Here is a 72089-nt window from a genome sequence, read left to right on the forward strand (position 1 = left end):
TAAATACATGTCAGGAATAATTTCATGCAATAATTTCCCACATAGTACAACTTACTTCTTAGCATATTATCGCTTAAAAAGTGTGCTCTTATTTGAATACTGCTGATGTCACACTTTGCATACATGAACTTGAGAAAGATTTATGGTAACCTACATTTTTTCTTTTTCTTTTTGCATGGATAATGTATGGCTAATATGATGGTCCAGGAATTCAATCAAATTTTCACATCTTTGCAATCCACATATGACAGCCCTCTATGTTTGCTGATATCTAGCCAGATTTATATTATTTGCTTATTGAGGTATATGTAAAAGGACAAGGCAAAGAAACATTCAAAAAGGCACACAGAAACATTAAAAAATGGCTTTAACTGAGTCATCCTTTTGGCTCTCCTAGCCAAGTCTTATCTTCTGAGATGAACAGAAGATCTCTTTCTAAGCAGAGACTTTCCCAACTGACTGTGCCAGAAACTGGACCTTGTACACATCCATTGTATATTGAAGTTTTAGCTCCTTAAAACCGGTGGTTTTACACATTACAGTACACCATATTATGTTGTTTGGTGAGGTTTCAGCATGTTGGATGGACCTAGCCACAGTGCTTGGAAATCATGCTTTATGGCTTAGCATGATGCATGAGTCACTGGGGGTTATTTAATGAGAAATGGGCAAGCAATCCATGCTTATCAAGAACCTGAATTAACCCCAATTAAATAGGAGTCATTCCATTTTTTCAAATTTAAAAAGGATCCTGGATACCTGCAGTGTAATCCAGCTAGTGACATATAAATAAATAATAATAATTTATAATGACTGTGCATTAGAACGATTTCATAATTTGATTGATGCTAACCAACTTTCCAAGCTATAAGTACTGTACCCAATTAGAAATTCCATTTTCATTGCAAAACATTCCACATTTCTGTTCCCTCATTGTCCCTCTGCTTTTTTAAATGAAAGTTTGCTTGTTGGAAATCCATCACTGTTTCTCCCCCAAATTACATATCTTGGTGACATTTCCTGTAATATAAGAAAGCCACAAGCCATCTTTTTGCAATCTTCCTAACATAATCTTTTCCCCTCCAGCCTTCTGGATTCTTGAAGAAGTGAAGTTTTCAAGGTCTTCCTTGTGGCTATCTTAACACAGTATCTTTCAGTTCCTGAAAAGTATGCAGGCATAAATTGTGCTATTCCTGTGGTCAAGTCTTACTATGTCTCCCTAACAAGGCTGGTAATGTTATCCCTACCTACACTTTTAATGTATGTCAATTGAAGGAAAACAAATGATGAATTCCTTCAGATTCATTTCCCTTCCCACTACCTGCTGATGGAAAAAGCGGCTATAAATTCTTCTGCACCTGGGAAGGGAAGAGCTAAGCAAGTGCCTGTGGGCGCCTGGCACAGAGGTTTTAGCCACCTTTCAAGTTGACTGAGTGATAAGATGCAGAGCGGTCATCTGAACAGTTTGGAAATGTCAATGAGAAATTTTGGAATATGGGACACACTGGAGATACATGAGTATTTCAGGATATCATTTTCTACACAAACCATTGAAGGCATCTAGTTCTTCATAGTTGAAGGTTCCTCAGCTAAGGCAAATGAGACAGCTTCATGGATGGCAAATCTACAGGTCTCAGAGACAAAAGGGAAATTATCTCCTAATATTTTATTATGGGTTGTGTCATTTCCTGTACAAGTTTAGATTTACAAGGAACTGTGAAAATTGAAGAATGAAAACCAATAACAAGAAGTTATTATTGAGACATTCTCATAGTTTCTGGATAAATCTGCAAGAGATGGCCAGGCTCAGCTTGAGGGAGGGTATCAAGTACGTCATCAGTTTGGAGACCTTTGGAGTCCCCTTGAATTCCATTGACTCTTATCTACTGCTAATTCGCCTTGACCTTCAGTAGTTCAGATTCTTGTTTAGGGATAGCATGGAATAAACTTGTACTCATTTGAATAATTCTGGTTCCTGATTTCTTGTGCCTCAGAAAATCATGGTAATTGGAGAGTCCTGTTATTACAGATTTCTAGTTGAAACTGTGATTTTCCCCCCAAAGGAAGAAGTCTATTACTCACTATCCTGCACTAGTAATGGAAAACATTAATCAAGATCCAGTAACGGATAACATTAATCAAGATCCTTGTTTGCTTGCAAGCTCTCAGGATTGAAGTAGCTACTCTGCCTATTCCAGTTAAAAATAACAGTGAGAGAAAAGAAGCAATGCAGGAGAGAGAAAAATACTTGAATGTCAAGATAACTGAAGCTTGATGATCCTGAATCTGATAACCTACAGGAAAAATAATCAAAGTTAAATTTCACAAGACCCACAATCTTATTTCTTACTAGATCCCTATTAATCTCCTGGTGGATTACAAGACAGTTTTCTTATACATAGTTTAGTTTAGTTTAGTTTTATTAAATTTTTATACCGCCCTTCTCCCGAGGGACTCAGGGCGGTGAACAGGGCATATGATAAAAATACAAAACTACAAAAGTAAAAATAGAATTAAATTAATGCCCAAGATAAAACAATAAAATATACAAATATTTTAAACCCAAATTAACTCCCCATCAGGGAAGGCCAGCTTGTTCAAATAGGTGGGTCTTTAACCCGCGCCGGAAGGAGCGGAGATCCGGTGCCATCCGGAGCTCCACCGGCAGTTGATTCCACAAAGCCGGGGCGCCCACAGAGAAGGCCCTCCCCCTGGGGGCCACCAGCTGGCATTCTCTGACCGGAGGCACCCTGAGGAGGCCCTCTCTGTGGGAACGCACAGGGCGGAGGGGAGTTGATGCCGGCAGCAGGTGATCCCCGAGGTATTCCGGACCCATGCCATGTAAGGCAAAATCCATCTAAATCTATATATAATTACTGAAGATTTGTAGCTAGTCATGGTTAGTTTCTCATCTCACAGTTGTTTGAACATATTGAGTCAGCTGAGGCCATACAGGCCTCGTGCCTCTTACTTTTCCAACAAATGCAGGGAAGATAGGATAAAGAAGCCAAGTTGGAGATACACCTCTTTCACCTTACTCCCATTCTTTCTATTGTACACCCTACTCTTGATCTCAACTGAAGCAGCTTCTGAATCATACACACAGAGAGACACACAGACACAGACACACACACACACACACAGACACACACTTCATTTTCTATAAATGTATTATCATAAGATACCCAATTAAAAGCAAAACAGCAGTCTTGTGTTGCCTTAAAGGCCAACAGATTCCTTTAAAGCCAATCAAGTTTTGTTTTATAATGCCTTGGTAGATAGATTAAAATGACTGTCTGTCTCTGTATATGTAGGGAGGGCCCCTTCCCAGGCAGAAGTAACTTTCAAGTCACTGTAAAGTCTTTAGCCTGTGATTAAAAGCCTTTTCCAATTAGCACTCAACAGCTCCCATTCATTTCCCCACCAGCCCCTCCCCATTCAAGATGAGTAGGAGACTAATAAGGCTGCGATAAAAGGGCAAAAGGCACAGAGACAGCCAAAAGGAATTAATGAGCCTCCTCCATGTATTTGTCTCCTTAACAGCTGAACTGTTACATCCATTGATGCTCTTCAAAGGGTCTTCCCTGCACTCTGCAAGCTCCGCTGGGCACCTTCAGCCCATGGAGGATGGGAAGGCAAGAGGATTTCCCTGGGTGACCCGCCCAAACCAATCAATACCTACAAGATGGGGTGATGAAAATGGAGCTTTCTGCTGCCCTTGATGCCACCTCCTCCACCACAACTGGCACTTCTCCACCCCCATCTCCTTCTAAAAAGTCCAGATCTCTTTCGAGGGTCGGTTCCCAGCAGCTAAGAAGGAAAAAATTCAGGGCTGGGAATTGTGCAGTCAAGACCTTGTCAAGGTCTTCACAGGGACCCTTGTCATGAAGCACCTCAGTGACTGGCATCTGGCTCAGAAAAGCTCCCTCCCTGCCCCCTCCCCGGCCCTTAACAGCTTATGACATCACAAAGGGCACTCCAAACAGATGCCTACATGGCATCCTGCAGCACTTTTAAAAGAGAATTAGTGGCTTTAATTATGGCCGTCGTCTGAAAGAGAGCCCAGTTGAGTTCACTAGGAGGCCTTTGATCAAGGACCTCGGCTAACACAATGGTGCGGAACTGTGACTACTCCTCGCCAGGGGAGAAGGGGCCTTTTCTGCCCCTGAATAGCTCACCAGTGATCTTTGAATGCAGGCAAGCTGGAAAACCCTCCCTCATCATTAAGCGGACATTTCTATACAGGGGCCTTACATAGAGCTCGGGAGTCTAGGCGCTATACAATTGGAAGGGAGAAAGAATCCCTACAGATTCTGGCTACTCCTTAGGAAGTGCTGAAGGGCCATGAGTGACTTAATTCATTAAAACAGGTTGCTATTAATTAACTGTCATAATCAAAGAAAGAGCCATTATTTGCATTTCTTAACGTTGTTCCCTTTTAGTTCATGTGCGGAGGTGGGGTGAGGAGGGAAAGATTCTTGTAACAAAAAAAAAAAGAAAGAATTTAAGGCTGGAATAAAAACACACGCACGCGCACACACATACACACACACAAGAAAGAGAAAGAAGGTGGGGAGAAGGGAAAAAAGGGGGGGAAGCTTGCCATGAAAAGCCCCCCTTTCAAAATGTAAGCTGTAGGTTCTGCAGCTAATTACAGGACCAGATCTACAAGTGAACAAACAGGGGAGGTGAAAACACAAATAGGAAAGTAATGAGGAAGAATGCAAAAATGCCTTTACTTGGCAACCGGTTTCTGCAACTGAGCCTAGTGGAATAGTCTCTTTCTTTCTCTTTCTCTTTTTTCCTCTCTCCTCACCTTCCATTTGATCGTCTTTAGCAGAGCCATGCTACACAAGAGCAGTCAAAATTAAATTTCTGTCAAATAGCCCCTATCTCTCCTTGATTATTTAGGGCAGTGCTTCTGAAAGTTTCTGCTCATCTAGACATTCCATATGGAATTAACAGCTCTCAGTCTGTTGCCAGGATGGTTTGGTACCTTTCAAACACGTACCAGACCAGGTTGGCCATTGAGCCTATCAGTTTGTTGCAGACAAAGGGGGCCAGCTGAGAAACTTACATTCTGCAAGTATAATTCCTGTTCAGAGACTCCAGCCTGTTCCTAACATACTAGTTTAATGAAAAGAAGGAACAGAGGTGACATGATAACAGTGTTCCAATATCTAAGGGGTCGTCACAAAGAAGAGGGGGTCAACCTATTTTCCAAAGCACCTGGAAGCAGGACACAAAGCAATGGATGGAATAATGTAGGAGAGAAGAAACCTAGAGCTAAGGAAAAATTTCCTAGGAGAACAAATAATCAGTGCAACAACTTGCCTCCAGAAGCTGTGGGTGTTCCAACACGGGAGGTTTTTAAGAAGAGATTGGACAACCATTTGTCTGAAATGGCATAAGGTTTCCTGCCTGAGTAGGTGGTTGGACTACTAGTCACTAGAAGACTTCCAAGGTCCCTTCCAATTCTGTTATTCTGCTATACTGTATACAGAGCTGAACAATGGTCATTTCTTTTATAGGGAGCAAATTGAGCAGCTATAGAAGATCCAAATGGAATAAATCACATTAGAGTCCTTTTTTATTCAGGTATTATTGAACCATCTTTATTGTATTAGCCCCAAGACATAACTGCAAATATAGAATGATAGGGTTGTAAGGAACCTTGAGGTCTTTTAATCAATCTCTTTTTTTGCAATGCAGGAATTCTGATACTGCCCTGGAAAAATGGCTGTTTAATCTTTTCTTGAGTAATTCTACTGATGGAGCAGTCCCTAAGATCAGAACATCTTCTTTCTTATCTATTAAACCCTCCCTTTATTAATTTTCAAAATATGCATCTTTTCTCTTCATTTCCTCTATGATTTTTACCATCTTTTCATCTTGCATTTTGTCAGTCTTTCATATACTATGATCATCATTAGATGAATCCACAAATATTAACTTTTGCTACTGTCATGGTTTTAAGCAATTGAGTTTTATCTACTGCTTATTAAGAGGTCTCTCTATGTGCACAGTGTGTTGGAGGAAGTGCAACACTGAATTTCTAGATTTGCTTTAGAAAATATCTCCATGTTGAATTAAAAAGAACAGAGCAAAATAAATATCCAAGTAATAAACAAGATTTCTGGGAAGAAATCTTTTCATAGTTTCAGTTTTACTTTTTAGTATGGATGCTGGAATTCTCCTTGGAATCTGAGAAAAAAAAATCTTTATTTCCTTTTAACAGCAGTTGCTATCCACATAGAAAAAAATTGCAGTTTTTTATCATGAGAGAATTAAAAAAGCAAGAATAAAAAGGCATCATTCCTGTTTGAGCCATGGTTATTGGAATAATTTCTAATGAACAAAAGAATGTGGTCTTTATATTCTTCCCAGAGCCTTGGTGGAGCAGTGGGCTAATGCCTCCTTAAGTAACACCAGCTGCCTGCAATTAGTGCAGGTTCGCATCCCACCAGGCTCAAGGTTGACTCAGCCTTCCATCCTTCCGAGGTAGGTAAAATGAGGACCCAGATTGTTGGGGGCAATTAAGCTGACTTTGTAATAATGCCGCTTGGGGTGTGTGTGAAAGCCCTAATAAGCAGGCATATACATAGAATAAAGGCTACTGCTAAGCTTGTAAGCCGCCCTGAGTCTTCGGAGAAGGGCGGGATATAAATGGAATTAAAATAAAAAAAATAAAAAAAATATTCTTGATGAAATTCCTGAAAAGATGTGATGGTCACACCCCAAGAAGCTATGTTTAACATGTGCAAAAAATTCATAATATTCCAGAAAAGTTTGCTCATCCTGTTTACATGGAAATGCCTTCTATAAAAGACTTTCATGTTCTATGATGCAAATCCATCTTTTATGAGCTGGTGCAAGAATATGATGATCGTGAGAAAATATATAGTTGATGAGATTGCAAGTGAAGGCACAAAAAACTATTTTTGATTTTTTATCAGTTCAGTTATGGAATAAATTCAGGTATTCTATAACAAGAGCACTTCAACAAGATAGACCAGAAATACAAGAATTTACTTATTTATTAAATGTATGTTCATGTTGTTATTCAGGTAAAAATCCCTCAGTGCAACTAGTAAATCCAAAAGAACAGTATTATATAAATAAAACAAACATCAAGAGCATCCTTCAAAAGTACAGAAGAGTTTAAATAAAACAAAGCTGGATCAGAACAATATAAGTTAAAATGTGTGGAACAATAAAAAGATGTTTATCAGAGCATTGCCACTAATGACACCTGACAATGGTAAAAAAAAAACATTTGGTGGGTTGCCTTCCCTCCTGTGGCAGAACTACAACATTATGACTGGAAGTACACACTTCCATTTTCACATAGTTGTACATGGTTTCCAAGTTCGGATATACCCCATCTCGAGCGTATTTTACTTCAACTGGCAGATCTTTCAAGGAAGGTCTCAGAAATCAGAGAAGTTTATATAGAAATTATAAGTCCTTAAAGTTATCTGGTCCAAAAAGGATAGAGGTAGAGGATTCTAATGCTCAAAATCAGCACTTTGAGTAGAAAAAACAGGGTGAAAGTACAGCTCTCCTCAGAAGTGTAAGAAGTGATCCAATTTCTCATTATAGTTTGTGAACCACCCCCCTCACAACTTATTTTAAATACCTGAAACTACTATCAAGGGCCCTCTAAAATCTGACAGAAATATAATTCCTATCAGCTGCACCTCTGCTTTTTCTTGCAGAAATGTAGGTGACTGAAGTTGAGACCTTTGGTATTCATAATATATACTCAATTTATAAAATATGGTCCATCCCTTTTGAATTTTTCTACAGTAATCTACTTCTGAGGTGACTAGAGTACATGTAGACGTCTTTAAATAACCAAAATTGGGACCAGCAACTTGGTCATTAAGTGAAGAGGTCAGTAAATGAAACCACATCTCTGCTTATGATCTTACTTCAGCTGTCTTTTGCTTTACAGACCGTGAAAATTGTAAATGTGAGGACTGATTGCAAAGATACTTTTTCATCACCATTATTAACTGTGAACAGTTGCTAAACAAGGCAGTCACTAGATAAGGATTGCCTGTAGTACTAATTCTAGTCAGATCATATCTATTCAGAAGAAGATGCATGTAGTGTAAATTTTATCTTATGAAAAGAAGTTGGGGGTACAGAGACCACTGGCTCTCAAGAGGTAAGCTGGTCCTAAGTAGACATGTCTGATCTTTGAAATGAGCATTTGTTTTTCTAAAATAAACACTGTGATGTTTGAGCGATGCACACAAACAATGGAAAAACTTCCATTAACTTCTATGAATTCTGTTATTATCAAAGGCCAATTTCATCAGGTCAGTTTTTGCTATTAAGGTCTTGACTGTGATGTTATCACTAAATAGTAGCACATAAACATATACAAATGGATAAATCAAACAGAACATATGAATATCCTGCTAGGTCAGATCAGAGACATCTCAAGTCCAACATTGTACTCCCAACAGTACTCAACTGAATGCTTTTGAGATGCTCCAAGCTTGGTATGAGGACAAAAGTAATCAGAACTATTAGCCTTTGGTCAAACTCTCTGTCAATATAAATCTGCCTTGTGTCCTTTTATCCCATCTGGTAGCCATGTTCACAGCAAGTGACAGTGCCTAATCAAACATACCTGATTCTTAAAAAAAAAACCTTGCTTAGTATGTGAATGGGAGACCACCAAGTAAATGCCAAGGCTGTGCACTTGACGAAAGAGATGGTGTTAGACTTCTGGAGAAAAAAGAAGGAACCTGCCCCACTTCACATCGGAGAGAAATGTGTAGAGAGAGTTTCCTCCTTTAAATTTCTGGGAGTCTACCTCTGTGAAGATCTGACCTGGAAAGTTAACACAACTCAGGTGGCTAGAAAGGCCCAACAGAGGCTTCACTTTCTTAGGGTCTTGCGGAAGAACAGGGTAGAACAACAGCTAATGACCCTCTTTTACCGGTCTACTATAGAGAGCGTCCTCTCGTATGGTATTGTGGTTTGGTATGCTGGTCTGACAGCCGCGGATAGGAAAGTATTACAGAGGGTAGTGAGCACAGCACAAGACATTGTGGGCTGTTCCCTGACACCACTGGATGACATCGCCAGGGCTCGTTGCCTTGGAAGAGTGAGGAAGATTCTCAGGCTGACTCACACCCTGGACGGTATCTCTTTACTCGCCTACCATCCGGTAGGAGATATAGGAATATAGCCAGCCGTACCAACAGGCTGAAAAATAGCTTTTATCCGTGGGCTGTTAGGCTTTTAAATGGGACATAATCTTATGCAGAATTGACTTGGGAGGCCAGTGTGTGGTGTAGTTGGTTCACATGGTGTGGTAGGATGGAGGGTTTGTTGTCACTGTGTTGGTGGGAGAGAGCACGGGGGGGGGGAGGCTCAGCTAATCTCAATGTAAACATGTTGTACTTTGACAATAAAGGTTTATTTATTTATTTATTTATTATTGATTGGGAAGTTAAAGGACCATATCTGAAGAAGACAGCTTCCATATTGTTGACAAGAAAACAATACAATGTATCCTATAATCAGAGCCGACCTCAAGGGAGACCTGACTGTAGTTGGCAGCCATAAACCAAGGAAGCAAATTATCAACAGCAATAGCGCTTAAGACTTACAGTATATACAGCTCCACGGTGCTTTTCACAGCACTCTCTGGCAGTTTATAATGTCAGCATATTGCTCCCTACAATCTGGGTCCTTGTTTTACCAACCTCGGAAGAATAAAAATGCCGAATCAACCTTGAGCCAGTCAGGATTGAACTGCAGACTATGGGCAGTTAGCCTGCAATATTTCATTCTGCATGATCAATGTACTGTGTGAAGAAGTTTCAGTTAGAATCTCCAACGTTCCTCTTCATTTAATGACCCCCCCACACTGTAACATCAAAAGAGAGAAAAATCCCAATTCATTTCCCCCAACCTGTGTTTATGCTTCTCTGTACCAACAAACCCTTCTCTTGATTAGTCTTTTCCCCCTATCTAAAACACTGATATTTTAGCTTGCTTTGTTTCCGTCTATGGAATCCTTCTCTTACTCTTCATTTCCTTTCCAACAGATTTTTCCTTGAGCTCAACACGTCCTACGCTGGTTGCCTCGATGCCTTCTGCACTTTTCTCAGTTGCCGAAGTTCTTTCTTCATATGCTTTATGGCTTGCAAAATACTGCTCTGCTGGGGATCATCTGCCGCTTTCTCCAAGTAAAGGCGGAAGTGTTTGATGATTTCTAAGAGTAGCACTTCTGGGTCTTCCCTTGCTGGGTGAAGATGCAGCATCCGCTCACAGGCAATAGCGTAATTTTTGTGCCAGTTCACTGGATGAGTTTCATACGTGTTTACAATTTCCTTGTACAGCTGTAAATCACAGAAGACGGTTCAAGGATTGAAGAGAATTCTCAGATATATCATTTCCCCGTATTACAAATATTTGCTCATTTTTTTTAAAAGCAGTCAAGCATGGCATAAACAGCATCTACATAAAATAAAGTCTCTGCAACTGAAGAAAAATAGGACACCATTTATGAGCATATGTTTTAAACCATGAAATGCAACTCTCTGCATTTCTATTCAGAAATAAGCCCTGCTAAGCACTCCCCAGTCAGTGTGTATAGGATTTGAGCTAAGAGGTTTCATGTGTGCGGCTGATGATTGGGCAAACTGCTCTGATGTCATCCAACTGAAAAGAGGAATAAAGATGTAGGATTCTCAGGGGGAAACTAAAGAATAATAATCCCAAGGATAAATCTGAAAGGTAAACTGGAAGAGAGAAGTAAGAGAGAGAAGCTAGAGAGCAAAAGGGTTAGGATAAGCAAAAATGAACTGAAGATGTGTTTTATTTCTAGTGGAGCCATTCTGCCTATGAAAACAGCAAAAGAACTGAACTTGGGTTATTTCTCTAAATTGTATCAATTTTATTCCTAGGTCATCATTATTCAAACATGGGAGAGTGGAAAGAAAAATGTGCATGCACTTGAGTTGCTACTGATACAGAAGCAACACCAGTCCTTCTTCATATTCACACAGTTACAAGACCTGCAGGTAGCAAAGCACGACCAAAACTCTCAAGAGGGGGGGAAGACATACAAAACTTGCTGTGATATTATTCTTTAGCTAATCACCCATGAAAGAGGCTCTGGCTCTGTCTTTGATCATTGGAAATACCTTCCTGCTTCTGCTTGGTTCTACAAGTTGTAAGATGAGGTCCTACTCTAGTAGAGGAACATCAAGGCACTACCTTAAGTGGACTTTCATAGTTGCCATCCCACTAGTCTGCTAACCTTCCCAAGTAAGCTTAGCTGTGGCACCTGGCTTGCTACCACAAGAAAGTGAAAAGGTCCCATAGTTCTGGGGCAAACTGAAGGAGAACCTCTCCAGCTATCTAGAGGTAGCACTCAAGAGCAGTGAGGTAGAAGCAGCTATCATTGCCCTCACGAATGAAGGCAAATATACGTATCCGAGGGTAATGTTGCAAGATCCAATCTGGGTCAGTCACCGGGACCAGCAATTTAGTCTTCCGAGCTTTTGGACTCAAGCTGGAGCCGATCTTCAGGGAACTTCTCTCTGTAGGAAGACTTTGCTAGAGAGAAGTTCCCTGAGGATGGGCTTCAGCATGAGTCTGAAAGTTTGGAAGACTAAAACTCTGGTCCCTGTGACTGACCCAGATTGGGTCCTGCAGCTATCATACCCTATTCAGAGCCCTAAAGCAGATGACGGCAGGGAGAAAAAGATACCAATCCAGCCTTATGCCTAGTGGCCAGACAGATGGAAATAGATTGACTGGTTGTGGCTGTACGATATTATATAAATTGATCTGATGATTGGAACCAGTGGAAAGGTCAACAGTAATCAACCATATAAGCACTGGGATAGATAGCACCCAGACCGCAGGCGCATCCCTTGGTGCCCAAATGACATTTTAAATAAAGTTTATTTATCAAAAAAAAATTAAATGGGAAGCTGGTCTGCTATAAAGCCTCAGCCCCTAGCAAAATAATGACTTTCAGGGATGTTTGAGGGCATGGTAATTGGCCCACTCAGATGAAAGGGAGCATCACAATAACCTAGTACAGTGTTTCTCAACCTTGACAATTTTAAGACATGTAGATCTCAACTCCCAGAAACTCCCAGCCATCACCTGGCTTGGGAATACTGGAAGTTAAAGTTCACACATCAAAACATTGGTCTAAACAGGTGCGTTAAGGTTGACCTACCCCGACACCCATTTTGTGAATAGCCAGTTTCGTACTGCATCCACTTTTTGACTGCACTGACTACGTACTGCAAAATTACTAATGATTTCTGCCCCAGACTTAGGAGTTATCAGTGCGCAAACATATAGACAGCTTGATCTTTTCTATCCCAAAGTGGAAAGTGCTCACCTTATAAGCAAGTGTGTAAAGCTTTGCTTTCTCTTTCACAGATGGGGAACCAGTTTCTGCAAGGTCAAAAAGAAAGAAGGCTGTTTTCATCCTAGGAGGAAAAAGAAAAACAGAAGGGAGCTGTATATTCTTTAAACAGCAACTGACATCCATGAAGGAGAAGGCAGGATACTACTTCCCCATGGAATGACTGTATCCTAGTTTACTATACTAAACTGGTGTTTACTGGGTATGGCATTAGAAGTTGTACTCCAGAACATCTGAAGGGCACAATTGTCTTAATTTATTAACTCAAGGTAATATTCCATTCTTCTGCTAGACACCAGCTTCTGCTTCCTAGATTCTCAACATGCTTCCTCTGAGCTTTATCTGCTCAGTGCTACAATGTGCAATATAATTAATTTGTATGTAGCTTGATATGATTATCCTCTCTTTCAGACCTTTTCTGAAACATGGGAAGGGAACAGCCTCTCACCTGGCTTGCCACATCTCTTCATTTGCTACCAATTCCCAGGAAGATGAGTCAAACCTTAAAAAGAAACAGGTAAGTTGATATGCAAGAACAGACAGAGGTCCCCCAAAGACAGAGCATGAACAGGATAACTGAAACTTTCCAGATACAGTTGAGGAAATGGGAACAAATATGATGATGTTATCCCTTCAGTCATGTCCAGCTCTTGGCGATTCTATCCAAACCCTCTCTGGATCCATACCAAACATACCTTTGATGCTAGCACTATATCTTCACTAATGACAAAAAGAATGAAGGGTAGGAGGTTTCACATTTGCGCTCTTCCAACTCCCTTCTTGCAACTTTTTAGAAGCTACTGTCAACTATGTGTCACTTACCTTCCATATTCCTCAGTCCAGTTATAGAGATTTTGGGTACGTTCAATCCACATTTCGGGATCAAAGGGAACTTTTGAAGATACAAGTTTATCACAAGAGCCCCAGGGCCAAAGGGAATAGTCTTTTTTCCAGGTAGGGTCACCTTCATGGAGTCCAATACAAACAAAGGTGTCTTTGCTAATGCAAAAAAAAAAAACAACAACAAAGAAATTAATAATTAAACAGATAAGCGGACTTGTACAATGGTGCTTGCCTGTGATAGCACTAATAGCAACTAATATGAAGAAAGCTAGGAGCACTGATTTTTTTATTTTTATTTTAATTCCATTTATATCCCGCCCTTCTCCGAAGACTCAGGGCGGCTTACAAGCATAGCAGTAGCCTTCATTCTATGTATATGCCTGCTTATTAGGGCTTTCACACACACCCCAAGCGGCATTATTACAAAGTCAGCTTAATTGCCCCCAACAATCTGGGTCCTCATTTTACCTACCTCGGAAGGGTGGAAGGCTGAGTCAACCTTGAGCCTGGTGGGATGCGAACCTGCACTAATTGCAGGCAGCTGGTGTTACTTAAGGAGGCATTAGCCCACTGCTCCACCAAGGCTGCTTTATGTTGAATAGTTTCAGTTGTGTAACTGATTAGAAATACTTGCCTGATCTTGTGCATGGTCCAGCTGCTAGGTGCAGGATGAGGAGGGTTTACTTCAAGACTTCACAGAAATTCAGTACAGGAAGAGGCCATTTAGGCTACTGAACCCAACCCTTTGCTTCAAGCAACAACCCAGTAATTCTCTACTTGCACATCACCAGTGATAAGAATATTCCATCTCTCAGAGTAATTGATCAAACTGATCTTACTATTGGCAGGGCTTTTTTCCCTAATATTCAACTAGATTTTTTTCCTTCTATAACTTAAATTAATTATTCTTTGTTTGAAATTATAGAATACAGGTCTTAGCCCTTTTCTGTGTGATATCCGTCCATACTCTCAAAACAACCACCAACTAAGTAATTCAAGACTAATTATTTCCAGCCCCATCACAAAACTTTAATTTTAGTTTTCTGCTCATCCTCACTGCCCTTGTCTGAATCTGTTCCAAGAGAGCAACAGGTTAGGAATAAGAAATGTTACCTGACTGTGGGCCACCTGTTATTCCAACTACCCTGGTTAGCCTTTCCTAAGGCTCTATAAACCTGGCTTTGTTCCTACAGCTGGGGTGTTGAATGTGTTAAGGGCCCTGCTTCCTGGCTATATTGTTAACTGGCCAAGTATTTTGGCTGCCATCTATATTTAATATGGATCTTTCTATTGTTTTAAAATGCTTTTCATGTTTTATTTCCAATGTATTATTTTTTAATTGTAAGTTATCCCGAGTCATTGACTGAGATGGGCGGCTATAGAAATTGAACAATAATTGAATAATTTACTGAGTAGAAGATGAGATTGGATGTGTTCACAATTGCTTTAAGTTACCATAAAAAAACAACAAGATAGCAATACTGCTAATTAATAATGGTCCTTAATTTTTTATATCCCATCTTTATTATTTTTATAAATAACTGAAGGTGGTGAATAAATCCAGCACATCTTGCTCCTCCTATTTTCCTCACAACAACAACTGTGTGAAGTGGGCTGGGCTAAGAGAGTGACTAGGCCAAAGTCACCCAGCTGGCTTTCATGGCTAAGGGAGGACTTGAACTCAAGGTTTCTTGCTTTCTAGCTTGGTGCCTTAACCATTAGATCAAATTAGCTTCTAGCAAAGCTCTAGGTACTCCATGCAATTAGCACCACACTCCAACAAAATACTGATAAATTTCTCACTTGTACATAGAGACACACCTGCCCTACCAGTAGCCACAAAAGCGTACTTGTTGTTTGTCTCTGGCTGTGTGAGCACTGACTGCATACGCCACCCTAGTTGCTGGTGCAAAAATGAATATTAAAATATTGTATATTATTTGGGGGGGGTTTCCTTCGAATCAGTCTGGACACCTAGTATCTGCCTCGACAAGTCCATGCATTTTCTTGGTGACTTTTGGGAAATGGTATGCCACTGCCTTCTTCCTAGGGCTGCAGAAAGTGTGAGTGGCCCAAAGTTAGCTAGCTAGCTGGTTTCATGCCTACTGAAGAATTAGAACTCATGTTCTCCCAGTTTTTAGGCTGTTGCCTTAGACTGCCACATCAAGGACTATCTATATCAAAATTTGTCAAGGAAAATGGAATGAATTACTGCAAATTATGCATACATGGTAATAAACAAGCAAGTAGATGAATTTGTATACCTTGGTAGAATGGAAGAATGTTTAAGCATTTAAATGCAGACGTTGAAACAAAGGATGATAGTGCGTATTCTATTCTATTGTGAAGAAATGAAAATGGCCATATATGGCTACATATAAAAATGGTCCTCACTGTTATACAGAAGTGAGAGTAAACATAATTTAAGGCTAGCTATGTTTCCTTTTATTTTTGTCTCAAGTCTTTCATATGCTTGACTTTACATCACTTACTCCTTTTTACGCACATTGTATAACACTGTTTAACATGGCAGGGAATAAGAAGGCAGGTATGCATTTAGGCATGCGTGCACATGTGTCTGTATGCTAGTAGGTGAAAAGAAATGCTTACTGTCTATTTACTTTGAGGAAATGATGAAGGTTGAATGTGGTTGTTCCATCAGGTAATGGCCCTTCTACAGGATTCCAGTGGTCTCCAGGAAAAGTGACCCCGGGTAAATGTTTAGCCAGCTTTGGCAAATACCAATGGTAAGTCATCATCTAGCACATGGGAGAAATTGTATTTATTTAAAATATTTACATACTACTCTTTCTACCATTCCTCCGCCAGCACACATATGCCTGCGCTCCCTTGCTCTCTCTAGACACACGGATGCACACACGAACACACACATAAACACACACAGAGAACAAATTCTTTCCTGTAGGACATCTATGAACCAAGTAGAATAACATCTCATACGTACCATGACCCAAAGTTTCTCTTTTGATATTCCCAGCCTGCTTTGGAGAAGAGGTGAACCACATTTAAAGGCAAGGTGATCCTGGGTTTTAGAGCGTAAGAACCACTTCATGTGTAGCACAAAAGTATCTTTAATTATTTTTAGAGGACAGGGTTGTGAACTTTAATCACTTTGCACTGTTTAACGTCATCTTCCATTTATTCCACTTTTTTGGTAATTGTTTTTCTGACATTTGATGCATTGGTAAGTTTTATTTGTGACTGCACTGGAAATACTTCAGATCACTCACAAGAAAACACCTCTCTGCTGCTTATCACATCTGCATGCAGCTTTTGGTTTCCCCTTGAGTCTGAAAAATGGTGTGGTTGCTTTAATAGGTCACATTTGTCAAAAAGGGGCTATGGGAACCTTAGTCTGAATAATCTGCAGAGGATTAGTTACTTCACCCTGACTTTCAGAAGACAAGAAGGTATAGGGAACAGAAATTCATGCACATACATTCTCACATCTGTCTCTCCCTAAGTACTCACAGCAGAAGAACAATCTGGTATCTTCCTGACATTTTGGGCTATAATTGCCTACCACCCTACCTCAACCAGAATGGCCACAGTTGTGCCACGTTGCTTAGAGAATATGGGATTTGTAGTCCCAACAGATCTCTGGTCTTTACAAAGAAGGAGAATGCTGGCTTAGACACGGATAAGTTCCTTGAGGGCAGGCACCTGTTGTCGGCAAATTGCTATCTGCATTTATGGTACTATGCAACAACAACTAGCAAAAGTGACCGTAGTGGTGTTGCAAACAGGCAGCTGTAACTATAGCCTTGTCCTCTCATGATCACGCTCCAGCTAGATCATGGTCTTTGCCTGCAAGGCAACATTTTTCATTCGTTCCAGCCTACCAATGGAACAGGCTTACGTCCCTTTAAGATGCATTTGTGTTACAGTCGTGCTATCCCTCTTTTTTCTGACATTGCCTAACAAAAGCCTCAAGGTGATTTTAAAACTGAATGAAAACTGAATTTTAAATTTATGGTCTATTTATTCTTTTAATTTTTTATATCATATTTTTATTGTATGACTGCAAGTCATCTAGAACAGGGGTCCCCAACCCCGTGTCTGTGGACAGTCACCGGGCAAGCCAGAACAAGCAAAGCCCCATCCTCAGAATGCAGGCAGCATGCGAAACCATGCACCCCCACTGGTCCACGGAAAAACCTCTCTCCACGGAACCAGTCCCTGCTACACAAAAGGTTGGGGAGCCCTGACCCAGAGCCACCTCTGCAATGTGGGTAGCATTTACTAGTAATAAATAGAAATATTTAATATTTTAACAAATTAAAAAAATCATAAAATAGTAACGACAATAGCATTTAGACTTATATGCATCACTCTATGTGTGGTTTATAATGTAAACAATGCATATTGCCCCCAACACTCTGGGTCCTCATTTTCCCAACCTCAGAAGAATGGAGGGCTGAGACAACCTTGAGCCCTGTTAGGATCAAACTCCAGATTGTTGGCAGAGTTAGCCTGCAGTACTGCAAAACTGTCACCAGACCTTATTACCCATTTTCTTGAAGGCAAAAACCTATCGGTATGATTGGAGGTGAGTTTGGGAACTGTTGAGAGGTGTGGGCACACTCCTTTCCCTTTGTCGCTAGCCAGCCTCCACTATAACCATTTCTTCCCCAGCCTTTGCCCCATCTATCAACATTTTGATAATCTCTTTTAACAGTATTCTACATTTTTTCCTGTAGGGTGCAACATACCGGCTTTCCTTCACTGCAGCATTCAGAGAAGACTGACAGCTGTTGAACCTGCCTTTCTGTTTTTGCCAGCTCCCCTCCTCCCTTGGAAGCAAGAAACTAGCCCAGAGGCTAGTTTCAATTATTCAGTTCTATAGGGCCCAGTTAGTTGCACAATAATGTTCTTGGAACAAGAAGCACAGTCATAAATCAGAAAAACACAATTCACCAATGACCCAGAACAGATGCAATATGTTAAAACAGAAATTGGCAAAAGACAGCATTATCCTATGGTGATTTCTATTCAATTGTGAATAAAGATGCTAAGACACACTGAGTTATCTTCTATCTAGTATCTCCATGGGGACTTCAAAAGCAAAATTCAAAATGGGGACTTCTGATTTGCAGTCATTCCATGATACTAGGTTATTTTCTACTGACCTCTTGGTCAACTAAGGTGATATCAGGTCTTATGCCCTCACAATGATGCAAGTAGCGAAGAGAATTCCCAGGCAGGTCCCCTCTTAGCAAGATTATGGCATCTGGAGGCATGGAGGACAAAAGATTCATGGCAAACCGGTCAACAACATTGTTGCTACTTTGGTCACAGACACTGGTTCAAAAGGGAAAATAAAAACAAAGAAAGAGATCTGTCAACCTATCGAGCAAATATTTTGTTTTCAGTCCATCCCCAGGTAGCTACATCAACTGCAGTCTTTGAAAGGAAGGATGATATGCACAAAGGAAGAACTTGAAAATACTTTGATGGTAACAATGGGCCGCCAGATACCTCAGGTATGCTGCAATGGATAGTGTTAAACCTGAAGCATTGTGTAACCAGATTTCAATCCCCCTCTCAAGCAGAAAACAAAGCACCAACATTCTTGTATCATCACTTTATTTTCAAATGAAATTCAAAAACCAAAAATTCATTCTTTAAAGATTTAAAAAGCTATGGTGATAGCCCAAAAACTTGTTTGGAAATGGAGCCAACTACTTAGGAACAAAAATAACTAAGATACAGAAATTTTGCCTACTTGCTTGCTGATAAATTGCACATTTTTTCTGCCTATAGTAGCCATTTTATGACTAGGAATCCTCCCTAGGGTAGGTAGCCCTTTTTACTCAACAGCTTACTCTTCCAAACTTCTACCGCACCAAGCCCCTAGCATTAGAACACTACCAAGAAAGTAAGACTGACATGAAGTTTCATTAATCAGAGCTAATATTAGGATACAAGGGCTTAGGATGCAGACTCTCAGAAACTGAAGAAGCAGACCTCCTGCCTTCACTGATGAGTCAATTAAAGGAAAACTCTCTGTGTGAGATCTGAACCTCTCTTTCTGTAAGTGCCAAACAGAAAGACTAGATGCTTTTTCCCAAGATACAACATCCATTTGTTCTTGGTTCCAAAACATTCTGTTTCTTTCCTAACCTCAGTGGGTTATACTGGTTGTCCTTACCATCGTCAAAATAGGAATATGATAGAGAAGTTCAAGAATCAAATCCCCAGCTGGAAACTTTTGGGTAAAACTTTGCCTACCACAACCTATAGAGATAACGGAGGATAGCAGAAGTTCTATGTTCTACGTAAATATTGGGGATTGGAGAAGAAAAAAAATACGGACATTACTGATCAGTCCACCAAACATTATTAACTGCTGTCTCCCTGTTAATTACCTGTAATTGGAATAGATTTGAGCAGTAACAAAAACAGCTGCCAGAAGCCATTCCAAACGGTAAATCATTCTGCTGTTTCCAACAAATATCTCACCAAGACAAAAGAGTAAAGAGAAGCCAAAGCCAGCTAGAACGACAGTCACTGCATTGCTTTGCATCCAGAATCGCTCAACCTGTTGAAGAAAATATTGTGGTTTTGTCGTGTTCTGGAAGAGTGATAGTTTATTGCCCTTTTCCCAACATTTCCCACGCCTATGAATGCAGCTTTTGAGGATATGGTGCTTCCAGGGCAGTGTTTCCCAACCTTGGCCATTACCAGGGATATGGACTTCAACTGCCAGGATTCTTATAAATGGCCATCCTGGCAGTGGAAGTCTTGCAGTGGAAGTCTACAAACCCTGAAATTGACAAAGTGGGAAACACTATTCTAGGGGATTATGGATTTTGAAGAGGATGTAGCCCAGTCATGCAGTACAGGTGCTTTTATTTTATTAAATTTTTACACTGCCCATCTAACCTAAGTGATTCTGGGTGGTTTACAACACCACCTTCCATCCGGTTTCCAGCTTCCTCCCACTAAGAGGACCAAAACGCAGGAGCATTCTCTGCCAGAGACCTAAGTGAAATGTTGTGAGCGAGGAGAGGCCATTTGAGGCCAAACAGGCAAATATCTTAGCTTGGAATAAAAGTACTTTTTATTTATGTGTTTCCTGGTTTTAAACAACATTTGAATGATGTTTACAATAACATTGAATATGAATCTGTAAAATGAAAGTACATTTCTAAAATGCACGGTACTTCCTTCCATAATCGCACTTTTGTTTTTAAATTAAAATGATCCCTTTTAATGAAGCAAACTCACCACCCCCTTAAACAGGGGCTTTGAAATATCCAGATTTGCCCTCCAAGCAAAGAAGAAAGAGTATGTCAATAACATTGATGCAAACAGCCAAATCAACTGTGACTTCTCTGTCTTTGGCCTAAAGTGGAGAAAAGAATATAATTTGAAAACTTTATAAAGACAGTTTACACATGCAACAAGAAATTGCAAACTGAATAAAGCCCGTTACTTACATTATTCTACATATAATACAAATTAAAAGGAGAGGTGAACACCAGTGACAGTAACTGGAACATATCATGAAAAATAAAATCACACACAGCTGTTCTCCAACTTAGTGTCCTCTAGGTATGTTTGTACTATATTTCTGTTACTCCCAACTATGGCAGTGACACGAGCTGGGAATGATTGATTTAAAGTAAATAAATGAACAAGTTTTTTCAAAAGCTAGTTTTGTTTTAAAAAATAATTGAATATAACAAATATACTGAATTTACCAAAAAGAACATTGAGTCTGAATTGAAGATGATCCCATACTCCAATCTAAGAACAGATAAATCTACATCTATCTGCATGCATGGGCAAACTCTTCCCCACTTTATTAATCTAGGGTTACCAACTGTATATGAAAACAATCCTGAAGACTTTGTCTTCTACAATAAATTTGTCTGACACACTTGTACACACATAAAAGCGTATATGTGTGCATAAACTATATGTAAACACTTTCACCAAACTCTATCATCTCCCAGACATATATATGTCAGGGAGAAACTTGATTCAATCCAACTTTCTGGGTCTCCAGATAAATATCCAATTTGGACATACTTAAGCTTGAAATAAACCCCAGTACCTCACTGCACAGCATACACATGCCGCAATTGCAAAGCCCTGGACAACGAGGGAAAGTTCCATCTTCATGTGGGTCACCTGAAAACTGCAAGGAAGCCAGACAACAAGAGTATTTGGCAACAAAAGATAGCAAAAGTTTATGGGAAGATGAAGGGAGCCACACACTATAAAATCACCTGTTGCGGAAGAGCTAAAAGCAGATGTCAGAGCATCTGGCAAATGGATGCTTTCACAATGCAGAGTAAAATAACTGGATCAGACAGGGATTGGGTGCCTGGATAGGAAGTGCTGACTCCCAATTCTAAGATCCAGTCCAACAGCACACCCAAGCAGGGCCTGTTCTCTCTTTCTTTCCACATTTGCTTTTATCTGGCACTCAGGAATGGCTGTGTTCCACCAGCTATCACATTCAAATAACTCACAATGTCACAGGATAATAGTCATTTCCATCCACATCACTTTCACAAGTTCACCCTTAAGTTCATTCCAACTTGTTATTGCATCTGTCCTTTTTTAATCCATAAATACATTTGCATTTATTTATTATACTCCACTTAGGGATTTTTTTAATGGAAAGTGAGTTACAATGGTTATTTGTAAATGCATACATTTAAAATGTGTTTTATTCTTTCTGCTAAGATCTTGAAACATTTGGGATGTCAAAAAGGAAGATAGGATGAAGATCACAAGACTTTACTCCCCCCAAAGTCTTTTAAATCTTCCTCTGCCTAAAGGGCAAATTAAAGCTGCAATCTTGCACCCACTTACTGCAAATAAGCTCCACTGAACGCAACAGGAAATGTTTGTGTCGGATACGCTTATAATTACACTATAATCCATGCATTTTGCATTCACTTACAGCAATACATCAGTCATACTGGATCCATTTTCCAATTTTGCCTGCACAGAAAAGAAGAAAATCAGGAATATTTATACAGTGTGTACAGTCCGTTTTGGTTAACCCAGCCAGCGCCCAAGATCTTTATTTTGGAATATCCATGCATTTCATCAGGAACAAGCAATTCCAAGCTAAGCCAGAAGGGCTTTGGTCACTATCTGGCCTGCAACCACACTGTGGAATGTTAACTTAATGCATTATTCAAATGCATCAAGGACTCCGCAGCAAAATATTGCAGTTAAGGACTCCTGCTAAGAGCTCCATCACTCCATCTTCCATTCAGCCTTTCCCCTTTGTATATACCTACTATATCTTCAGACAGTCAATACTGAACATGCTCAGTTCTGAATGGACAGTTTCACAACATATACCTATTTATAGTCCTGAAGACCTGACATCACATGTGCCAATCATTATGGAACAGCTACATGGCTGAAAATGAGTTCTAGATTTTCATTACTTGGGTTTCATTAATGTCAATAAAAGTATATATTCACATAAGGTTGATGAAAACTGATGAACTCCCATGCAACCACAGCAACGCTGTACAAGATTGCAACCTCTACCAGCAAGACAAGCAAGGGGACGGGAAAACTGATGGAATCATTTCCTGCTTATAAGCACCATCCCAGTTCAAACAGAAATTATCTGAAATACTTTCTGGCTGTCATGCAAATAAACCCTGCCAACTGCACATGGCCAAAGGCTGTCATTTTTACTCACTGAAAAGTCCTAAGTCAGAAAAACTGAGGACCCACTGAATATTCATGCCCAGATACACCCGAAGCTGGCTTGACTGCTGCAATCAGACTGGCCTTAACACACAAACACCCCTTTTGGGAACTGCTAATACCAAACATAATCCTGTCCAACGCCTGAGTTCCTCTGATCACTTCAAGGACAAGCTACACATCAATTATGTACTGTAGTAAGTTTAAAATATCACTACCAAGCTCAAAACATAAAAGCAGTTAAGATGTACCTACCTAATATGAATTATACAATAAGCATACAGGGAGCCAGTACAGTTTAATAAACCACTGGAGTTGATTGGAAGTTCAGGTCCAGCTTTCAAGTGACCTGGTGACCATTTGCCCTGCCTTGACTCAGCCCACCTAAGAGGGTTGGCAATGAGATACAAAGTGGATTCCTAGGGTAGGAGGAAAGACATGATACAGATCTATACAGCCTTCACGTACCTATGCCAGAAGAGAGCTCCACTCTGCCACTGGGTTATATTAACCTTCATGTAAACTGAAAAATGCCATGACTTGAACAGCTGGAGGGGATTTAAATGATTTCTCCAGTCACCAAGTGATTATAGCTATCCTAAGGAACAGGTGCAAGGGCTATTAAACTGCAAGTGACAAATAACAAAATGGCAATAATTTGAAATCCCTTCTGCCTTTCAGAGCCTGACCTATGAGCTGAACAGATGCAGCATCACACAGGTTTAGTATTTAAGAGAAACTTTGTTCTTAAAAGGAGAACTCAATTTACCAGATTGAATGTGCCATACTCTTCCCGGAGAAGATGGGTGGTAAATCCTTTAAAGGTTGTCTGGTCTCCCCAGGTCCAGCGGGCTTTATTGAGGTAGGCAGAGATAGGCAAGTAGAGATAAGGCAGACAACCAGCCAAGAAGCAGAAACTTAACTTCAGCACATGGCTCAGGGTCAGCTCCTACACCAAAAAACATTTTACAACATTACATGAGTCCTCTGTTTGCATTACACTGCTGCAACTTCGAGAGGGCAAGCAAGAGAGAATTCAGTAATAGCTAAGATTCACTTAGTCCCAATCCTGCTAATCTGGAAAGTTTTAAAAAGATTTATTTATTTATTTATTTGTTTTTATAAACCGCCCTTCTCCCGAGGGACTCGGGGCGGTGTACAGAGTAAGATAGGCAACATAAAGAAACAGTATTGACTTTTCCCCCAGGTCTTGGGGCAAGATAGTAGATCAGGGCCGGATGCGTCATGCTGAAACCGCGCCCACCCCAGCTACGGCAATGGGGAAAAAGTCGCGATACGTTGTGACATGTCATGTGACGTGGTGAGTTTGACACCCCTGTATAGTAGATGGTCCCATCTTCTGGGACTTAAGAGTGACTTATACCTTTTCATAGTATTATTTCTAAATTTGCCGTATTGTTTTGAAATATATCAGCTGGAGTTGCAAATATGTTGAGTTGGATGACTTCAGTGCATAAATCTTCTAAATTAGGAAGCAAACAAGTAATGTACTGACATACAGAGCTGACATCTTAATTTGCATGTGGAGTCTCAAAACATGATGTTAAAAATGGCATTCTCCGTGGATTACTTTTGGAAGGTGACATCACCCTGATCCTTTCTGCGTGGCAGGATGCAATTTCAAACTGAAACAAATAGTATCTGAGGCTCCCAAGGATCCCATCACTGGCACCTTTGGCCATTGAAGTTAAGCCATGACAGGACCAGATATCAGAAGGGCTGCAAAGGGGAGATAAACCACTTTGCAATGATTAAAAATTGGATGGTTTTTCATCAATGCTCTCCCCCCCAAAAAAATTACATTAAAATCTAATGTCTTAAAAGTCTAATGCTGATCTTCAGCACCTGTAGTTGGGGAACGAAACCAACAAGTGGCAGGAATGGCATTGTGACGGATGTTCATGGAGATTCTCAGTCATCCAGATCATGGCTGTCAGCAATTTCAGCAGTTCCAAGAAGGTTCTACACCCATTTGCACTATTCAGGTGACCCTGAGACCACAGATAAACCTCCAAGTGGCCTCAATGACTTTCTGAAAAAGTGCTGACGGCCAGATGACTGCAAGGAATATAAATCCATCCACCTTTCGCCCTTCAGTTAGAACTGAAGAAGCTTCTTGGATGAGAAGCAAAACATCTCAAGGAGAAACAAAGTACAGTTGCCTTTTGAAAAAGCATCTTTGGGGCATTGTAATGGAAGTTTCAACCCTTTTGTATGTGCAGTGATATCCAGTGCTTTTTTTGTAAAAGAAAAAGGTGCCGGAACTCACACTTCTCATATAACCCGCCTTGCCTACCCTACAAGGTTCCATTCAAAAAAGGTGCCGGAACTCCGTTCTGAGCGTGCTATGAGAAAAAAAGCCCTGGTGATATCACATGCACATACGAAAGGGTCAGGACTACAATCACAATACTCTCCATCCTGCTGATTTTGACACCCTCACTTTCATGGAAGCCCATGGGCCTACTCTTAGGGGTATCAAAAAGGGACAACTAATATTCTGAGATCTATGGATTACACAGGGACATAATCTGAGTTAGCCAATTTAAATTATTAAATATTATGGGTTCAGGGTAGAATTTATAGTGATATTACCATAATGGTCTCACATCCTCTTTCTTGAGAGATTCATACTTAAAAGAATTCTTGAGGTGGTAGAAAGGAGAAAGCCACCTTTTTTCTGTTAAAATCAATGGCAAGTCATCATAAGCACATGACTAGTCTTGTGGAACAACAGAGAGACCAACCAAAGGATGGAAGTGGACTAATCATTAAATGGAATTTACAAGAAGCATTACTTGCAGAGTAATGCTAAAGGGAATCCAGTGGTCCTGGTTTCAAGAGAGGATCTGATCCTCAAACAAAAAGACCAGCTTTGGAATCTCTAAATATACAACAAGAGGATGAAGAAGTTAAGTATCTCAATAAACCTTTTAGGAAAGAGAAAGGGTGATCTTGGCTTTCAATTCTGCTTTTGCAGACTTGTTGAGAGCCTTCTTCAATTTCATTTTCTGATTTGTAAAACAGAATCTGTCCCAAAAGGCAATTGGATTTTCTTGGTTTTTTCCTTGAAATGTTTCACTTCTCATCCAAGAAGCTTCTTCAGTTTTTGAGACAACCATGACCTGGATGACTGAGAATCTCCACAGACAAAACAGAAGCTGATGCACTCAAACTAAGGCTGAGCATAAAGATGCTTCCAAATTGCTATGGTGGCAGCTAAGAATTATAACACCAAGTGATGTAGTTAAATATATTTTACATTGTTCAAAATATAAGAATTCTAGCATTAATAATATAATACCCAAAAGTATTCAGAAGTGTCAATGTGCTCCAAACGTCTTCTTTAGTGACTGACAGATTTTCTTGTTTCATCTCATTTTTTTTACATCAACATATGAACCTTAAAAGAACCAGAAACTGGGGGACTTCCGGCTTTGCGCGGTAGCGACTGGTTGTGGGCTTGAGGAATCTCTGCACCCCTGCAGCTAATTTCACCCTGCCTGGGGACCCTAAATGGGTCTAAGTCGCCCCAGAGAGGCGATGAAGAAAGAAGGGTGCTTCAGCGATTCCAGAATGGCAGCAGCCATTCCGTTCGACTTGGGGAAAGCCTTCTAACCCGACAGGAGAAAGGCTGGCCGTATTACATCAACCAGCACAAGCTACTAGCAACCGAAGTCCAAAAGCACTAACCAGCACAACTGTGAACAGCATGCTTGAAATTGGGTAAGGAATTTGATCTTGTCTTTTCTATTCTACATTTAATTTCTCGGAAAAGATTCCCAGGAAGCAAAATACCTCCGAAAGGGAAGGAGGGGGATTTCCTCCCCACCTTTATACTAACGGAAGCGGTGAATTAATCTTTTTATGGAGTATCAAAAATATATGATGTGAAATAAATATAAAACCTGAAATTTAAAACTTAAATATGGATAAATCTAAAATTGTTTGAATGGTTAAGACATTCATTTCAAAGATAATTGTTTATTTTGGAAATTGAAAAACAAATAGTTGCTGACACCTAGTGGTGGATGAAGACTATGACAGCTATGACTTTAATATAAGGCTTGGCAAAACCTGGGAAAAGCTAATCTATGTTTGTGACCTTCAAAGTTTTAACAACAAAGAACAGCTGTGACAAAAAGAAGACAATAACCTGGGCTGTAGACAAAGAGAGAATTATAAATTTCAGGGGGAAAAATCTTTTTTGAATTATTTGGATTACAAACATCTATTTAATTGGGACTCTAAAGTTATTTGCAGAGAAAAGAAAGGAAGAGAAAAACTGAAATTCTTGGCCATCATGGATCAGAGACATGTAGAAAGAACATATCAAGAAAACATAAATACTTCACAGGAGGAGATATACAGTATATTGCAACTAATTCAAATAATAATATTCAAAGAAATCCAAAATAACTTTGAAAATATAAATCAATCTATTTCTAAATTAACTCTACAACAAAAAAATTGTTGAAAACAACAGAAAAGGACCAGATAAAACAGATAAATGGATGCAGAATTGAGAATAGAGACTTACAGATGGAACTTAACAAAACAAGGAAACATGATTTAATCCTAGTGTGTGTGTGGGGGGAATTCACAAGAATTGGAAAAAGCAACTTATCCCTTAAGACTTCAAAATAAATCTGAGGACAAGAAAACAGATTGTATAAAATGGACTGTAGAGATGTCAGGAACATCAGAGAGAAAGGAAATGATAAGAGAAGTGGAGAGAAAGAAAAAGATTTTCAACAAACATGGAAAGGCAGAAGCCCTGTACAAAGACACTTTACCTGATTTACTTTTTATATCTACAGCAACATTTACGAACATATGGAAAAACTTTTTGATTCAGCAAAATACATTGATTAAGAAAGATACTGGGCAAAGTAAAAAGACTAAAGTGGAAATCAAGAAAATAGATGATGGGACTTACCAGAGAGAATACTTAAAAAAGAAACATTTGTTTGAATATGGTTAAAGAAATAGAAAAGTTTTGGAATATATATGTCATTCTAAGAGGGATGAATTCCCTAAACAATATAGTATGCTTTTTTCCCTTTCTTGATATGAGTAATATAAAAAAGTTGAAATGACTTAGATAAAGGAAATGTTTTAGATACTTAAATGTGATTGAATTTAAGAAAATTATAATAGATAAAAATGTTTTGAATAAGAGTTAAAGGACTAGATGACTAGATGTATTAAATGGAATGTTTAAAGATTAAACATATTTTTAATTATGGTTAAAAAGAATAAAAAATTTAGGAAATAAATATATATCAGCTTAGGAGGGATATATATTTTAAGTAGTATGTTATTTTTTATGTTTCTTTACTCTTGCTCTCCTTTCTTTTTTTCATTGTTTTATCTATTTCTTAAGAAATGTAACAGTGTGAGATGGTTCATACGGAAAAATAGAGTTAAATTTTTGAGAAAATCTTAACCAGTAAGAATACCTAGAATTTGATGGGAGAAACAAATTAAAATAAGGACTGTAACAGGATCTATGATAAGGCAACCAGAATGATTGGATTATATTGATGTGATTATTATATTGATGTGATTATTATTTTTAGGACTATTGGGAAAAATTATATATTTAATTTAATTAATTGTTATCTATCAAAACAATAAGAATTGTATTAGCTCAATGTTTGCAAAAGAGGATATTCTGGGAAAAGAGGAAATCAACTAAAACCATTATGTGGATTATGGATTATAGAAATCAATTGTTAATGATTGTTTTACAAATGTAACCCAGACAACACATTGTTCACCAATTATTGTGATTTATGTTTAAAAAACAAATCAATAAAATATATTAGAAAAAAAAAACCAGAAACTGACATGCTACAAAGGCATCTTTATTTCAATAGTGTCTTTGAGCTTCAAAGGGCCATGTAAATATCCTTAAGAAATAAAAATAATGGGCAGCTGTAGACTAGAACTTTGTTTGGAAATCTGCTATCAAGTAAGAAAAAAGGGAAGCAAGGTGGGAAACAAGGTATGTCCAGGCAGGTAGAGGAAACAAAGAGGGTAGTAAGTAATTGACAGCTATTCTGTGAATGAACAATCTCCAACCCAGCACCTTTCTCACATATACAGGGAGTGCAGAATTATTAGGCAAGTTGTATTTTTGAGGATTAATTTTATTATTGAACAACAACCATGTTCTCAATGAACCCAAAAAACTCATTAATATCAAAGCTGAATATTTTTGGAAGTAGTTTTTAGTTTGTTTTTAGTTATAGCTATTTTAGGGGGATATCTGTGTGTGCAGGTGACTATTACTGTGCATAATTATTAGGCAACTTAACAAAAAACAAATATATACCCATTTCAATTATTTATTTTTACCAGTGAAACCAATATAACATCTCAACATTCACAAATATACATTTCTGACATTCAAAAACATAACAAAAACAAATCAGTGACCAATATAGCCACCTTTCTTTGCAAGGACACTCAAAAGCCTGCCATCCATGGATTCTGTCAGTGTTTTGATCTGTTCACCATCAACATTGCGTGCAGCAGCAACCACAGCCTCCCAGACACTGTTCAGAGAGGTGTACTGTTTTCCCTCCTTGTAAATCTCACATTTGATGATGGACCACAGGTTCTCAATGGGGTTCAGATCAGGTGAACAAGGAGGCCATGTCATTAGATTTCCTTCTTTTATACCCTTTCTTGCCAGCCACGCTGTGGAGTACTTGGACGCGTGTGATGGAGCATTGTCCTGCATGAAAATCATGTTTTTCTTGAAGGATGCAGACTTCTTCCTGTACCACTGCTTGAAGAAGGTGTCTTCCAGAAACTGGCAGTAGGACTGGGAGTTGAGCTTGACTCCATCCTCAACCCGAAAAGGCCCCACAAGCTCATCTTTGATGATACCAGCCCAAACCAGTACTCCACCTCCACCTTGCTGGCGTCTGAGTCGGACTGGAGCTCTCTGCCCTTTACCAATCCAGCCACGGGCCCATCCATCTGGCCCATCAAGACTCACTCTCATTTCATCAGTCCATAAAACCTTAGAAAAATCAGTCTTGAGATATTTCTTGGCCCAGTCTTGACGTTTCAGCTTGTGTGTCTTGTTCAGTGGTGGTCGTCTTTCAGCCTTTCTTACCTTGGCCATGTCTCTGAGTATTGCACACCTTGTGCTTTTGGGCACTCCAGTGATGTTGCAGCTCTGAAATATGGCCAAACTGGTGGCAAGTGGCATCTTGGCAGCTGCACGCTTGACTTTTCTCAGTTCATGGGCAGTTATTTTGCGCCTTGGTTTCTCCACACGCTTCTTGCGACCCTGTTGACTATTTTGAATGAAACGCTTGATTGTTCGATGATCACGCTTCAGAAGCTTTGCAATTTTAAGAGTGCTGCATCCCTCTGCAAGATATCTCACTATTTTTGACTTTTCTGAGCCTGTCAAGTCCTTCTTTTGACCCATTTTGCCAAAGGAAAGGAAGTTGCCTAATAATTATGCACACCTGATACAGGGTGTTGATGTCATTAGACCACACCCCTTCTCATTACAGAGATGCACATCACCTAATATGCTTAATTGGTAGTAGGCTTTCGAGCCTATACAGCTTGGAGTAAGACAACATGCATAAAGAGGATGATGTGGTCAAAATACTCATTTGCCTAATAATTCTGCACTCCCTGTAGTTCTCACTTAATGACTGCCCTGTTTAGCAACCATTTGCAGTTACAATAGTGCTGAGATTGTATCCTTATGACTGGTCTGCATTTATGATTATTGCAGCATCCTACAGTGTCATAATTGAGCTTTGGGCACTTCATGGGTGCTTATGATCATCACATGATCACCGTAAGTGAGCTTCACAGCCAGCTTCCAACAAGCAGAACCAATGGAGCTTTATGCAAATTTATGCAGCTTTATGCAAATGTATGCAGTAAATTTGCATAAAGGATGTCTTGTCTAACAACCCTATCACTTAGCGATGGGGTTGCCAGTCTCAATTTTGGTTGTTAAGCGAGGAGTACTTGTATTCTTAAAATTCCAACTCTGCCCTTTAACTCAAAAAGACAGGACACCCTTGCAGTTATTTTTCTCATCCTCTACATGTGAAACAGACAGATGCAGACTTTTTATTAATTCTGTATCCTCCTCTGTTTATTATTATTGCTGCTTGTTGTTATTTGGAAGTGCCCATTGTTCATCGAGTGGGCCAGATTGTGGGAAGGAACTGTCCGAGCATGTTTCTAGACTTGCAAATACTCACACATTCCCTGAACAAGCGAGAGGAAACCCACAAAACAATGCAAAGCACGTAGATCACAATGGTGTGTTGGTTGCACATGCTTAGTCCACAAGAGAAGGCACCCACTTTACAGATCTGCAAAAAAAGGAGGGAAAACATAAATTCTACTCATGGATTTAAATTGGTTTTTCAAATTGTTTTTGTTCTTACAGTAACTCTGGGGCATGGAGCGGTTTGTTCTCACTGCAGCATTTGCAGGGGTGTTCAAGGTTGAGATGCATATCCCAAAGGGTGGAGCTTGCAGCATAATGGCCCAATACTGTGTTTGTCCCTTGGACAAAAAGGCAGCCAGAGCGGTGGAGGATGCCCACATCTGATCATATGGCTCCCTATTTAACAATCCTGGAAGCCAAAAGTTGACCATGGCTGGTCTTATAAAAGACACAACAGTAAGAACTCGATTGGGATTATGAGAAAATCCCAACTCTTACGCAAACACGATGCATCAGCAGTGGGTACGATCTTGTTGCTTTCTTAGCTTGGAAGAGAAGAGTGCAAAACTATGCCACAAATTTGAGACAATCATGACTGAAGAGCTGCAAGGTTGCAAAAATAGCTTGTTCTGGAGCCATGTACTGTCATGTGTTGCCTATTTTGTCCTAGGTGAACATTCTTTCCCCACCCCCAAGCTGGGCTCCCTTCTGCATATCAGAAAAGAAAGAAAGAAAGAAAGAAAGAAAGAAAGAAAGAAAGAAAGAAAGAAAGAAAGAAAGAAAGAAAGAAAGAAAGAAAGAAAGAAAGAAAGAAAGAAAGAAAGAATACATTAAGAAAGACTTCAGGAAGTACAGCTGTAGCAAAGAGAGAGTTCCTAATTACACCCAGGCTCAACTTGAAAAATTACTTTGGCTCACACCAGTGGCAGGACCATACACTCGCTTTTCATACAAAGAGGCCCACATACCTCCGTTTAACAAGATCAGTGAAGGGAAAGGACTTTAGACCAAGATCTTGAACTGTTGCTGCTGCCATTAAAAGCTACAACTTGTCCAATTCCCAGTCAGTATCTGGCAAGTTACAACCCCAATATATTCAGAGAATCCAAGCATGAGGAACAATTGGCTTAAGCCACCCTATGTAGTTTGGTCCTAGTTCCCAGAGGCTTAAGGGGAAGGGAAACCATTCCTGAAGCCTTTTGATCCTAAGTAGGCTACCTTTGATCTCTCTTTTGCAGTTGTTGCTTCCTCGAATTGCACAGAAAGCGCCATCAGCAGCCCCACAAACAGATTGTTTAAGCTGAAAACCTCTGCTGTGATAGACCATTGCCACGTTAGACGGGAAAACGAAAACATCCCCACAGCAAAGACTCCTGCCGCCTGCGAGCCAGAAAGCCTGCAAACATAGATAACAAGAAAATGCATCTTTTCCTCCATTATTACTAGTCCCCACTCATCAGAATTAAATACAAACAAACAGATGCCACCTTCATGGTGCTTCTCCTGCTATCACCCCAAAACCCATACTATAGCGTCATGAAAAAATATCTTTCTTTTGGCAGGATCCCACCAAAGCCTAGCCTGTTGGCATATTTTTAACACTTGAATTTTAAATTATTAACTAATTAGGTTGTTATTACAGAAGAACAGCATCCCAAGATGCTGATAAATCAGAACTACAGAAGCTTCACACAAGCTAGAACTACAAAATACTATGAGACAAGGTGCACCGTAAGGCAATTTGGTGCACATGCCTTTGTTAGCTTCTATCTAGATCAGTGTTTCTCAACCTCAGGACCTGTTATGTGGACTTCAAGCATGCTGGATAACTATTCTGGGAGTTGAAGCCCACACATCTTAAAGCTGCTAAAGTTCAGAAACACTAATCTGGAGAGTCTCCACAAGCGCAGACCGAGTCAGCTCTGCACTTTCTGGAAACTGAACAAGGCTTGTCCTTGAACAGGGGAATTGCCTGGGACCCCCAGAGCTGCTGATTGCCCTGGAAAATTGAAAAGAATCCCCTGGATATAAGCAAGGGCAAAACACATCCATGTTGTCAAGAAGTGATCGAAGTGATAATGTGGGAGTAAAAACCAATCCCTAGGAGGAGAGAAAGGGACGCGGTGGCTCAGTGGGTTAGGACGCTGAGCCTGTCGATCAGAAGGTCGGCAGTTTGGCGGGTCGAATCCCGAGTGCCGCGTAACAGAGTGAGCGCCTGTTACTCATCCCAGCTTCTGCCAACCTAGCAGTTCGAAAGCACGTAAAAATGCAAGTAGAAAAATAGGGACCACTACGGTGGGAAGGTAACAGCGCTCCGTGCGCCTTTGGCGTCTAGTCATGCCGGCCACATGACCACGGAGACGTCCTCGGACAAGCGCTGGCTCTTCGGCTTTGAAACGGAGATGAGCACTGGCCCCTAGAGTTGGAAACGACTAGCATGCATGTGCGGGGGAACCTTTACCTTTACCTTTAGGAGGAGAGACTGAAATGGCAAGGGAGGGTTTAGCTGAGAGAAATGACGTTTAGAAAGAAATGTAATATGTTCCTCAAGGAGGACATCACAAGGAGAAGGTCAGGACCTCTTCTTTCATATTTCAGAGTGCTGGATATGGAATAACAGATTTAAGTCATAGGGAGTGGGATCAATTACCTCGATACGTGTTTCTCAACCTCAGCAACTTTAAGGTGTGTGGACTTCAACTGGCTGAGGAATTGTGGGAGCTGAAGTATACACAGTTGCTGAGGTAGAGAAACATTGACCTAGAGTGATTGATGGTGGCTCTCACTCATTGGATATGTCCAAGCATATTGCCATTGTCTTGAATTGCTCTAACTTGGATTTTTGCTTTGAGCAGAGGTTGGATTCAATGGTCACTACCAATCTGATGAGCCCATGAAATGCCTTTATGTAAGAACCAAACAACATAATGTGCCTAGATACTGTGAACTACAACTTGTACAAGTATTATAAACAGTATTTTTATTTAGTATGTACTTACCTCTAAGCCAGGGTTCCCCAACCCCTGAGCTGCGACCCTTTCGGAACTAGGTCACAGAAGTGATGGGTGAGCAGCGTGAGAGGTGGGCACGTGTGCCTACTGCTCGAGCAAATGGAGTTGCGTGCAGACAATCACTCAGCCACTGGTTGCGCATAATCAGTGGCTACTTGATGGCATTTACAGCTTTGGAAACACAGGCAGCATATTGTGAATACCACTCACTAAAGACTGTTTGTATTTATGAGCTTCCTAAATGCATCTGGTTGGCTGCTCTTAATGACAGGATCTGGACTAGATGTTCTGTTGGCCAACCCTCATAACTAAGACTGCAAAGCTCAAATGGTCACACTGTTTCATTTTCCAAAAAAGCTGAAGAGGAGAGAAGAGGATCACCTCTCCTAGATCTGATCCAAAAAAAGCCTTTTCGGGTTGAAAGTTTGGTATAAGCCAAATTTACTCAGGAAGCAACAAACATGAAATGTATTATTGCCATATATTTCTTCTTGTAAGGGTTTCTGGATGGCCCATATAGGAAATCTTGAAAGGAAGCTTAATAGAGCAGAAGCCTCACCAGTCTCAAGCTATTAAAAGTATTTAAAATGTATTTATTCTGAATCCAAATAGCTCAGGGCAAACTTTCCTTAGGGAAACAATAATCTTCTATTTCACAAGTAGAGAACAAATGGGGAGAACTAGAAGTCTTAATGCAGGAAGATGAATATGATTTAGTGGGCAATGGTGAAACATAAGAGAGAGGAAACTCATAAATGGTATGCAAGGATTGAAGAGTACAATTTATTTGAAAGGAACAGGCCACACACAAAGAGAGAATATCACATTTGAAGGAGGTGTACCCATGCCCTGAGATCCAGAAATCTGAGCATGAATGACCAATCAGGAATATTTGGGAAGAACGTAATGGAAGGGAACAACAAATGTGTTACTATGAGGTTGTATTATAGACAACTGAAACAGGTAGAGTATCTGGATAATATTCTTCGGAATATTAGTAATGGAAATTTTAACTACACAGACATGGGATGGATGACTGTCATGGCCAAGACCACAAAGCTCCAAAAATGGTCTTATTGTTTTATTTTCCAAAAAGCTGAAAAAGAGATAAGAGGATCATCATTCCTAGATCTGATCTCAACCAATGGAGAAGAGCTAGCTGAAAACCAGAGAAGTACTAATTGGGATCTTCTGAACAGATATTCTCAATTTTTAAATGAAGTATAACTGAGCCTCATTCCAGTGGGGGAAAAAAGGTGGGAGAGGGGCAGCTTAGAAAATCATTGTGAATCCATAGGGAACTTTCACCTCCGCTAAGAGTTAAAAAGGACAGAAATAGAACATGATAAAATCTGTACAATCACTAAGAAGGAATACTAGCAAAGAGCACATGGTTACAGAAAGAAAGCTAATAAGATTAAAAGGGGTCTTATGTTTCCAAGAGAAGGTAAAAACAATACAAGGGGGTCTTTGGTTTCATCAGCAGAAAAACGTCAAAGGAAGGGTTTTAAGTCTCCCGCTGGGAGAAAATGGGAGAATAAGTAAAGGCAAAAAGACAAACCCTCTCAATTCCTATATTACTTCAATCTAACTCACAAAGTGGTAATGTGTTCAAATGAACCAAGCAGAAAAACTGACAACAGGAGAAAGACATGTAGAGAGATAGCTGAGGAATTCTTAACTAAGTTCAGTCTTCCAGAGCAGACCAGTTACATTTAAGGGCCTTGAAAGAACTTGCAGAAGGGCTCGCAACTTGGGAGTCCTCCTAGATTCACAGCTTTCTTTAGAAGACCATATAGCAAATGTGACTAGGGGGGCCTTCGCCCAGGTTCGCCTGGTGCGCCAGTTGCGGCCCTATCTAGACCGGGAGGCCTTGCGCACAGTCACTCATGCGCTCGTGACCTCTCGTTTGGACTACTGCAACGCTCTCTACATGGGGCTGCCCTTGAGGACCACTCGGAGGCTCCAACTGGTACAGAATGCAGCCGCGAGAGTTGTGTTGGGAGTTTCCCGATACTCCCATGTTACACCCTTGCTCCGCGAGCTGCATTGGCTCCCAGTTGTCTTCTGTGTGAGATTCAAGGTGCTGGTAATGACCTACAAAGCCCTTCATGGCATGGGTCCGGAATACCTCAGGGAGCACCTGCGGCCGGCATCAACTTCCCTCCGCCCAGTGCGCTCCCACAGAGAGGGCCTCCTCAGGGTGCCACCGGTCAAAGAATGTCGACTGGTGGCCCCCAGGGGGAGGGCGTTCTCTGTGGGCGCACCGGATTTATGGAACCATCTTCCAGTTGAGCTCCGGATGGCACCCGACCTTCGCTCCTTGCGGCGCGATCTAAAGACCTAACTGTTTGAACAAGCCGGCCTGGCCTGATGGGTGATGGGCTTGGGTTTTACTGTTTTTTATGTATTTTAACTTATTGTTATAGCTTTTGGGCATCTTGTTTAATCTCTTTTAATTTTTGTATTCTTGTCTTTTGACATGTATTGCCCTGTTCACCGACCTGAGTCCTTCGGGAGAAGGGCGGTATAGAAATAAAATAATAATAATAATAATAATAATTATTATTATTATTATTATTATTATTATTATTATTATTATTATTATTATTATTATTATTATTTATCTGCTCAGAAATCTTCCTGGGTTGGATTTACTTAGACCTGTTCCTTAGGTTAGTCCTGAGTTATCAGCACAGCCCTACCGACCTAAGTCAAAGGGGAGTAATAGTCAGAAACAGATCTAACCATATGTAAATGACAAGATTACGGTATTTTGCCAATAGTTGTAGTCTGCTGAGGATTTAGCTTATTTTTGCTTCATGAAAAGAAAAACTACCTGCACTAATTCATGGGTGATTGTCAGATTTCAAATCTCCGAAATGGTAGTGCTCAACTTACAACCAATCTTTTAGTGACTGATTGAAGTTACAACAGCACTGAAAAGAGTGACTTATTACCAGTGCTTTTTTTGTAAAAAAAAAAAAAAAAAAGGTGTCAGAACAGCTCCGGCTCCAGTTGAAAGCCCTTTATGGAACAGGGGGCGGAAGGGGGGGGGGTTGTGTAAGGAGAAGAAACTGCTTTAGGGAGCTTCTGAGTCGCAGATCATGTGAGCAGCGTCAGCTGACGGACGCCATTACTGCAGCTTTTGAGAGGGCGCTTGATGACACAGAGGCTTCCTCCGGAGCCAGAGTGACCAAGGCAGCAGCGGCACTGCTGCTTTGGCAGCATGCCTGGTCCCTCTAAGAGATTCGCTCCAGGAGTCAGTCCTGGACCCTGGTGGCCAACACAGGGGTGAGGACAGGCAGTGAGGGGAGCCTCATGAAACAAGGCAGAGAAGAAGGTTTGCTTTCAGGGCTGTGGAAGTGTTTCCGGGTCGACTTTTGATACCCCCGATTTCCCCAGGCAGCTTCCTTTCACCAAGCCAGAGCTTTACTGTACTCGCACTGGCAGCTTAGAAGGAACCGGTTCTTCCATTCCAAAAAAGGGTGCTGGAACGCCGTTCTGTGCATTCTATGACAAAAAAAAGCACTGCTTATTACTATTTTTTACAGTTATGACTGTGGCAGCGTCTCTATGGTCAGGTGATCAAAATTTGGATGCTTGGCAACTGACTCGAATTTATGACATTTACAGGGTCCTGGGGTCATGTGATCACCTTCTGCAACCTTCAGACATAATGTAACAACTGTGGCAAGAAAGGTCATAAAATGAGGCAAAACTCACAACTGTCTTGCTTAGCAACATAAGTCGAGGACTAGCTGTATATTTATATCTCTCTGACATTATACAGCCTTTTGTTGCAGTTCCTACTCCTGACCTTCCCAAAGCTCTGTGTAACATTCTAGCCCCTTTCTTTCAAGTCTGGGAAAATGTCCTGGTAAAGCTAAACGGAAACTCCAACCTGGTTTACAAAGTTTGGTTTTAGCCTTCTGCATTTTTTTGTCTTGCTACAGCTCTCTTGGTATCATCCAACCAGGTGCTGCAAATTCAAAGTCCAGCAATGCTTTGGGGAAAATTCAGTACACTTGGAATGTTCCATTATGGGACATTCCTGAGAAGTATATGTAAAGTAAGGGCACCATCAGAAGAGACACTGCAGTGAAATCCACTATTTCCTGGGCAGAAGGGATGAAAACGGTGACATCGGATGGGGGAGTTCCTAGACCTCTACAGGTGGCAGTCATCTCCCAAGACAGCCCAGGAGGTGTTATGACCCAGTCCATCATTCTGAGAGGCACGTTCTCATATGCATTTGAAATGCAGGCTTTTTTTCTGGCACACTTTAAGCAGAGCTTGGGTGCCAGTCACAGAAGAGGAAGGTGAAGGCGGGGAGGGAGGAAGAGAGGAGAAGGGGATGAACTTGGCAGGAAACAGATTTAGCAATTTAAATGTTTTATAAGTGGGGGTGGGGTTTTTTCCCCGATAATTGAGGAAACTTTTCATAATCTGACATTTGTTAAAAAAAAAACCAGCAACTTATTAGAAATTATGCAGCAGAGTAGCTGTGGAAATATGAGCTCGCTTCACAATTATGAAGTGGAGCTCGGAAGCCCTGGCCTATTGTGAGAAGTGGCATAAACCCCACAGAGGGCCTATCAGCTCCCTGGCAGGCAGGGGACTGCTCCATTGAAAGCTAGAGATACAAGCTTCAGGGCAAAAACCTGGCAGCTCCCTCCTGACCCCACAATCCCCTACTGCTGACAGATCCAAGCTCCATAGCAAATTAGACCTTCTCACATTACAATTGCAGAAGACAGATTCCATTAGCGGTATCTGAAATTGAGTGGAGAGCAGCTCCGTTATCAGACCTGACTCATAAGCGGTGCTATTAATCAGAGCTATGATAGCATTTATATATTTCAAGCTATCTGCCGCGGCTGTGATATTCTGCTACAAAGGGTTGATGGGACTTAGGGAAGGGAACAATGGAGCTTTCTGGGAAAAGCAGAGTAAATCAAGAAAGTCTATGACTTCCACACATTCTGAAGGGATTGTGGTTTACATAAATTTTCTCCCAATTGGAGACTGAGCTCTTCCTCATCTTACACATGGGATTTAGTTGTCACTCAATGGGAACAGCTGTGAAAAGGTGAAGCAGCCCACCGTTCAGAATACTGCCTCCGCTTTTAAAGCAATTAACCCATGAACAGGAGGATACCTGGTGATATCAAGAGGATTAGACTAGGCAGTGCTTTATTAACATTTCCTTGAACTAATTCTAACTCTGACTAGCTGTCATGAAAAGGCCCTTCAGTCTTTCTTCTTTAATTTTATTTTAAGGAGAGAAAGGGAATAAGTTCCCCCCCCCTTTCCTTCCCCTCCACTTGCCCACTTTCAAAATGAGGCTCATATCCTCAAACCTAAATTGTGTCTGTTTTTTAAGTAAATGCAAATTAAGATGGGTGGGGGTAAGATTTACTTAATGTACCTATTAAGTCTAATTCAATGCAAATTTGTTGCAAAATCTCTCTCTCTCTCTCTCTCTCTCTGTGTGTGTGTGTGTGTGAGTGAGAGAGAGAGAGAGAGAGAGAGAGAGAGAGAGAGATCAATTAGCCAGAAGGTCATGGTAGATAGTCACCTAAAAGAGAAATTAATACAAGAGCTTTTTATAGTCTTTTATTCCACATCCTTGCTTTGTTAAACTTAAGAATGTACTTTCCATTTAAATATTAGCTTCTTTGGGAATTTTTAACAGCACTTGAAATACTCCAGAAAGAGACCTTTATCTAGAATAATCTCTGAAAAAATATTTCCAAATAAACCTTTGGAAGATGCTACAATTTTTTTCAGATACATCATTTTTAACTTTCTGCTTCTGATGGTATGGGATAATGGCCACAAATGCAATGTTTGAAAGGAATAAATTCTTTGCTTATGAGTAAAGATTTCATCTTCTCCTTACAGATGGTCCTTGTTTAGCAACTACCTCATTTAATGACCATTTGCAGTTACAACAATGACAAAAAAAGTAACTTTGTGTTCAGGCCTCACATTTACAACCTTCACAGGTCTGTAAAGCAAAGGAAAGTTGAAGTAAGAACAGAAGCAAACTTGTGGCTTCTCTTAGCAATTGGTCACTTACCAACCAAGTTGCAGCCCCTAACATGTTTGCTAAAGGAAGACAATTGTATTGGTAAATAGAAGTACAAACTCACACACCTGGGACAGTTGAACACCTGACCAATCACTTTGCCTCACAGTAAGCAGATAAAGAACAGAAGGAAATTGGGAGACACATGGCACAGAGGCCTCATCCAGCCCACTGACTAACAAACCCTCTGCCAAGCAGTAAGAAAAGAAGACCACAGACCTGTAGACAGAAATGCTAATGGTAGAAGAAAGCCAAGTGTACTGTAAAGCCTCACCTGAAATTTCCTAAGGTTAAAAAATAATCTGCGCCCAGTGCTCTTCAATATCTTCATTAACGATTTGGATGAGGGGATAGATGGGGAACTCATCAAATTTGCAGACGACACCAAGCTGGCAGGAATAGCCAATACTCCAGAAGATAGGCTTAAAATACAGGAGGATCTGGACAGACTCGAACACTGGGCACTATCTAACAAAATGAAATTCAATGGTGAAAAAAGTAAGGTTCTACATTTAGGCAGGAAAAATCAAATGCATAGGTATAGTATAGGTGGTACCTTGCTCGATAGTAGTAACTGTGAGAGGGATCTCGGAGTCCTAGTAGACAATCACTTCAATATGAGCCAGCAGTGTGCTGCAGCTGCCAAAAAAGCCAACACAGTGCTAGGCTGCATTAACAGGGATAGAATCAAGATCACGTGAAGTGTTAATACCACTTTACAATGCCTTGGTAAGGCCACACTTGGAATACTGCATCCAGTTTTGGTCACCACGATGTAAAAAAGATGTCGAGACTCTAGAAAGGGTACAGAGAAGAGCAACAAAGATGATTAGGGGGCTGGAGGCTAAAACATATAGGGAACGGTTGCTGGAATTGGGTATGTGTAGTTTAACGAAGAGAAGAGTGAGGGGGGACATGATAGCAGTGTTCCAATATCTAAGGGGCTGCCACAAAGAAGAGGGAGTCAAGCTATTCTCCAAAGCACCTGAAAGCAGGACAAGAAGCAACGGATGGAAACTAGTCAAGGAGAGAAGCAACCTAGAACTAAGGAGAAACTTCCTGACAGTTAGAACAATTAACCAGTGGAACAACCTGCCTCCAGAGGTGGTGAATGCTCCAACACTGGAGGTTTTTAAGAAGAGACTGGACAGCCATTTGCCTGAAATGGTATAAGGTTTCCTGCCTGAGCAGGGGGTTGGACTAGATGACCTCCAAGGTCCCTTCCAACTTATTATTATTATTGTTATTGTTAACCTAGATCTGACTCAGGAGAAAATTCCTAACACTGAGAACAATTAACCAGTGGAACAAATTGCCTTTGGAGGTTGTGGGTGTCCTATCACTGGAGAGTTTTAAGAAGAGACTGGACAGCCATTTATCAGAAATAGCATAGGTCTCCTACAAGAGAAGGGAGTTGGACCAGATGATCTCCAAGGTCCCTTCCAATTCTGTTATTGTTACAGAAAAGAATAAATTGTAACTTCATCCTAGTAGATTTGAAATCTTCGTGCCAAATAATTAACCAAGGATGTAACAACAGGGTTCAAACAATATGCTCAGATATGATTTCTTAACAATATCTCATTGATTGTACATGCCAATGGCTGGGTTTATACAACTCAGTGAATTACAAATGTCCAAAACCTATTTTGGCTTAGAGTGATGTGAATGCACCCAACGAGAAGCAAACTTTCATTTAATAAGTGAACACAATGCAAAGCCAATGCTTAAAAGTCACACTGAATTATAATGTGCTTTTGTTCTGCCTTAACTTTAAACTTTAACGATTAGAGTTTCTCCATTCTTCTTCATTCACATACATGCACACAATAGAATGCTTATGATTCCTTTTGCTTCAAACTTCGGCTATGTGTGTGAACAGGCAAAAGAATCAATTCTGCCCCTGTAAATCCTTGCTATTATACAAAGCAAATTTCATTTTCAGTCTTCAGCCTTCCACTCCTTTTGCAAGAAATAGAAAACAAAAAATTAAAACAAAAGCCAGACAAGCTTTCTTAAAATTGTTTTTCCATCTGTTTATATTAGCACACAACTGCATTTTTCCCCCAATATAATTTCATAACAGAGTTTGAGTTACAGCAAAAAGTTACATATACTTCCAATTTATGCTTATATCCTTCCTTTCATGCTGTTAAGCAAACATGAAAATGTTCTGATGGTCTAATATCTGTTATGCAATTCCAAATGTACATGGAATGAATGAAAATGCTATTTCTCAGCATCCCTGGAAAATGCTAAATATACCGCTATAAGTGCAAATCCTTAACAAGAGATTTATTAAACAATGACAACTTAATTCTGAAAAATGCTGGCAAGACTTTTTTTTTTGCTATTTGAGTTATAATGTCTATTTCTCATCTGCTAAAAGTGATAACACAAATTAGCAGCCACATCCTCCCCATCTAAGAGGAAGCAATCAAAACGTCTCTTACATAAAAACATAACATTTTTTTGTCAGCAAAATAAGACTTGCAGATTTCATTAACACTCCATCGCTTTGTCAAAACTTCTAAAACCACAACACACAAAACAATGTTTAAATTTTATTTCCTGCTTTGTCACAAAGAAAAAAATAATCAGCGCATCTACTTAACTCAGTGCCCTATAAACCGTGATTTTACAAGCAACCAATTTTTAGGGAAGCAAAGGACAGAAGAGAAGAAGTATTTGGTTTTAAAACATAGCAATAGAGAACATTCTACCATAGCCGAAATTAAAATATTAAACTTTAAAGGGGAGGATTGCAAGTATCTTTTGAAAATCATCAATTTCAGATAAATATAGAAGGAAATTGGGAGGCTTCAAAAACCACAAATATCAAATAGGAGGGGAGGAGAAAAAAAAGCTTTGCTACCTGGCAGAATTGAAATTCTGATTAGAAGAACAAAGTGTCAGAATTCACTTAACACTAATCCACGTGTAGAACAATGTCGTCCTAAGCAGGAATGAATTAAACGACAAGAGTGTTGCCCAATTAAACGTTAAAATGAAACTATCGTGCTCTGCAAACAACATGAAACTTAAGAGATGTCTCCAGATGCCAATAAAAGGAACAAATTCTATTACAAGAACTGATTTACATAGCGTATAAATGAAGAAAACGTGTACGTCGGGAGGGGTGGTTTGTTTAAGAAACAAAACTCACAACAATCACAACTGTAATTGTTCACTGTACTCCACTGTTGGCGCAGAAAACCCATGAGGCCGGTGTTATGTACAAAGAAGAAAAGGTTTTTACAAGGTTAAGTTCAGGTCACCCGACAAATGAAATTGTAACAACCCAAAGTGACACTGTATAATGTCTTCTTGCACTGAATCAATAGGCCACCCTCTCCACAAATTGCCATAGAGATGGCAACGGGTTGTATTGTTTGATGAGACAACAGATTTCCCACTTGAACTGCATTGTTACTGAAAAATACATCCTTTATTATTTGGCATCTTAAAAAAATGAGAGACCATCCATATTCACAGCATCTATCGGGATACAGAATGGAGAGGGTTTTTTTCTCATCCAACCTACCTCCCCAAGGGGGGGAAAAACCCTTTCAAGTCTTTTTTGGGGATTTACCTCATGTAAAGGTTAGGAATGTCTGAAGTCTATAAGTTTGCCCCAGGATATTTAGACCCCAGTGAATTTTTCCAGTTAAAATGATCTGTCTAAACCATTAAAGTAGAGAGGAAAGGAAGCAACTCTACACACATTGAAAACAAACTGGTTGAGCCATTCCAAAGGAACCTGAAGGTCCTTTGAATTTTTATTTATTTAAGAAGAGATTATCACAATGTGCGTGCAAACAGCAGCTGCCATCTCAAGGCAGATTTGACAACCAAATCTGAAAAATATATTAGCAATATTTAAGCATCTATAGTGTTAATGCAAATTCCTTTGCAGCAGCACACAGAGTTGGCATGATCTATAAACCACTGAAATTCAGAGTACAGCCAGCAAACATTGCTGGAAGGGTATATTTCCAGCCCTCAAAATCAGAAATGCATGCACAAATATTTAGTTCTGAAGGTTTTGAAGTCTCTCTCCCACCCCCTCCCTCCCTCTCCAACCCCCTCTCTCACACACATATACACCCACACAGATGCAGCATAACACAAAGCCAGGCCAGCCAAATGGTGCCACCCCAAAATGAGGGACTCTAAACCTAAGCATAATAACCTATCTTTGTTATTGGCAGAAGGAAGGAAGGAAGGAAGGAAGGAAGGAAGGAAGGAAGGAAGGAAGGAAGGAAGGAAGGAAGGAAAAGTAGCATGTTCTTCTACAACTTTAAAGTATGCATCTAATTTTGTACAGCTTTGCATTCAGAACGCAAGTACAACTAAAAATGCCATTATTATTTTTTTAAAAAAAAACCCAATTAATTTGCCTGTTTCTTCACCTCCCATGAATCAGCTGAAATGCAACAAAAATTACCCCCTCCCAATGCCATTCCTTTCCAAGGCTTCAGCCTGTGAACTTAAAAAAAGGTGAAGGACGAAGGTGGATCGCTTCAAGGAGCAGTATTAGTTGGAAAGCATTAAAGATTAATTTAAATGAGTTCAATGCGATTTCTCCATCATCACGCCCACTAATGGAATGTGAGCCATTATTTATTCTTCCCTAACATATACGCTCAGTGCTGTTACTAACTGACAAAAAGCATCATTGCCTTGAGAGTTTCTGCTTTAAATATTTTTCTTCAAAAGCTTTGGGCCTTTTATTATTTTTAACCCTCTTTCTTTGCACTACAGTACACTGAAAATTAGTTAAGGATGAATTATCTGATAGGGGAAGTCCTATTCATAAAATCTTAAGGAAGTGTACTTAAGCAAATAAGGGACTGAAGAGAGTTCTCCCTGCAGGCAGTATGGAAAGCATTTAACCCAGCCAAGGAAAGAAAATCAGAAAATAATTCACCAAGCCTTCTTCCCCGCTCACCCTGCATTAATTTTAACAAAGATCGCAAGAGTGCTTGGCAAAGTACAGGACAGGTTTGGATTTCAAATTAACATTACAGGGGATGCTAATCCTTATTCAACCGAAAAGGACGTGTGTAATAAGGAACATTCAAAGACTCCTAACTCTTCCCATCCCTCTATTTAGAGGTGGCATTCACCTTCCTGAGAAATTCCTGCCTATCTCTTTTGCACCACGGGACTTATTATTATTATTATACATATTTTTCCTCCTAATAATTGAGAAATTTGACTCCTCTCAAAATATTCCAAAGCATTATTGCAGCATTATTTTCATCTTTTCATAAAAATATAGAAACCTATTATAACGGCCAGGGTGACCCAGTGTGTTGGCATATCGACAGTGGTAACTCAATGCTTGGACGTTAATTGGCCAAGAATATTTTTTTTTACAGACTGGCCTTGGGCAACACTGTATCTGTCAGCCTCAGTTCCCAACCCATAAAATGGGATTATTGCAACGATTAACTGTATTTTCTAAATAAGATTAGAAAGTCTACCCAAGAGGTTTCTACAATCCCTTAATTAAGACCAATATATTTATATAAAAGTAAATATTTTCCAACATTACAGAGTAGGGGGAGGACGGGGAAGCAATGGAGCTTCCTGTATTTGGAATGCTTTCAGAATAACTTTTATGTGGTAATAATCTTTAATGTCTGCAAAACAATCCAGTTCTCCATTATGGGACAAGTAAAGTGATTGGAGTAGAATTTTGGGAGTATCCTAAACATTGAAGGGCACTGCCCTCAAGTCATTAGTAGACCCCTAACTAAATGTTTTAAAATGTTCACTATATCAAATAAAACGTACTTATCACAAAGGATTAGGAGCTGCTTCTTCTACGTGACAATCTCTCTCACTTGGGGTTTGCATGTGAATACCCAACCTTTGCACATGGGTTCAATTTTATCTGAATAGACAGGATTACTATGATTGGGTTTATCCATATGGTCCCAGAATGCACACAGATAATTACACTGAAAAGACATATAGTCCTCCATTTGAATATCGTCTCCGAAAGAATTCAGTAGGGTAACTTAGGCAAGGTAGTCTCTCCCAGCCTCAGTTTCCCCATTTGAAATAAGGGGCTTAATAGCACAACTGTAGTTTGTAGGGTGCTATACAATTCATAGTCAGGCAATGCAGTTGAAGCCTGTGAACAAGTCTGTCTGGAAGACATGTCACTATAGCCAAAAAGTCACCAGGCATTTGAGCTCAACTTGAACAACTTTAGTTTTGTCTGTCTATATGCCACAGGTCATCCCCATCTACTGAATTAAAGCATAGAGAATCATCTCTCACATGTGCAAATACAAATGAAAGGACCAGAAGCCAGGCCTTCAAACTCTGGAGAAAGCTATCCTTATCAAGGATTATAATAGTATGCAGAGAAATCTTCTCATGTGAGGATAGGAAGACAGAAGGATGGGCAAAAGTAACAAAGTACCAGTTATTCTTTATATTCTCATTTTGTATGCTTAGAACACAGCATCCAATGCAGAAAAAAGGCAGATTTTGTTAACAATGTCCAACAATCCTGCTCACACATCTACATAGTCGCAATATGTGGGGGGTTTTTCACATCACAATTCTTTAATTCTGTGCAGTTCAGTCGGCACTATTTCTTGCTTATGGTACCCAACATAGGTAAAATAGACAGAATAAAGATCATCAAGAGGCATCTGCCTCCATTTTGTAATACTAACAATTAAACAGTTTGTCAGTACAGTTGACACTTGTATTGTTTAATATTTTAAAGCCATCTGCATCTTTCTTTAATGACAAACTTTGTTACTTCTGGTTAGATAAACCTGGTCACTGATGTATGATAATAAGAGGGAACAATGTTATCACTCTCCTGAAATAAATTAGTTTGGCAGTTTTGTTCTCTGGGTGTTTTGTATTTTTTTTTCCTTTTTATTTTTTTCCAATAATTTCGATGTCAAATGGCCAACTGAAATTCTGTAAACAGTAGGCAGCTGAATTAATTAACAGACTGGAGCCAATGCTGTAGGAACAACTAGTTTAATGGCCCACTAGATGCGAAAGCCATCCAATTATTATGAACTTTTACATCTAATTGCAATATTATATCACAGAAAAATATCCTTTCTAGTGTACCTTGAAGATATTTCACTTGATAGATTTTATTTATCATAAGGATGATGATCTGCAGAATATGAATATATGTATGTATGTATGTATGTATGTATGTATGTATATAAAAAGTTGGAAAGCACCCATGGGATCTACTGTACCTGACAACTGTATAAAACAGAAGCGATGCTGCAGCTGCCCCCAACAATGCGCAGAAGAGATTAACACGATATGCAGCAGAACCACAGGGAAAAAGCTCAATGGCCAGTTTAGCCAGAAGAGTGAAGAGGGGGTAGCCCGGAGGATGAGCAACCTGTGAACAAACAAAAGGCTTCTGTTTTGAGATGTCACAATGGCCATTTAATGGAGAAATGGTTTTCTTATTAGCTTAATCATAAACAGTTAAAAGTACTATGCCTTAAAAAGCTGCTCTTCTCCCTTCCTCCCTCCCTCCCTCCCTCTCTCTCCCCTCCCTCTCTCTCTCTCTCTCTCTCTCTCACACACACAGTCTTCTGTAAGTGCTAATTTTAAATACAGCAAAATGTTTCCCTTAACGTATGTGGATGCACAAAATATAGACAGAGCAGATCATTTTAAAAAGTGAAGACACGTATTACTATTATCCCCTAAATGGCTTGAAGTCTGGATTCAGCGTGTATTCTGGCCATTCAAAATGCTGGGTTTCTTTTTATTACACAATTATAAAAGAGAGAAAAGAGGGGGAAAACAGATGCTGAACTATTTTATTGGTTAGCAAGTTGAAAGACCACACTGCTATCGGATTACCACCGTGATGACAGTCCTTAAGGTTTTGCCTAAAGGGGATCATGCGCCTTAATAAAGTTTATTGAATAATAAAACTTATTAAAATTGTTAACCCGATTTATTTTTATTCTCTCCAGCTTATACAAAATTTGGATTGATAATAAGCCAGCTACTGTATATACAGTAAAGCCTTTACTTTATAATTTAGTTTAATTGGATTTAAAACTTGGGAGTAAATTGTCGTGTGCCATACTTATAAGTTAGAAAAACTGTGGTTTGAAAATATATTAATCTACTTTAACTCCATGCTTAATTAAACTTCCTTAATTCCTAAAACTGTTAATGAGAGCATTGATTAAACAATACAACTAATACTCACTCCAAGCTCATAGGCAGCTGTGATCAGTTCCCCTGTGAAAAAATAATATAAAACCAATAATTACTATTATGGAATGACACTCCTCCCAAATTTTCAAAATGCAAACCCTTACGTTGGGGGTTTTGCATTAATTTGACTGCATAAAAGTGTAAATCTGTGGAGATTTAGCAGCATGAAATTTTCCAAGAGTATTTTCTTTCCCCTCTGATGTCAATGCACAAAGTATTCTTTTGTCGTATTTTCTTGACTCTGCTACCAGCAGAAAAGCGAAGGTGAGTTGTAGCTGCTAGTGATGAATAACAACAAAACATCAACATCATTCTTTAAAGTTTGGAGTAATTAAGAGCAGAGGCCACAGAAAAAAGACAAAATATCCGAGAAAATTTGATTTCACAGCTCAGCTTTCCATTTTGTATATGGATTCTTTATACTGTTTTTTTTAAAAAAAAAAATCAGTGTGGACTTGTATTTTAGAGTAGGACAATTATCCTACTAAGGATATATATTTATTCCCAAGTGCCTTGCAAATTTTATACTGAGTTACAATTTCCCCAGCCTTCAGGCCTTTACCCATCAGCAACCCCTATTGAATTTTCCATTGATCATTTTATTTTGGGAAAAAAACATAATACAAATGTGTTACAGTTTAGCTTCATTAATATCCTCTTCAGCATATTGCACCTTCAAAACATGTAAGTCAGAAGGTCCAAGGTAAATTTGGTTATGTTTTTGCAAAGAACTTCCAGGGAGAGATGGTTTCCCCTCCTTTGAGGGCCATTTACTCTCCTCTCTGTGGGTTTTGTTGTTTTTTAAAGAAAAGTCTAACCAAAATAGCAGATTTTTTTCAAAATTTGATGTTTCCACATGAAACAACAAAATTGTTATCCTTAAGGACTGAATGCAAAGTTTCAGGGATAATTTTTTGCAATCTTTACGATTGTACAGGAGGGTCTCAATTAATACAGTTCATGAATTATACAAAATGGTCACGTTATTTGAATTTGTGCTATTCAAAGTGATATTTCTATGGAAAATATGATAACTGTTTTCAGCTCAATGGAAATGGGCACTGACATTTTTTTAAAAAAACTGTTATATGTACACTAATGAAATGTTACAATAAACAATTCTTTTTCCACAGTTCTGTCATGTCTAAGTATACTACCCATGTAGTAAGGCTATATCACTTTTATCCTTCTCATTTGTTTCACTACCTTCTCTATTCATATCTTTATGATTATCCTTCGTTATGATTATTCCTTTTTTGTTTTGCATGTACACCAAGAGCTTATGCACTAGAGACAAATTTCTTGTGTGTTTAATCACACTTGCCCAATAAAGTATTCTATTCTATTCTATTCTATTCTATTCTATTCTATTCTATTCTATTCTATTCTATTCTATTCTATTCTATTCTATTATTCTATTCATGATACAAAGAACATAAATAAAATTTAAATGTATGGTTAATAAAGTCATAGAGTAGAAAGCAAAAAAAATTATTCTATATATTTAGGCATTCCAACATCTTGTCCTATTTTAGCATTGCTATGACCATGATCATATAGTTCAACATCAACTTTTTGGTTAAATGTAATACTAAGTTTTTAAACTTGTAATGTTTTATTTTGATAGAATCTTCTTTTTCTCCATTTTGCAGACAGAAACTGAAACTCTGTATGCACTGGCTTCAACTGTGCACGTGCTAGCATTAAATTAAGTGAATTTTGACTTAGATTAAATGCAACCTGGTATCAATTTACAATCACACTAAACTGAATATTGCATTACAAGAAGACCTTACTTAACTACTGTATTTCCTTGTTTAGTAACTATCTGAAATTATGACAGCACTGAAAAAGTAACCATGTGTCCAGTCCTTACACTTATGACTGTTGCAACATCCCCATGGTCATGTGATCAAGACTTATTTATTAAACATTTATGCTGCCCATCTCTCTGCCAAGCAACTCAGGGTAGTTTACAATAACCATAAATAGCAGAATAAAACAATTATAGGAGTAAAATATTAGACGTTAAAAGCTAAAACATTAAAAATTAGTATTAAAATGGATAAAAAGCTAATATATAGACCGAGTGAAGGTGAAATCTTGTACTAGTCTATGAGCCACCTCCAAAATGAGATGCCTCCATTGAGGCCACAACCCAATTGACAAAGCCGAGATTTCAAGGCCATGAGGGTGGGGGCAGATCTCACCTTGGGGTGAAGACTATTCCAAAGGGTGGGAGCCACAGCTTTGTAACCAGAAGGCATTTGTGATCTTTGCAGCATCCCAAGATCATGTGGTTGCCATTAATAGACTTCCAACCAGCTTCAAACAACCAGAACGAAGAAGCCAGCAATGCAACTGTGAGTTATAGTCACCTAATATTTTGATTAACAATGACTTGTTAAACGACCGAATGCAAAGTGATGTTGTAAGTATGTCAGACACATGCTATTTCCTTTGGTGACTACATCACTTAGCAATGGAACTGACGGTCCCAATTGAGGTTGCTGAGCAAGGACTACCTACATTTGAACAGATGCTAATTGCGACTTACTTATACAAAGACATACCAGTCATACTGCTGGGAGATATTTTTTATAGTAATTTTATCAAGAATTGTCATTACAACAATAAAAACCAATACTAGAAAAAAAGAAAAAGGAAAAAGTGGAAAAAAAGGAAAAAGGAAAAAGAAATAGAAATAGAAAAGAAAATAATAAAGAAAAAGATATATAAAGAAATGACTTCCTATCTTCAAGTACAAACAATTTTAATAATTTATCACTGTCTTTTAAAATGCAACATATGATCTATTTTTTCTATACCCCATCCTTCATCCATAAACACATCCATAAAACCTCATCATTTCAGTCCTGATGTCAGCAAAAGTCCATTAAGGATTACCAGAGATAACAAAATATGTATTTTAGGCAAGAAATCTATGACATTACTTGATGACCCTAAAAATGCTGTTACAAGTAAAAGGAAGAAATATAAAACTGGTTTGTTTATTTGATCAAATAAACCAGTTTTATATTCCTTCCTTTTACTTCTAACAGTCTTCATTTTTAGGGTCATCAAATAATGTCATAGATTTCTTTTCATTTCTTCTTTGTTCCTTCTCACAAAATTCTTTGAAACTTTAACAAGTCTCTTTTGTGAATCCAATAGAAAAAAAATGATCCAAGTCACACTCTTAGTGTGTTATTTATATAATAACTGACATCAGCCAGTTTCTTTTGCATGTCCAAATTACATCTTTTTCCGTGTCATTCTTGTAGCCTGCTATTTTTAAATCACCTTTCAACTCAGTCTCAATCATGTCAGATAGAACCTGTTCCTCTTCCATAACATTTTTAGGCACAGTCTAGCTATAAAGGCATAAAATAAATTCTGGAACCATTGTTCAAAAAGACATACTCTCCAATATGTCCAATGTTAAAATGTTGTGCTTCATTTTGTAATTATAAATTAAGTTTGAATGTTCTTCTCCCTTAATTGTAATTTTTAGTTCCTTCTAGTTACCTCTAGTGTCCCATTTTTAAAGTCTTATCTATTTATGTTTTTAAAAAGAAAAATCCAAAGAAAAACATTTTCCCATGGGAATGACTTTTATAATGAATTCCAAAATCTCATTTCAAATTTATCTAGACCCTTAGTCCGTTTCTAAGTTCCTAAAATCAAAGTTTTATTCACCCCTTTTTGTTTACCCCCCCCATCAAAAACCCTCTTAAATTCTTAAACTGATGCTGTAAAACTTGTCAATCCATTTCCAAGACCAATTTAAAAATAAAGCTCTTTCAAAGGCACTGACTACTCACAAGAAGGTTATTCCCTCATCTTCCAGAGATTTAAACCTGTTGGAGACTGCTGCCTTGAGATCGCCTTACAAGAAGCAACTGTATGGAGGAATTGTGGGCTATTTCAAGTCCTCTCTTTGTCTGGAGAGGAATTATTAAAGAGCCATTTTTCATTCCATTGCAGTCATCAGATCTACTTTTTGTGGAGCCATCTTCAGTTCACCATTTTTTTTCTCAGAAGTCCTATACTGTTGGGAGATTCAAAGGGGCAAATGAGGACCCAGATTGTTGGGGGCAATTAAGCTGACTTTGTAATAATGCCGCTTGGGGTGTGTGTGAAAGCCCTAATAAGCAGGCATATACATAGAATGAAGGCTACTGCTAAGCTTGTAAGCCGCCCTGAGTCTTCGGAGAAGGGCGGGATATAAATGGAATTTTAAAAAAAACTTCAATGAGGCTTTGAATAAAGCAAAATTGCAAAACAGGGAAGGTGCAACACCCACCCTTCCAATCCAAGTGGTTTCCAGGTACCTCTTGGTACCTCTAGAAGCCAGCTTACAGACCAAGCTACAGGTGAAGACACCCCCACCCTTCAACTCTTTGCAGAGCAGATCATGTTGCATCAACTCTACCAAATGAATCCTGTTGGGATGGAGCATGGCTCCTTCCAAACTTACTTTCCTAGCCCCATTTTACAGCTCAGAAGCTGAAGGGAGGAGGAGGCTGTGTTATGCTTAATGCTACTTAACAAGTTCATGCAGATGCCCAACTTTCAAAGTTGTCTTATTATTGTTCGCTCTATTTCTTTACTTCCATTTCTTATTTAAAAGAACGTGAAGCAACGTATAAGAAACATAATGAAAATACAGGGGAAATAAGTAAATTGCAATGTGAAGTAAAGCATTAGCTGTAACAGATTCAGCCATAGTTTCATTCCATACAGCATTAACCTTGTGAACTCTCAAGCTTCCTCCTTCCGTTATATATTCAAGATGGACAGTATTTAATATTTATTTGTTATGTATATATAGGGTGTGGGTCTGTACATATGTTGTATATAGTATGTTTAGGTGTGTGTCATGTACGTGTTTTACTTTGAGAGCGGGCAACTAAATTTCATTTTTGATGTGTGCTGTTGTGCCCACAGTAAAAAAAATGACAATAAAGGTTATCTTATCTTATCTTATCTTATCTTATCTTATCTTATCTTATCTTATCTTATCTTATCTTATCTTAAATACTGGAAAAAAATCACAAGTAAATGCAGAGTTCACACACAGATCACAGGTGACTGCTATGCATCACCAGGGTCACTTTCCGCAAAATGGGTTTCTATATCAATTTAGTGACAGATTTTATTTTCCTCGGCTCCAAGATCACTGCAGATGGGGACTGTAGCCAAGAAATTAAAAGACGCTTGCTCCTCGGGAGGAAAGCAATGGCAAATCTAGACAGCACACTAAAAAGCAGAGATATCACCCTGTCAACAAAAGTGCATATAGTCAAGGCTATGGTCTTCCCAGTTGCAATGTATGGCAGTGAAAGTTGGACCATAAGAAAGGCTGAGCGCCAAAGAATTGAGGCCTTTGAACTCTGGTGCTGGAGAAGACTCCTGCGAATCCCTTGGACTGCAAGGCAATCAAACCGGTCAGTCCTAGAGGAGATCAACCCTGACTGCTCTTTAGAAGGCCAGATCCTGAAGCTAAAACTCAAATACTTTGGCCACCTAATGAGAAGGAAGGACTCACTGGAGAAGAGCCTAATGCTGGGAAAGATTGAGGGCAATAGAAGAAGGGGACGACAGAGAATGAGGTGGCTGGATGGAGTCACTGAAGCAGTAGGCGTGAGCTTAAATGGACTCCAGAAGATGGTAGAGGATAGGAAGGCCTGGAGGAACGTCGTCTACAGCGTCGCGATGGGTCAGACACAACTTCGCAGCTAACAACAATCAATTTGATTCATAAATAATGAAATAAAATAGATCACTTTGCTCTCTGAACTGGGATAAGTCACAAACAGATACAAAAAGACAATGAAGCCAGATTAAATTCAGTACCAAATTGGTTCAAGAGCATAAAAACGTTTAAAGGGAATATGAAATTATATTATATCAATATCATGCTGTTGTCATTCTTTTAAAATGACCATCACTGAGAATCAGGCACATTGCAAAATACCCAGAAGGCAAACTAACGAAGTTTTTTCCTCTCCCATTCTCCCCCACCCACCCACCCCAGTCAATGATTTCTGGGGGGCTGAGTATTTTTCCAAAGAAAAGAGAAAAACTACTGGGTGCAACTCTCTACAGCAGGGGTCCCCAATCTATGGTCCACGGCCCTGTCCTGGGCCATGGGCTGTTTGCCAGTGGGCCGCGGAAATGGCTGGCTGGTGCGCACTCGCGTGGGCGCACATTTCCCCCCTCATGCTAGCACCCATGGCCCCATTTGTGCATGCGCCACTAGCCCAGGTGGTTTACGCAGTCCATTCACGCATGCGTGAGTGGGCCACTAGCTGACATGGGGATGGTTCACGGCCGCCCATGCATGTGCACGGCACCAGCGCATGCTGCATGCATGAATGGGGCTGCTAGTGTCACACCAGTGTGCATGGCCCCATGCGCACGCATGCACACCAATTTTGAAGCTGTTCTCCTTCCCTCCGGTCCTCGAGTCTGGAAAGATTGGAGACCTCTGCTTCACAGTATATACTTATTCCATTTTAATTGTGTAAAATCATGTGTAGCCTACAGAGAGCCCAGAGGTTTTCCTGTATAGAAAAATATTTTAGGGATTAGTGATCGGGTTTCACCCTAGGCAACCATTTAGGGCAGCTAGCATTAGAAACAATAGAACATAGAATAGGGTTGGAAGGAATTTTGGAGGTCTTCTAGTCCAGCCCCCTAGAATAATTTTGTAAGAATTTAGAAGGCTGAATAGTTGGGCCATCTTGCATAAAATTGCTTGCTCTGCTATGCAGCCTTCTCACTTCCTATATAAGCAAGGTTAAACTGCCATCTTTATACTAGCAAAAACCCCATTCTTTGCTATGTATTATCCTCTGTGTGTCTAAAGGAGGCTTTGAGATGTGTGTCAAATGTTTTCCACTTGTGCCGATTTACTCAAGGATAAAGGTGATAATCTCGTTCAGGGTTTCCCATGTTTATAGAATACGGAGACTCACAGCATAAAAGGCTAATTTAACTTGATCAGTGCCTTTGATAAGTTATTGCCTATATGTTGTGATTCCTCTTCTCTAAGCAAGAAGCCTCGTGTTCCAAAGATGACACCATCTACTTCCTTACCTTGATAATTGCAAAATAAGTATTCAATTACTTTACAATACCTTTAGAATATAATCTAAGGTGACGCAGCCTATATAGGATCAATGCTCTCTAACATCAGGACTCCTGCCTTGGCTGATCACGGTATTCTTCTGCTAGCTTAATAAACCGATTTTATTGGATCTCTCCGGTCATTGGCTGGAGTCAGTCAGTTTTTCCACCACAGTCTGACCCCTTTACATTATTTCTTGAAATCAGGTTGACAGGCTTAAATGCCAAAGTCTTTGCTCAGCCTGCCTGATAATTCATCTAGTGTCTAATGTCCCATAACACATCAAAAATTCCCATGCTGTTAATATTTTAGACAACAACTGCACTCTCTCCAAGCCTTTCTTCCCCTTCTCTAGACCAAATCTGTACTATTGTTGAAGGAACCTGCCAACGCGGTTCTTCAGGAATTTTCTCTATTAGGATTATTCTGGTCTTTACGGTTATGCAGGACTGGTACAATCAATCATTAGCTCATCAGACACAGCCAAAACATCATAATCTAACTTCATTGGCTCAGGGGAAGAATCAAAAGACAGTGCTATTTCTACACTGTTAAGTAACAGGGAAGAGGGACAGAAAAGAGGGTTTCAATTTGCATAAAATTTGCACATTGATTCATATGTAGAGATGCACATCTTAAATTTCTTGAGGGATCTGGCCCCATAAAACTGGGATCAACTCCCTTTTTCTTTGGGGAAATTGACAGCATTTAATAGAGAGTTAAAGACCTTTTTCATTTGATTAGCAGGTTCATGTAGGTCTTCGTTGTTCTAGCCTACTCTTATTTCACTGCCAGGTCCAGATTACCACCCATTTTAAATAATTATGGATGTAGAAACACTCAGTCTTATCCCAGGCAACTGTTCCAAGTATACTGCTGGAACAATAATATTTGCTTACAGAGTTCTAAGCAAATTTTATTGGAGCAATTTGTCATTACTTGGGGAGGGATTGCTTATTTTGTACTGTGCCTTGGTAAAGGTGCATTATTATCATTATATTATCAGTTCTATAACAAGAAAGATAGCCTACTTATAAGTAACCTGTATGTTTTGCTGCACCTCCTGCTTGCAAATTAAGAGACAACTCGCAAGATTCCAGCGCTTTTTCATGGGTCTTGATTGGAAAGCTTTTCAAAGAGAGAATACCTTCAAACACATAGGGGTATATAGGGCATATAAACAAAAAGATCTGGAGGACACATATCCATTCCCCCCTCCGAACCATTGGTCATGCTGGTTAGAGATTATGGGATTTGTGTCCAAAATATCTGGAGCGTAGCAGCTTGCCTGTCCCTAGCTTAAAACTGTCAAAGCTCTACAGAGCATTTCCTGAGTCATATTCCTTTTCATGTTCAATACAGATTTACTCATAAGATTATATTTAACAGTCCGCATGTCCCTAGCCACGAACAAAACAGATGCTGCTAATGGAAAAAGGCTTTCTCTCCCTCTACAACAGCTTGTACACCCTCCAAAAGCATACCAGAAAATTGGGAAAAGGTTCTGCAACGTATCTGGAGGATGCTGTATGAAAGAATTAATTCCAATTGCTGCACCACTTAATACCTATTCCTATGTTCCTGGAAAACGTCATTAATCTTTGTTATGCTATTTTTTTGAAAATAAATAAATAAATAAATCTCCTTTTAAATGAATGCTGCTACTTAGAATTAAGGGTGGGAGAAAACTTTGCTGGAGTTTCCAATTTTGCATTGCTTTTCTTTTAAAGTATTTTAGCCACTGCTATGCAAATCTATTTTTTTTAAAATTCTGAACAAAGGGCAAATTGATTTTTTAATTTTGCTGATGTTATTCTGCTGCTTTTTAATCATTTTGTCTGAGTTAGCTTCCTTGTTTGGGAGTCTAGCCTGCTATAACAAAGCCCTCTGGATGTTCTCATCCTTCATGGTGGCTTAAACTGGATTCCAGCTCATTTAAAAGACAACAAGCAAAGGACAATGGTGAATGGTGTAGACAGAAAAAATCTATGAGAAGAGACTCCTTTCCTCTCCCTCCCTCCCTTGAATTATATCCTACTTTTTCTCAGTATAGCTCTCAACATGCCATATGTAACATTCCTTCCTCCGCTTCCTTTCCCCCCCCCTCCAGATTCTAGGGTTAGCGTCAGGTAGGATGAGACACAGCAATTAGCCTAAAGTCAACCAGAGAACTTCCACAACTAAGAACAGACTTGAACCCATGTCTCTTCAATCCTAGAGAAACACCAGCGGCTTAATCTCTCAACTATTGTGGGGAAATCACTATCATATTATAAGCAAATTGCACTCTCTCACCCAGAGCATTTTCAGAAGTATGCCAGTCAAGCATCATTCTAATAATCACACACAACTATTTAATAATACCACCACTGCTTCATCTTATTTGCATTAGATTGGCTCACACTGGAAGTTTTTTCCATTATAATCTTGCCATGCGAGTATTATTATTATTCATTAAGATAGTCCACAGATGTCACAAGAATGGTTGGACTGCAAATATCAATCAACATTTTTGCATACTCCCCAATAAAAAAAACTTGTTTGGGGTGCATTCCAGATGCTATGTGCACAACAATAACATTTGTGTGTAGGGGATAAATAGCAGAATCATGTTTTTACTCTATGAGTTTAAACATCTGTATCTCCATCAGAGGAAAAGCAGCATCCTGTGCATAGCTGTTTAAGAAGAATGAATTTCTTTCTGCATCACATCCATGAAGTCTGCATCCAATAAATAAACAGATTGTTTTCTGGTATTTTATTATAATGTCCCAGAAACATTAAGTGGCACAAATGTAAATCTAATGTGTGATGCCATCTAGGACTACAGGAACAGATCACCACAAATCTGGCATGCTGAAATTTAAACTTTTCAATATACTTTCCCCCACTTCCATTTTATTCATATAACTCCCAAGTTATCTACCCAAAGCAATTAAGTTTGGATAGTTATCAAATGCATGCAGGACCATATTTCATTTCACCCCCGTAAAAAAAAAACTTGACGTGCTGATTATCCAAAAAAGGGACAACTGAATTTTCAGATTCTCCCCAATCCACAACATGGGTCCACTGTATCCCAAAAGATTAAAATTCTGCCACAAAAGTAATCCATGTTTATTTTTTTAACAAGTCAAGTGCTATTTTTTTTAAAAAAAATAATAATCCCAAACTATCTCATTGCTAGAAAAGATGCATCACAAAAGCCGATTTGGGTTTCCGACCAGTGGGTTGAATTATTATCATAAATTAGAATATGCAAAAAAATGCAGTGCAATTTAGGGGCGGGGGATATCCGCGAAAAAACAGGCAGGACATGAGGCCGGATCTTGATACTTTACCAGAATCTCCCCCGAGCGCGGAGTGGGGCGCAGCTGTCACGTAAAAGGCCGCCACAGCCGCTCCCATCGCGCCAGCCCCACTCAACGCCCCCATGGAGCAGCAAGAACACGCTCACGCACGCCGCTCCCCCCGGCGGGCGCCACTTCCGGGTTCGGCGGGGAGTGGGCGGGGCCATGCTGGATTGTTCCATTTCTCAGATAGGGGACTGAGAGAGGCACCTTCTCTTTCCCACGGTGGTTGCGTCGAAACGTTCTGGCTTATGCACGAGGCGCTCCCCCCCAAGCCAGATCTTATATAAAAGGTAATACTTTTGATAAGACTAAAAGTATCTTGTTTTCCGTGCAGTTTAGTCGAAACCCTGCTGGAAGTCGACATGTTGGAACGCAACACTGTAAACTTCAAAGCTGGAGCACTTGACACGTTACGTAGGCGCAAATCCGGACTTATTTAGAAGATCTTGTTTCAAACCCGAATTGGATTGTTAGGAAGTTCCGTGACCCATTCAGTCCCGGTTCTTAAGGCGCACAGCTTTTGCAACGGAAAAGGTTTGCTGTGTCAGCTGCAAAGTATATTGCTTAGTGCTTTTCTGTTTCTTGCAAAAGTCTTAATTGCATTATATGAGCTGAAAGGGGATGCTGCAAAAGAGTCCCTCATCTGCTATATAGACAGAAATAATAAATCCAGTAAAAAAATTAAATCCATATAGACAGAAATAATAAATCCAGTAAAAAAAATTAAATCCAAAAGTATTCTTCCACAGAAGTGCATATTGGGTCAAATTTAGGAATGATGGCTTTTAATTTAAAGAGAAAATGAGATGTCAGATGCTAGTAATTTTGGTGGCTAAATCGACTCCAGAATTGAATGCATCTTGTCTCTGAAGCCCAGTAGGTATTCTGGAAGAACTGAATTCCCAGTTTGAGTTCCTGGGTGATATATAAATAAATAAATATTAGATTTAACACCAACTTGTTACTTCCAACCAATCCATAGCTCTCAGCCAACCTTACCTACAAAAGAGGCAAAATATTGTAGATAGATCAACAATTATGCTAAGTCAATTTTCACCTCCTAGAATCTGGAAGAAAAGGCTGTTTAGAGGATGATCTCTGCTTTGCCGTGAAGAATTGGCTTGGACCATTCCAGAACAAGCATGAAGTGGGAAAACCGGAAAAAGAACAGCTGCAGGACTTGGGTTTGGCTAGTCAAAAGAAGAAATAGGGGAGACATGATAGCAGTATTCCAGTATTTGAGAGGCTGCCACCAAGAAGAGAAGGTCAAGCTGTTCTCCAAAGCACCAGAGAGCAGGACAAGAAACAATAGTTGGAAACTGATCAAAGAGAAAAGCAACCTGGAATTAAGGAGAAACTTCCTGACAGTGAGGACAATTGGCCAGTGGAACAGCTTGTCTCCAGAAATTGTGGGCGCTCCATCACTGGAGAGTTTTAAGAAGAGGCTAGACGAGACATGTCAAACACAAGGCCCGGGGGCCGGATCCGGCCCGCAAAGTGGTTTCATGCGGCCCGCGAAGCCATCCTGGAAACAGTAAAGAAACGGCCCCCACTGCCTTGGCCCTGGCCCAGAGACCCTCCTTCTGCCAGAGACCCTCAGATCTGTCCCACTCCTGGCCAGGCCCCCATGGCACCCTTGATGCGAACGATGTAGAGCTGGCCACGCCCACCCAGTAGGCCATACACACTCTAGCTACACCCACCCAGTAGGCCACACCCACCCAGTAGGCCACGCCCACCTGGCCCCTTGAGGGCAACCGCAATGCTGATGCGGCCCTCAATGAAATTGAGTTTGACACCCCTGGGCTAGACAGTCACTTGTCTGAGATAATATAGGTCCTCGTGCTTGAGCAGGGGGCTGGACTAGAAGGCCTCCAAGGTCCCTTTTTATTCCATTCCATTCCATTCTATTGGTTAGCCAGCCACAAGAGAAAATCAGGAGATTCCTTTATGACACCAAAAGAGACAGGAGCCTTGAAGAAGTTCTTCATAAATGTAACTCCCTCTCTCCGTCCCATCAGGGATGTCTGCAGAGCAGCGTACATAAAAATAGGCTGAGCTTTGTTTCATTGAGTTCCCCTCTGAGTGAGATGAGTAATTCAAAAATGTGAAAAATAAATAAATGGAAAATGGATTGTACCAATGGCCATCTTAACAGTTTTCACCACATTCTGCAGACACCTCAAAACCTACTGTTTTAATGGATTGGATGGATATCATTTAGCAAACCCTAGTCAACTCCACTCACATTTTAAGATCAAGAGTAGTCAGAAGACAAAAATAGGAGCTATTCCCAAATTCACTGTCAACAGATCGCAATCATGCAAATTCTATACTGCATAAACTTGAAAATACTTCTTGTATCTTTGGATGGTGGATTGCTTCTGGACACATTAGGCTTCTAAGATCTATTGTACATTGCTTGCTTCCAATTTAGGCTGTACAGGTAGTCCTTGACTTACAACATTTAGTTCAAAGTTACAATGGCACTGAAAAATCCTGACTTAAGACCATTTTTCATCATGGTCTTAAGTCAGCATCCCCATGGTCACGTAATCAAAATTCGGATGCTAGGGAATTGGTTTGTATTTATGACGGTTGCAGTGTCCCAGGGTCATGTAATCACCTTTTGCGACCTTCTAACAAGCAACGTCAATGAGGAAGCCAGATTCACTTAACAACTATATTACTAACTTAACAATGGCAATGATTCACTTAGCAACTGTCAAGAAAATTTGTAAAACGGGGTAAAACTCACTTAACAAATGTCTCACTTAGCAACATAAATTTTGGGCTCAATTGTGGTCATAAGTCCAGGACTGCCTGCATATTCACCCAAAAGACTAAACTGCAAACAAGTAAATTTAAGTAGTAAGGTAGTTAACCGGTTAATGGTCAATGATTTTAGACATGGAAAATCTACAAGCAATATTCAGATAGTCTTAACTAAGTTAATCTTTCTCAGCTTGACCTGCTTTACAGGGTTACCTAACAGCTTTATTATGGGGGAGGCTGGCTCATAAATAGGGTAAGGACAAAAGATGAGGTGCATGTGTGTGCATATAAATGGAATCCAACCACATGCATGAAGTCCATAGTTGAGCACAAATCCATGCTTTTTAAAAATAAAAAATAAAGACTTATGGAATAGAAAACCAAGCAAATACATATTAATGGTACCTGAGGACCGCTAGGGGGAGCAACTAAGGAAGTTTTCCAAATATATTTGCTGCCCTCTAGTGATCATCTGAAGTTGCCACTTCAGTTCTAACTGTCATAGCATAAACTTACAGAGAATTTTCAGTTGCATTGTAAGAAGTCTTGACAGGTGACAATAGTAGACAGCAAAATCATGGGACTGTAACGAAAATATCTGGAACATAGCTGAAAGTATTAGGGTAGATAAAGCAGCTACATGGGTTACATTTAATCAGAGATATTTGGGGAATTAACTATGTGTTCATTTAATTTTGCCTTCTGGCTATTTAAAATGTTCTTATTGTTTAATAGGTTTTAATGTATGTTGACTATCTTAAAACATTTTACATAGTTCATTTTTGCACAACATTGCTAAAGGGTCACATTTAAGTTGAAAAATATAAATTTCTAATGCTCTGTGATGTCACTGGAACCATCCAACAAACAATTTATTTTCTCTGTAGAATTGTCACATGCTCAGAAATAACATATAAAAAAAATCACCCTTTCAAACAGCTTTTCAAGTCATGGAGGTAAATGTTATGAATGCCCCCTGCTAATATTTGAGATTGAGCTTTCATTAGAGGCACATGACAAAAATTGATTAAAAACTTGGCAGCTCTTATATTCCTGCATAAGGTATAAATTAAATATTTTTCTGGACTCGTCAAGGCATGCCTCTATCATTTCAATAAACTTAGAGCTTGGGAAGGATTCCATGGATGAGAGTCCTCAAGGGGAAAACAACTCAAGAAGCTTGGGATATTTTGAAAAGTGAGATAAACTGCTAAGCTTGTAAGCCGCCCTGAGTCTTCGGAGAAGGGTGGGATATAAATGGAATTAAAATAAAATAAATAAATAATAAAGGCCCAGTCTAGCACAATACCAACAAAGAGGAAAAATAACAGCTCTCAAAAGAAACCAGCATGGCTGCATAAAGAACTCTCTGATAAATTGAAAGATAAAAAGGACAAGTATAGAAAGTGGAAAGAGGGGCACATAACTAAAGCAGAATATCAGCCAATAGCCCGAGCCTGCAAAGATGAAGTGAGGAAAACTAAGGCTCAAAATGAACTAAGGCTTGCGACCAAAGTCAAAAATAACAAAAAAGCTTCTTTCAACATGTAAAAAACAAGGAAAAATTGAAGGAAATGATTGGTCCATTAGTGGATGAAAGTGGCAAGAAGGTGACAAGCAACGGAGAAAGCAGAACTGTTTAACTCGTTTTTTGCATCTGTCTTTACACAAAGGAAAAAAACAGACCAACCTATCAAAAATAGTGCCATAAAAAACAGAATAGAAACACAAGTTAAGATTGGCAGGAAAATGGTAAGTGAGCACCTGTCCAGCCTAGACGAGTTCAAATCACCAGGATCAGATGGATTATACCCCAAGATATAAGTGACAAAATTAGTGGATCAGAGGAATGGTGTGGATATAATTTACTTGGACTTCAGTAAGGCATTTGATAAAGTAGATCACAAGCTATTACTTGATAAGATAGAAAAATGTGGGTTAGACAGCATCACCACCAGATGGATTCATAGCTGGCTGACCGGCCATACTAAGTGAGTATGGAACTGCATCTACATGGAGGGAAGTGTGTAGTGGAGTGCCCCAGGGCTCTGTTCTGGGCCCAGTGCTCTTCAACATCATCAACAATTTGGACGAGGGGATAGATGGGGAACTCATCAAATTTGCAGACGACACCAAGCTGGCAGGAATAGCCAACACTCCAGAAGACAAGCTTAAAATACAGGAGGATCTGGACAGACCTGAACACTGGGCACTATCTAACAAAATGAAATTCATTGGTGAAAAAAGTAAGGTTCTACATTTACACAAGAAAAACCAAATGTACAGGAATAGTATAGGGGGTACCTTGCTCAATAGTAGTAACAGAGGGATCTCGAAGTCCTAGTGGACAATTACTTAAATATGAGCCAGCAGTGTGCTACAGCTGCCAAAAAAGCTAGGCTGCATTAACAGAGGGACAGAATCAAGATCAAATGAAGTATTAATACCACTTTACAATGCCTTGGTAAGGCCACACTTGGAATACTGCATCCAGTTTTGGTCACCACGATGTAAAAAAGATGTTGAGACTCTAGAAAGAGTACAGAGAAGAGCAACAAAGATTAGAGGTCTGGAGGCTAAAACAAGGAACGGCTGCTGGAATTGGGTATGTCTAGTTTAATGAAGAGAAGGACTAGGGGTGACATGATAGTAGTGTTCCAATATATCAGGGGTTCCCACAAAGAAGAGGGAGTCAAGCTATTCCCCAAAGCGCCCGAAGGCAGGACAAGAAGCAGCAGATGGAAACTAATCAAGGAGAGAAGCAACCTAGAACTAAGGAGAAACTTCCTGACAGAACAATTAACCAGTGGAACAACCTGCCTCCAGAAGCTGTGAATGCTCCAACACTGGAAGTTTTTAAGAAGAGACTGGACAGCCATTTGTCTGAAATGGTATAGGGTTTCCTGCCTGAGCAGGGGGTTGGACTAGATGACCTCCAAGGTCCCTTCCAACTTTACTATTATGATTATGATTTTCTTCCATTTTGAATTTACAGCTACAGATTTATTTTATACTATAGTTTGATTGAAGGTCTTATTTCTTTGAAATAGACATAAGCCCATCACTTCTTGAAATGAGATCTACTGATACTCCTTTTAGTTGTGCTTCAGTTTACTGCTGTTATATGATATGATTAATGTGATTATGTGCCATCAAGTCATTTTCAGCTCCTAGTGACCACATAGATAGAACCCCATGATGATCTAATTGTTTCTTCAAGACTTTCAATGGTTCATCCTCACCACTCTGTGTCCATCTAGCCTGCTGCTGGCTGTCCTCATGTTTTCTTTTCTTCCATCTTTCCCAAGATTAGATCTTTTTCCAGAGAGTTAGGTCTTTGCATAATATGTCCAAAGTAGGATAATTTGAGCTTGGTCATTTGTGCCTCAAGTGGGTTGATTTATTCCTATTGTTTATTTTCTTGGTTGTCCGTGGTCTTCTCAGGAATTTTCTCCAACATCGAAAGTCCAAAAGCATTAATACTCTTCCTAGCCTGCTTCTTCAGAATCCAACTTTGGCTTCCATAGGGTGTCCCAGCTTGCACAATTCTAATCTTTCTAAATCTAGAGAGCTCTCAAAATTTGAATCTTTTCCAAGGCCTTCATGGCCACTCCACTGAGTGCTACTCAGTGGCATATTTCTTGATTGCTTGTTCGTTTACTGCTGATGGAAGAAGCTACCCACCAGTTTGATGTCTCCACTCTCAATTCTAAGGCTGGCTGTTGTATCTGTGGTCATTAGTTTGTGTACTTTAAATTTAATTTTACTCCCATTTTTCTACTGTACTGACAGATTAGTATGAGTGGTATAATTTATTGTCAATAGGATAGTGTTTCATACTTTTATCTGGTTACAGCAACCTTTGCAAAAATAAAGGTTGAGTCTAAACTTAAGATTTTCCACCTTCATCGTCCTCTGTGCAGATGGGTGCTCCTAGGAGATGCCTTTAATCTTTAGCTTCTTTTTTTTTCCTCCTGCAACAATTTATAATTTGCAGCATTTGAGTACCCTCTAGTGGTAAATCAGCAGAGTAGAACTGGAAAGCACAGTAAAAAAACACACAACATGCCTGGTACGGTGATCAATTAACTACAAAAAGGGGGAGAAAGATGCATTACAACCCCCAAAGGAAATGTGGCATATTTGCATAAATATTGCCAATACTCATTTATATGTAGAGATGAACACTGAAAATCATTAGTATTGTATAAGTGGGGAAATGGTCCGTCTTATTAAAACAGGAAAGATTATTTCCAAGGGATCCTGCTCCCAAGCTGTCCAGAGACAATTGATTAGCTCCCTCTTCCACAAAACAATGGAGATGCAACTTGGGGGCTTGCCTGGGACTTGTGGGTCCATCTCAAGCAAGCAGGTGTAAACAGAATCCAGGGATAGCTTTGACTGATGCACCAGTTATGATGCACCAATCATTCCATGCAATTAGACCAGTGTTTTTCAAACTCTTCTTTAAGATTTATGGACTTCAGTTACCAAAAGTTGCCAAGTTTGAAAGAATGAAACTAATGCAAGACCTGTGTGCTATTCTTAAATATGACTCACAAACTACTCATGGAAACCACTGTAGCATCTGACTTGCTAGCACATATACAGTAATTGAGTTGGTGTTATAGTATTACACCAGTGTAATGCTTTGGTGTAATGCTGGTTATTACACCAAATAAATAGGTTATCCATAGGTTTCCAGGTCCAACTGCTTTAGTTCTGCAGGCTCAGTCACTGGATTGTTTTAATGGGCTGTGGGAATAATTTTGAGAAACAGGAAGAAGCACCTCAACCTAGAAACCCATTTGATAAGAGAAATCTGAATCTAAAGCAGGAATGGGGGTGGAGAAATCACCTCGAAATTGACCTCCCCAAGTTCTCTAGAACCTAAAGGCAGGGGAGGGGAGAAATCCTTTCAGACTTGCAAAATTCTATGACTGCACCTTATAATGTAGATCGTATTCTTAGTTTTGGTTTCCTGGTCTGGACTACCTTGTAGGGTTGATTTTTCTACAGAACCATCTGTTCCAGTGAGGTGTTGCCCTTCTGATGTGTTTTTCCTGGGTGTCCCCAATCCATGCAATGGGAAGGGGATGGAGGCCTACATAGCAATGGGTCCTCCTAAGGGATTGCTCTACATTGTGGAATGAGAGGCCTTCTGAAGTTTCTGGCCCCCCCCCCAAGTTTTCTGGAAACATTTGCTCGCTAATGGTGGTGTTAGGTTGACTTATTCTATCCCAAATTTTGTTTTAATGAATTACTATAGGATTTTGATTGGGATTTTAATTCTTTGTCTGTAGATAGTCTTCCTGTATGCTGATGTGTTGCAGTTATTGTATGCCTAGAGTCCTTGAAGTGAACATTACATAGATTGCTGTATACATAAATAAAGCAAAGTCTTGACGGGCAACTTCCAGATCAATTTTCTTTTCTGAAGCTTCTTTATGTTTAAATGGGATTAGGGCTAGATTGATCTTAAAACAGAGGATCATCCTCTGTCAAGTCGGGATTGTGGCCACCATAATCTCTCCTCTTCAACAGCTTTGATTGTTTTAATTCATCCTATTAATATGACTAATAGTAAATATTAGCAATTAGGGAGTCATTTGGAATATTTGAAGCATTCCATATAGAGAAGAGTAGTAGTAATTGTCATTACATCCTTGCAACAGCCGTGGGAAATATATCATTCCAAATCTTATCATTTGCTGATAAGGTATGGGGACCCAGTGAAGCCATGTAGGGATTAAATGGGGGAATGTGGAGGCAATCTTGGTGAAGGACTATATGAGCCCCTAAAGCAGTCTTTCTCAGTCTTGTGAAGTCCATATATTTTAAAGTCCACAAGGTTGAGAAACACTGCACTAAATGAACAGTCCTGGTACCCAGTCCTGGTACTGTAAAATGGAATACCAGAAAAGGAAAGTCAAAACACACGTACACCCTTTTGATCCTCCTTGTTGTAGGAGAGTCAGAGGGACACTCTGGTGGCATTCAATATTTTGTTATTCTACCATACAGCAGTGTTTTTCAAACTTGACAACTTTGGAAAGTCGGGACTTCAGGTCCCAGAATTCCTCAGCCGTTCAGCAAAATAAAGGCATTATCTGTTTTTATACTGTATTTTGATTACCGTTTTGCTTGTGTTTTAGCTGTCATAATCCACCCAGAGTATAGGTAATCCTCATCTTACAATAGTTCATTTAGTGACCGTTCAAAGTTACAACAGCACTGGAAAAAGTGACTTACTTTTCACACTTACAACCGTTGCAGCCTCCCCATGGTCAGATGATCAAAATTCAGACGCTTGGCCACTGACTCATATTTATGACCTTTGCGTGTCCCAGGGTCATGTGATCCCTTTTTGTGACCTTCAGACAAGCAAAGTCAAGGGGCAAGCCAGATTCACTTAATAGAGTTACTAGCTTAACAACTGCAGTGATTCACTTAACAACTGTCTCACTTAGCAACAGAAATTTGGGGCTCAGTTGTGGTCGTAAGTCGAGGACTACCTGTAACATACTTAAGATAAATGGCTACATATATTGAAATAATAGTAATAGTACTAATAACAACTCGGAGAAGATTTTAGGAGTTATGAACACATGAAAGAAGAAAGATTTGGCTGCCATAAAGCATTTCTTGTATCCCTTAAACTACTGTAGCATCATGTTTTCAAGGATAGCCCAATAGTAGAGCTGAGGATAAATTCCAAAACCAGGTCAGCTGGATGTCAAATGCACCATTGGATGGAGCACCATTTTATTCTCACTTCGCCTTGTGCCAGAAGAAAATTTCAAAAGGTGAACTTCCCAGGTGATAAGACAGACTTCCTAAGCCCTGATGTTACGCCAAGAGGGCCTCTCTCTGCTGCTTTCTGGCCTGCATTAGCAAGTACACCAGGTGGAGTGGAGGTGGGGGTGAAGTAAACAAGATATTTGTAAAGCAATTTCAAACCCAGCTGGAGAACGGCATCTCCCCAAACAACTGCAGCTGTGTGTACTCGGCAAGGTGTCTTTCCAGCCGGAGTCTGTTGCAGCTTTTCTCCTGAGACCCAGTTTAGAGGAGAGGCCGGAGATAACACTGAGGGAGAGAGAATAATGCCTAGAGCAAATTCTTTTCACCCATGGCTTGTCATTACAAACTCCAATGAGCACAGTTATTGCAAATAAATAAAAACAATGGACCAGAACCAGTTTTACATAAGAAAATACAGAAATACCATCCAATTAGGCCTAAGCTTCTGTCAAACCCTTTCTTTTGTCCCTCAGGTGATAAGGATAATAGGAAAACACTCCAGGCCACACTTCAGGGTGGAATGGCAGTGGCAGGCAGCAGCAGTTCGAAAACTAGACAGAAGATATTCCAAATTACCGGTAAATAGGTTTGATAGCTCTTCTGTATTTACTGGGAATTCTGGAAAGGGCAGATCTGGGATAGCTTCCAAGGGTTTCTTACATTTTACTGACTATATTTCTCAGGATTCTTGGGGAACACCAAAGTGGTGCAAGTTGTCTAAAACAGGTGTGAAGGTGAGCCCTTTCTGTGCATTTGAGTATGCAAGCGATAGCTTGACAATGGATAAAATTGGGTATTTTCCCAATCAGAAGAGAGCTGGAAGAGATCTTGGAGGTCTTCCAGTACAACCCCCTGCTCAAGCAGAAGGCCCTATGCCTATACCATTTCAAACAGGTGGCTGTCCAGTCTTTTCTTAAAAACCTCCAGTCTTGCCTTCTGCTGCTTTTGAAAATAAGTTGACCCCCTCTTCTTTGTGGCAGCCCCTCAAATACTGGAATATTGCTGTCATGTCACCCCTAGTCCGTCTTTTCTCTAGATTGACCATACCCAATTCCTGCAACCGTTCTTCATATGTTTTTGTCTCCAGGCTTTTAATCATCTTAGTTGCTCTTCTTTGCACTTTTTCCAAAGTCTCAACATCTTTTTTGTAATGTGGTGACCAAAACTGGATGCTGTATGTGGCCTTACTAAGGCTTTATTTTTTCCCATTGTTGTTTATTTAGCACATAGTAATCAAAAGGGGGGGGGAAAAGTCAAATGCAACCCCAAATATAAGTGTTTCCATTTTCAGATGAGAGGTTTAAATGAGGTGACCAAACCCACAGCTTTCCTCCACCATATCTGAGTGACAGCACTTTGCAAATACTTAATATTGCTTTTTTATTTCTGTACTTTCAGAAGAAGACTAGAAAGAAGACTAGTTAGCATTTAACACATTTTGTTCTAAAGCAGTGTTTCTCAGCCTTAACATTTTTAAGAGGTATGGACTTCAACTCCCAGAATTCCCCAGGCAGCATGCAGATATCCACACTTCTTAAAGTTGCCAAGATGAAGACAGGCTGTTGTTTGAAAGAAAGGAGGGCTGCTTTTTACATGCAAAATAAAGTTATTCCATTTTCACTTCTCTTGCCCTAAGATATTTTAGCAAAATTTCTCCATCAGTGCAAATGTGGTAGGCCTGTTTGTGTTGCTAAATCTTTCTTTGATCAACATTTAAAAACATTCCAGTGACTACTTAGCATGCCTTTCTATGCAACTAACAGTTTTTGCTCCATGGAAATGTATGTTGTGACAAGCCCCATGTTTTTCAGACTTAGCAACTTTAAGATGTGTGGATTTCAGCTCCCACAATTCCCCAGACAGCATGCTGGCTGGAGAATTCTGGAAGTTGAAGACCACACGTCTTAAAATTGCCAAGGTTGAAAACCTCTACTCAAGACAGCTGATGGAAAGACTTGGTGAGCATATATAAAGCGTGTTGTTCTTCAATTGTGCCTCTCTAATATTGGAACTGAGAGGCTCAGAAAGCTAATTTAGCTAATTTTCTAATACTACCCTGATAATATCTTGGGGGGGGGGGGGAAATGTGCAATATGAAGTCTGTGATAAGTGATTTTTCAAGCTTGGTTGTTTTTTGTCTATTCTTGGTTAAATTCTTCTGTGCCAATTGCTTGTTTGTTTGTTTTTAATTACATTGTTGTGATTGCACTTTGACTTCTTATGTTCACTGCTGTGAATGGTGCATTTCAGAAGGGTATTCCTTGAGGCCATCATTAGGAATTGTTCTGCAGTACCCCCAACCTTTAGAAAATAAAATCTTGGTGAGCTCAGTCTCTATATATTCTCTCTAGAAAGATAGTTCTGCACCGATAATATCCCTTTCGGGGCTGGAGTAGAATGTAAAGTTCCTTTGATTTCCTGAGGCCTTTTAAGAATAATTAACCATGAGTTAATTAGTTTTCATGCTACTTTTACCATGTTTCCTTTAAGCTTTGTATTGCAGAGTTCTTTATTCAAGTTCATCGTCTTTTACTGTGTTTGCGTTGAAACAGCCCTGGCAAAGTTTTACTTCAAAATTAGACTATGCAGTCATACCTCAGCACTCAACTGCTTCAAAACTCATCAAATTCGGTATTCCACGCATTTTGAAGCAGAAATCTTGTCCTGGCACTCATCTTTCTCCCAATAGTTGATGCGCAAGAAAGAACTTGCTGACATTCTCGTAACTTGCTATTTCTTCAGCCGAAATAGCAGGTCCTGTCGTAAGTCACATGGTTTTCTTGATACCCATCGGTTTTGGTATTCGTCATGTATTCCAGAATGAATTACTGATGATGGAGGTACCACTGTATATAAAATACATAAACTCACAAAAGCTGAAAGGAATGAAAACATCAGTCCAAATAAACAGTCTTCTAAGATGCAGTGCAATTACAGGCATTGGCACCAACCAAAGAATGATTCCAATAGAAGGGAATATATGTAGTTCAAAGTTGAAACGCGGAGGCTTTGGTGCTGTCTGAACTTGATTGTTTGTAGTGATGATGTTACCTAGTTGGGTAACGAAACATCAACAAGAAAACAAACAAGTCACAGAACATCAAGGACTCCACAGAAGAATGATTGTCTATGGTAGTAAAAAATATTCCAGTAGCTTTTTCATTTCTGGGTTTCCTCAAGTGGTACTTCGAAATGTGTATTTTAAAAGATTTGCACACTGCCTAGAGCAGTGGTTTTCAACCTTTTCTTCACCACGGACCCCCTTTAAATACCTTTTGTAGCCACGGAGCATGGCCATGGACCCCCAAGACTTAACTCAAGATTTAAATGGGCCCAGTGCTCTACAATATCTTCATTAATGATTTGGATGAGGGGATAGATGGGGAACTCATCAAATTTGCAGACGACACCAAGCTGGCAGGAATAGCCAATACTCCAGAAGATAGGCTTAAGATACAGAAG

At 39.7% G+C, this 72089-nt stretch overlaps 1 protein-coding gene across 4 annotated transcripts; it reads right to left on the reverse strand.

Moving 5' to 3' along the window:
• Window positions 1-7019: 7019 nt before the first annotated feature.
• On the reverse strand, window positions 7020-59172 carry TMEM260 (transmembrane protein 260). 4 transcript variants are annotated; one of them, XM_083378185.1, is made up of 16 exons: window positions 59040-59172; window positions 48556-48587; window positions 47573-47724; window positions 32436-32613; window positions 31246-31359; window positions 23742-23921; window positions 22203-22243; window positions 21345-21428; window positions 20513-20630; window positions 19651-19823; window positions 18412-18583; window positions 15872-16020; window positions 13241-13417; window positions 12867-12920; window positions 12392-12482; window positions 7020-10367 (listed from the first exon to the last, which is right to left on the reverse strand). In XM_083378185.1, exons 1-16 carry the CDS (start codon window positions 59131-59133, stop codon window positions 10098-10100), a joined length of 2079 nt encoding a protein of 692 aa, XP_083234311.1. In that variant the 5' UTR covers window positions 59134-59172; the 3' UTR covers window positions 7020-10097. The 4 variants fall into 4 exon arrangements, with proteins under 4 accessions (XP_083234311.1, XP_083234314.1, XP_083234313.1 ...); XM_083378186.1 differs by having other exon boundaries at window positions 10143-10367; window positions 12392-12447; XM_083378188.1 differs by lacking the exons at window positions 32436-32613; window positions 47573-47724.
• Window positions 59173-72089: the final 12917 nt, after the last annotated feature.

The sequence above is a fragment of the Vipera ursinii genome (assembly GCF_947247035.1).
Source record: "Vipera ursinii genome assembly, chromosome: 1".
NCBI classification, from domain to species: domain Eukaryota; kingdom Metazoa; phylum Chordata; class Lepidosauria; order Squamata; family Viperidae; genus Vipera; species Vipera ursinii.

Coding starts and splice junctions, on each gene's coding strand:
- TMEM260 (XM_083378185.1), bottom strand. CDS start 59,133: ATGGGGGCGTTGAGTGGGGCTGGCGCGATGGGAGCGGCTGTGGCGGCC. Junction 23,922..31,245: donor CTCGCTTGTTCAGGGAATGT/GTGAGTATTTGC, acceptor TTTTTGGTGTAG/GAGCTGACCCTGAGCCATGT. Junction 16,021..18,411: donor TCACCTTAGTTGACCAAGAG/GTCAGTAGAAAA, acceptor CCCATGTGCTAG/ATGATGACTTACCATTGGTA.